Consider the following 72,089-nt stretch of genomic DNA (forward strand, 5'->3'; position numbering starts at 1 on the left):
ACTCTCCCACTACACGGCCGCTATCCAAGTATTTCGCTATCTGAAAGGCTTGGCTGCTTGAGGGCTCAACTTTCCACTCAACAACTCGACACCTATCTATGCTTCAGTTGACGCTGACTGGGGCAACTGCCCTGACACTCGACGTTCTCACACCGGTTTCACTGTCACTTGGAACGATCACCTAGTCTCATGGAAATCAACCAAGCAATGCACTGTGTCCCTGTCCTCCACTGAGGCAGAGTACAAAGCGCTCACGGACGCCAGCAAAGAAGTCCAATGGCTGAGCAACCTCATGACGGAAACCCATCTGACCAAGGAACACAACACCTCAATAATCCGTGTTGACAACCGCGGTGCGATCGATCTCGCCCACAGTCAGACCAGCCAAAACAGCTTCCGTACCAAACATATGGATCTTTGGCTCCACTTCATCCAGAACAAGACGATCGGATTAAGATTTGTCTCATCTTCCGCCAACAAAGCCAACTTCCTCACAAAACCCGTCGGACGCAGCAAAATCATCGGAGCTCTAAAAAAGCTCACTGAACACGCAATGAGCATCAATGCTTCATGCCCCGAAGCACGAAGCACGGCAGACTGTCAAATTTTGGGCCCAGGCCCGACCCGCTTGGGCACGACTTCGCCTCAGCTCAACCCAGCTCTGACCAGCTCAAACTTCAGCGTTGCTCCCACTTCCGGAATCACTCAAGCCTCTGAGCGTAAGTTTCCTTCCCCACTCTCTTTTCCTTGCGACCAAACCAGGGCGTTGCTTGTACAACCAGCCCTGATGAAGCAGCCACAAACTAACCCTCCTTGCATACCGTGTCATACAGACCACGAGCGCATGGACGAAGATTCTACCCGGGCTAGTCGCGACGAAGCCACCGCGATACAGTCCCTATTCACCTGGACTGGCCTCATGTAAACAGGACCAGATGCTTGGTACGTAGCAACAGTGATTTTACCTGTTTGCTGCAAGAGGACCTTAAAAGGGACTGACTCTTTCCCCCTTTTCTCTTTCTCCTCAGTCGTTCCCAGATCCAGCATTTCCCTGTTTACCCACTCGACTCACAAACCAATTCGCCTCTACCCTTCACCTAGCCTCACATCACACACCAGCATTGTATTTCCCTTACCTTTATCATCAGCGGTAGCGCGACGACCTCGTTCCGCGCCATTGACATTCTCGGCCTTTATTTTTCTTTTTAGCCTCATAGCCTTCCTATCTCCTCTTCACTTCCTTCAACTCTCATACACTTCGTGTACCATATACTTGTGGCTGCTGCCTTACTCCTGCCCTTAAGGTACACAACTCATCATGTTTTCTTCTCTCCTAGTCTTCTTCATGATGTTCTCAACCATGAACTAACTTAAACTGAAATTGAACCCTTAAGTCTTGCTATTCTCACACCAAGCTATCGAAGCGCAACCGGTACCGGCCAAGGTCTACCTACCCGGAACCGTGTGAGACCGCCATCAGCTGGTATTGACTCGCCGTTTGGGAGAAAAAAATTTCGCATCGCTAGGTCAAGGTTTCAATACACGTCCAGGAAGCTAACGGACAAGATGCTGAATATTCAAGCAGCCATAAAAGAAGCAGCGAACCTGGACACAAGGGGCAACGCGGCACAAGAGACGGGGGAACTCTCAACAGGCGAACAATCAAGTCCGACTCAAACCCAAGACCCAACGGCAAATCAGGAAGAACGAGCGGAGGTAGAGGCACCACCAGGCATCGAGCCTAAAAAGGCGATGGGCCCAGCACCCAAGAAGTCGAAGAATGTCACGGTACCTCAACCAGCGAGACGCATCGCGACGCGGAGTGAATCAAGGGTCCCAGAAGAGGTGGGACAGGGAGAGAAGAAGAGAGGAGGAGCGGGAGGAGGAAACGAGGAAGAACTAGGGGAGCAGCAGGATATATGGGAGTCGTCAGGAGGAGGCGTCACAACCGGGAACGATAGACAAGGTAAGCCGTCAACACCCCGAAAGGAATGCCAACCAGGAATGTGATTAAGGAATGAAACTGAGAGATTCTGCGACGCTTACACCGTTTAGCAGATGATCCGGTAGTTAATGGGGATGGTGTAGCTCTAGGAAAGGAGCCAACCACACAGCTCATGGTCCAGAAAGCAATACTGGCAATGTTTGAGAAAGGGCAAGCAGCGGAAGCAAAAGGCCAGGATACCCAGGCGCTCTTATTCTATCAGATGAGTGCGGGACTCAGCGGGACCATCTCAGGAGGACACTGAGTCAAACCCGCGATCAACCCAAACATCCCCCCTCCCCCCTCAACTCGCCAAACCCCAGCTATCACCCAACACCCATCACCAACACCAGCACCAACAACCCTATTAGCTTCAATCCCAGGCTTTGTTGTCCCAACCCCGGCACCGGCGAAGCTCTCGCGGGTCAGAAACTTTGACAAAATGATTGCCAGTACCAGGCAACAAAACAAGGTGGTGGTCTCGACAACGCCGCCGTCCCAACCAACAATTGCCTCGGTTTCACACTTTTTTTCGAACAAAATCTCTTAGCCTTCCGGGCTCCCCTCCCATTGACAATCTTCAACGCGGAATGGCAAGACCGAGCTATCCTCTACCAGGCCGAAAAGAAAACGAAATCGGACAGCGGAGATAAGGATAGGTACACGGGGTACCCATACCCAAGTGAGTACACCCAGACCTACCAAGAATGGTCGGTGAACCACCAAGGTTTCTACAAAGCGGTCAGAAAGATTCCGTCCCACTCCAACCTTGCGGCGTGGTTGATTGTCCACAAGAGGAATGCAGATGGCATCATAAAGCGGGAAGGCTTCATGACCGCTTCACAATACGACATCCACGTGCGAACAAACGCACTAACACACCGAGTGGCAATGCCAAACGGAGGAGTATTGGTGGCAAACATCTCCATATTTAGGCGGGAGATTGTCCTCAATGTCCACGCAAAGGCGGTACGGGCAGGCAAGACGGAGTACACCAACAACCCGTACACAGTGGTATGCTGCAGGCATGTAGGCTGGGACACGGTAACCGGACAGCAAACAACGAAGAAGGACGACCACTCAGGGAAGATTCCTCTCCACCTGCAACAACCCGCAACGAAAGGCTCGACAAACACCCTCAAACCAATCACAGACGCCCCAAAAGGACTGAGCAGTTCCAAAGAACAGCAACAGAGGTCAAACAACTACAAAGGCAGTAGGTGGCCGAACCCCCACTACAAACAAGACGGAGGCCCGAACGGGGGAGGGGGCGGTGGAGGAGGGGCAGGAGGCAGCGGCAGCAGAGGGACCGGCAATAACGATGGGCATGGGAGAGGGAAGCAATACTAGTTAGCCGGGTTTCCTTTCTTTTTAAGAATTGTGTTTTTCCTTCATTCTCTGGTTGGACAAACCCAAGTCCTGGTAATAAGATGGTGTGGCCTTGTGAGATTTGCCTTATACCTATGAGCGCACAAAGCACTCCATGCAGAGTTTGGAGTCTTAAAGGAAAGGGCAGAAATTAGGTAACCGGAATCTGACAATGATGGCCCTTCTCCTTTCATGGTAGCAGTGAGACAAGGGTCAAGCCAGAGGGAACTTACCCTGAACCTAGGCAAAGTAAGCTAAGACCTCAAGCCCAACCTACCACAACAGCACTGTGGCCTTCAACGGTCTCCTGTGAGATGGATTTGGACGCGTGGAAGGCAGCTCTCCAACAAGCAGGCCTGTTACCAGAATACCAAGATGTGCTGGATGGGTTCCTCAACGGGTTCGACCAAAGGATACCTAGACATCGGCTCCCCGGCAACCCCCCCTTTTTTACACCACCTAACCATACGTCAGCGGAGCTGGCGGAACAGAAAATAAAAGAATCCATCCAGAAGGAACTGGACGCAAAGCAAATGTTTGGCCCGTTCACCTACGAACAAGTAGTGGAACGTTTCAATTTCTTTCGGACCAACCCGCTAGGCGCGGTCATAAACGGGGACGGATCCCTGCAGCCGATAAATGACCTCTTGTTCCTGCACAACAAAGGAGGTATACCGTTGGTGAACTCGTTTGTAGACGCAGATGACTTTGCCACAACCTGGGACGACTTCAATGTTGTAGCCAACTTCCTGAAAAATGTCAAAGGACCAGTTTTACTGGTGCTGTTTGACTGGGAGAAGGCATATCGCCAAATCCCAACAGCTCCTCACCAGTGGCCGTACCTGATGGTACGAGATTTTGACGACAAGCTACTTTTAGATACTAGAATCACGTTTGGAGGGGTTGCAGGCTGCGGATTGTTTGGCCAACCGGCGGACGCCTGGAAAAAGATAATGCTTGCAGAATTTGATGTCTTGAACGTTTTCCGGTGGGTCGACAATAACCTATTTGTGAAACGACCTTACTCCACAACATTGATGACGGATGTGGTGAAGAGATTGGACGAACTTGGGGTCAAGACAAACAAGGAGAAGTAATCACCTTTCTTAACCGAACAGAAATATGTTGGGTTTATTTGGAACGGCACATGTCAGGCTCGGTGATGCCAAGACACGAAGTCCTCTAGCTACACGAGTGACTGCGGCGAGTGGTCGCGTCTGTAGACGCGGTAAGATGATGGTTTATAAAGATTTATATCCCTGATGGGATGTAACGGAGGGGCCGCGAGAGCAGCGGAATGGTTAAGGTGCCCTCCGGGGCGGTTCTTACAGGGCCTGACAAGCAGGGGTAGTATGTCCTGTGTTGTCTGGGGTCCAACAAGCGGGGGTTGTTCGACAAGTTCCCAAGTATATAATTGATGGGGATTACTCCCGAGATGATAAAGAGAAAATGAGCTGGACTTACTGTTGGAGCAGGAGTCCAGCGACGAGCAATGAATCTAAAAACAATCTAACACAAGCTGAGAGCGAACTGATCAACGAATATGTTCGGCGAAGTAGTGCGCTGCTGGGCGGTTAAAGTGATTGATGATTCTGGGGAGCCAGAGTCCTCCCAACACCGGCTTTTATGCTGTTTCTGGGAGGCTCGTCGGCTCGCTATTCTCCTGGATGGCCTTCCAATACATTTTGTTGGAAGGCACAGCCTCTTTACTGGTCTTGCTACTCGTAAGACCCGTATCTCTTGGATACCGGTCACAAGGAAGATTCTTTCTTCTCGGAACTCGTTTAAAGAGTTCTACTCGAAATGACACGCTAGAGATCCTCTGCTCTTGAGTGGAGGATCACTAGGAGTCGGTTCCTATGCGGAGCTCTTCGGCGATTCGTGTCCGAGTCTTTCCGCTACTGTTGCTGCGACGGAGCTCGGAAGAAGATTGCTACCACGCGACCAGGTACTGTAGTTCTCTGAGTCGCGTGGCTTGATTGTTTAGCTGCCTACTGGCGGCTGTTGTTTCCATGCGACCAGGTACTACAGTACTCTGTATCGCGTGGCTGAGTGATTTAGCCGCTAACAAGCCCACGTAGTTTTCGCGCAACCAGTGGCTGTCTGCTGAGTATTACGTGGGTCTTCTGAGTGGGTCTTTTTATACATGCTCCCTTGTTTTTGTTACTTGTACCTAGTTGGGATATATTGTACAGAAGAGATTCTGGACCGCGCGGCGGTCCCGTTGGTGTCTAGCTTCTCTAGGAAGCTATTTGTAATATTTAAAACAATTTAAAACAAATCTATGCTGCGCAGAGATCCGCGCTGCGGTCTGCTCTGCACCCGGTTTACGGTGCTCTTGGCTGCGCTACCGGAGCTGCAGGCGGGGCTCTATTCTAGAATGGTAGCCCGGCTGACATTCCCCACCACCAAGATAAGTTACTCTTAACTTAGCTGACTTTCTAAAATTATTTACGTTTAGAAGCTCTGTAGCTACGTAGGTGAATTGCACCGTCCGGAATGTTGTCTTCTGGCAGCTATTCATCTTTATCTGCAGATTGGTTTCTGTATCTTACAAGGTATAACCTTGTATCTTTTCCTGAAATCCTCTCCTTTTTATCTTTGAGGATCTTATGTACCTTAAGTTGTTCTTTCTTTGAAGGTTCTTCTATGGGTACCGGTAACGGTTTGGGGACCACTTCATTTGCTCTTGCAACATATTTCTTGATAAGGCTTACGGGAAACACAGGGTGTTTCCTACTGAATTCTTCTGTCAAAATTACTTCTACTGCATTTTTACCGTGTAGGTTCTTAATGACAAAAGGTCCCACAAACGCGGGTTTCAGTTTTCTGCTACCTCCCAGATTATTAAAGTTCACTGTGGACAGAAGCACTGGATCTCCTATTTGGAATTCAGGTTCTTTGTGACTTTTGTCCCAGCGAGTTTTACTATACTCTGCTGCTTCTTGGACACATCTGGCTGCGTGAGAATTTGTTGCGTCTAACATCTTTTTGAAGTCCGCGGCGGTTGGGTGGGCTACAGGTAATTTATCATTAATAGTATCCTTAGGTAACCGCGGTATCCATCCTCTTTCTAAGATGTAGGGCGTTTCTTTTGTAGTAGAATGTTTGCTGCTATTATATGCCATCTCTAATGCTGGCAACAGGTTGACCCAATCATGCGTGTACCCGTCACTGTTTTTAAACTCTAATCCAAACGCACAGAACCTTCTGAGTAGGTCTTCTAATGTTTGTATCATGCGTTCTGCTAGGCCATCTGTCTGCGGATGGTATGCAGTGGAAAAAGCTAGTTTAGTACCCAGCATATCATGCAAGTTTCGCCAAAATTCTGATGTAAATTTAGGGTCCCTGTCACTTATAATAATTTTTGGGATACCTACGTCAGCCATTATTCTATTCCAAAATAATATGGCTACTTCCATAGCTGTATCATCTTTATGATGCGGGATAAACCTGGCTCTTTTTGAGAACCTGTCTACTACTACTAGAACAGAGTTGTAGGAGAAAGGTCCTCCAGGGGGTAGGCCAGTTACAAAATCCATGTTGATTATTTCCCACCGCGTTTTTGGTTCCGCAATGGTTTGTAATAATCCAAATCTCTTGCCGGTTTGCTTGTTAGACTTCTGGCAAATTTCACATGACTTAACATATTCTTTAACCTGGGTTTTCCAGTCAATCCACCAGGCGGTTTGTTTGACTCTTTCAACAGTACGCTCTTCGGAGAAGTGACCGGAACCAACATTGTCATGGCATTCTTGTAACATATTTTTTATGTGACTCTCTTTGCTTAGCACAATTACGCTAGAATGTCTATGGCGAAAATAAATTATGCCGTCTAAGAGTGTGAATTGTCCGGCTTTGTAAGGAGTAAGCCATTTCTCCGGTAGACTAGCTATCAATTCTGGCGCGCTGTTTTCATTGTCCAATATATTGATTAATTTAACTAGCTCCATATCTTCACTGTAACTAACTCTGACCTCTTCGAAGAATACATCATCAATGTCACATACATGAATGCCTAAGATTGGAAATACATCCTCATCTTCTGGGTCGTACGCTGGGTTATCTGGAGTATTGGGTAGAGCCCATCTACTTAGTCCGTCGGCATTAGTATGCTTAGCTCCCGCTCTATGAATTATAGTCATGTGGCCTCTATATTGCTGAATTGCGATTTGCCATCTGAGCATGTGACGGTTAGGTGTTTTCATATTCATGAGAGTTTTCACAGCAGTACAGTCGGTGACTACTATGATTTTACAACCTTCCAGATAGTAGTGTAATTTTTCTAATGCCCAAACGAGGCAGAGACATTCCATCTGACTAGCGCCGTATCTCATCTCTGTTTTACGGACTTGTCTTGATATGAACAAGATTGGTTTTTCTACCGGTACTCCATCTATAATGAATTCTTGGTGTAACGCGGCGCCTATTCCCTCAAAACAAGCATCTATGTACAGGATGAATGGTAGAGCGTAATCTGGTTGAGCTAAGACAGGGGCAGTGGTTATGAGTCTCTTTAGCTGCTCATAGTCTTCTACTCTCCCGTAGGTCATCTCAAAAAATACATCCTTGCTACATAGTTCATACAAACTTTTGGTTATGTTTGCAAACCTAGGGATGTGTTGACGGTAATAGCTACAGAATCCAAGAAATGACTGCATTTCCGTAATAGTCTGTGGCATAGGTTTGAGTAGTACTGCCGCCACTCTATTTTGATCTATAGCTAGTGATAAACCTGAGACAATATGGCCTAAGGCTTTAAGTTCTTTGAATCCAAAGTTGCATTTCTTAATGGACATTTTCAAACCGGATTTTATTGCCGTTTTGAGTACTAATCTTATTTTCTCAAGATGTTCCTCCCAGTCCGTAGAATATATGATGATGTCATCTATATACACCATCATCCAGCTTTGTTGGATAAAAGATCCGAATATGGTATCCATCATACGCTGAAAGTGGGACGGCGCATTTTTAATACCAAAAGGCATGCGCAAATATTCGTAAACACCTAAGTGGCAGATAATTCTCATAAATTGCCTACTCTCTTCCTTAATAGGAATTTGGTGGAAACCTTTAAGCACGTCCATTGTCGTGATAAACTTCGCGTTAGCCAAGTTATGTAACGAGTGGTCTATACGGGGGATAGGGTAATTATCCGCTTTCGTATAATTGTTAAGCGCTCGAAAGTCTCCTACCATGCGGGACTTCTCATTATGCCATGCTATTATTACTGGTGTAGTTATTTCCACTTGCTCATTATGGCCTACTTTCCTCAATACTTTAAGTTCTAGAAGTTCCTTAATGTGAATTTCTAGTGCTTCACGGGACTTAGGGCTTGAGGGATACGCCGCTCTCCTCAGCGCGGGGCGATAAGGAGGTTTGCAAGTAAGTTCTATCTCAATGTCATGTCCGGAGATATTACCTATGGGCTCCTCTTTTGTGCAGAAAGCTTCTTCATTTTCAAAGCAAATTTTTAACACATCTAGATGTTGGTCTTTGCTCAGTGTGTCACTGACGGCAGCTTGAGACATGTAATCTTGACGGAAACGGTTCAGCTCTTTCTCGTCTTGGTTTCCTTTTACAGGGCTCTGGAAATTGATGTTACATATCTCAAACTTCCTTTTCCAATCTCCACCTATAGTGTAGAACCTGTCTTTACTTTGGAAAACATCTATCCCGTAAAGACAGAATGCATCATTTCCCAAGATTAGGTAATCACACACAGCATCTTCTAACACTACAAATTCTATATGTAGTCTAAGTGAACCCTTGGTGTGCGGGAAAATTAGTGGCATCTTTACAACTCCTATAGGCTTAAGTGCAGAATTACAACTACTAAACTTGGCACGCGGGGTTGGGAGTAATTTCTCCCGCCATCCTGGATAGTACCGGCTCAACAAGTTGGTACTGGTACATGAACAGAAGGCTCCAATATCTAGGAGAGCTTTAACTTCTTTACCATCATAGAGCACAGTAGTGTAACTTGTTTTGCCTAGGGTATAACTCATACCTTCTTCTGGCTTATTAGTCATCAATTTGGCATCAGATACATGTCCAACTCCAGAGGAAGGGTTCCATTTTTGTGGCAAGTTTGAATCACCTTGGATTACTGTAATGTGAAGGGGGTCACCCAAGTCTGCTTGAATCACGTTGCAGCGGGCTATTGGTTCGGATCCACAATCCCCGGTGACACTCTCCCGGTCATTTTCAAAATGTACTATATCAAACTGGGATCCAGTGTCAGAGTCGCCTTCGTCATCTGTAAACACCTCAATGTTGTTAATCCTTCTGCGGGGTTTGGGGCACTCAGGTCTCTTATGGCCCTTTTCCCCGCAATTATAACACTCAGGAATATTAGCCCTTTTTGGCGCAGTTTCAGCAGGTTTTGTGCCGGTGGGCGCATTATCTCTATACACAGCACTCTTTCTTTCTTCATAAGATTTGGGCTTCTTATCTAAACCTTTTGCAGCAATCACCAATTCTATAACTGAGACTAACTCTGCTAAGTCTACGTCAGGATCTCGCAGGCGACACATTACATCATGCTCTAAGTCACCCCGACACTTTTTCAAGATTTTCTTGGTGACAAATTTTTGAGAAGGTTGATCATATATGCAGTCAATTCTCTTCTTTTGTGTCAAGCACCATTTGTAAGGCACATGTTTCATAGGGTCAAAGAAATCGGTTTCATATGCGGCAAGCATTTTATCTTCCCAGACGTCAGTGCCGTATTGTAAGTGGATCAGTTTCTTCCATTCCTTCCAGCTGATTTTGCCAACTGATTTCTTTTTTCCTACAAACCAATCTAAGGCCATGCCTTCAAACAATCGGGGTAATCTGGATGTCACTATTTCATCTGACGCTTCGTAGGACTCAAGGAGATGATCTATGTAATTCATAAAGTATATGTGATCATATTCTCCTTCGCCGGTGAATTTGGGCCATTCTTTGATGGGTGGCAAGAGTTTGTTCATTGCAAACATATCAAAGTTGCTCAAATGTGATGAGGTCTGTCTTGCTTGGTTTTGGTAAGGAGGGGTTTGTTCAACAGGTTCCTCTTTTTTGGGAGGCATTGATCTTTCTTTATGTTGAAAGACTCTCTCTTTTGTGTTCAAGAAAGGGTTATTGAATTGTAATTCTTCTTGAACAATGGATTCCGCCTTATTGGTCATGTGGGGCGGAGTTTGAATACCAGAGGCTGCCTGTTTAAGGGACTTAATCTCAATTTTCAAAGTGCTAATTTGTTCCGAAACAGACTGAGTGATTTGTTTGGCAACTTCTTTGATTGTGTCATCCTGGTTGCTGACAAGGTCAATCAGAATTCTTAACTGAGCAGATTGGTGCTCCTCACGCTCACGCTGAGCTACCATTATCTCAGATTTAATCATGGTGATTACTTCATTTTTGAAGTCCGCCAGGCTGATGTCAAGATCAGTTAATTTGTCCTGCGCTGTGAGATTGGAGTCTCTTACTGCAGCAACAGTTTTAACTATGTCACGGAGTTCTCTCTCAGTTTTCTGAACTATTTCTCTCAGTTCTGGGATCTTAACAAAAGGTTCTTGGGACAATTCCAGAGATTTTTTTACGCCGGTCTCAATCATGTTACTCGTGGCTTTATAACAATCAATAATTTTGGAGACAGTAGTTTTATGGTAATTATTTGAGTTGTAATGTAATTTGTCTAGATTACTGTATACATTCTCAAACAAAGAAAAAATAAAGTCTCTGTCTATTGTAGGTGATCGTAAGCTTTGTCTAGTGTGTCCGCCACCTTCATCAGACGCTTCCATCGGATGACGTTGTCTCTGGCTGCTTGAGTTGGGGGTGCTTTGCGCTTTTTCCCGGTGTTTCTGGCTGGGTAGAGTTGCTTCATCACCATCCAAGGATTCCAACCCTCGACGTAAGACTCTAGCTGTTTTTGAGCCATCAACTTCTGCGCCATTTTCTGGCTCTCTTGAGCTCTGCGGAGAGCTGTTCGCAGCTCTTCTGTCGCTCCTCCTTTCGCTTGGAGAGCTACACACTCCTGCCAGTTCAGGACGTGGTCGCGGACTAAGTCCTTGGTCTTGTCCAGCTTGATTAGCTGTTCTTTCGTCTTGAGGATAGTCCTCGCCGGATTGGTCGAGGTGGTCGTCGAGGTACTCGGAACCGGAGTTGGGTTCTTCTTCTTGAACTTCAGGGAGCTCAGCTTCGGAGTCTTCTCCTTGGGAGGCTCGACGGCTACCTCCGCGGCTTCCTCCTCCTCCGCGGCTTCCTCCTCTTCCGCCACTTCCTCGGCTTCCGCCGCCGGTGGCTTGTCTAGGATGCCTCTTGGGGGTGGACAGAGGTCCTTCGAGATCGGGTCTGCTCGATCGGGTGGACATGTTAGTTTATGTTTTTTTATTTATTTATTTATGTTTTAGTGTTTTTATACGGATTATTTGCAAGAGAAACTTGGACTAACCGAGTTCGTCCGCTTCAGAATCGCTTAATACGGGATTCTCAAACTTCTCGGCTTCTTTTGCAGTAAAGGAGCTTGTTTTTTCCTTGTTTTGTTCGGCCACTAAGCGGAAGAATCAATAATTTGTTAGAATTTTTCAAAGTAAATTTTTAAGTACGCAAAAAAAAGCGATTTACTTCTTTCCTTTTTTCTTTGAATTCTATTCAACCGGTGTTCGTTGAGTAGAAAGTTCAGAGTGATTCGAGCCTCTAAATCTTTTTTCTTGCTCTTTTCAACTAGGATCGTGCCGAGTTGGATTCTTTCTTCACAGGTTAACTTTTCAAAGTCGTCCGGCTGGTAGTTTTTAATAAACTCTTCGTTTCTGAGTTTAAGATAGCGGAGGTAATATTGAATCAGCTCGGCGTTCTGTTGTAAATGAGCCACTGATGTGGAAAAATAAGAACGCAAAAAGCAAGTTAGGGAGGTTCAAAAGCGAGTAAAGAGATGATAGGAGATAATTCTGAAGGATTAGTAGCTTCAGAATTGTTCAGGGGTACGTTGCGCGCGAAAGAGCTCGGTTTTTGAGCTTTACTAGACTAAAAGGTCAATCTAATGGTGCGATATAGCGCGCCGTGCTCAAACTGCAGAGTTTTCTAGACACAATCTAACGGTGATGTAAGCTAAAAGAATTTTAGAGGTAGGTTTGGTTTGGTTAATCGTCAGATAGACGAAATAGTAGGATTTTTTCTGGTTTTTTGGGATAAGTTCCCGGCCAGACCCCCAATTGTCAGGCTCGGTGATGCCAAGACACGAAGTCCTCTAGCTACACGAGTGACTGCGGCGAGTGGTCGCGTCTGTAGACGCGGTAAGATGATGGTTTATAAAGATTTATATCCCTGATGGGATGTAACGGAGGGGCCGCGAGAGCAGCGGAATGGTTAAGGTGCCCTCCGGGGCGGTTCTTACAGGGCCTGACAAGCAGGGGTAGTATGTCCTGTGTTGTCTGGGGTCCGACAAGCGGGGGTTGTTCGACAAGTTCCCAAGTATATAATTGATGGGGATTACTCCCGAGATGATAAAGAGAAAATGAGCTGGACTTACTGTTGGAGCAGGAGTCCAGCGACGAGCAATGAATCTAAAAACAATCTAACACAAGCTGAGAGCGAACTGATCAACGAATATGTTCGGCGAAGTAGTGCGCTGCTGGGCGGTTAAAGTGATTGATGATTCTGGGGAGCCAGAGTCCTCCCAACACCGGCTTTTATGCTGTTTCTGGGAGGCTCGTCGGCTCGCTATTCTCCTGGATGGCCTTCCAATACATTTTGTTGGAAGGCACAGCCTCTTTACTGGTCTTGCTACTCGTAAGACCCGTATCTCTTGGATACCGGTCACAAGGAAGATTCTTTCTTCTCGGAACTCGTTTAAAGAGTTCTACTCGAAATGACACGCTAGAGATCCTCTGCTCTCGAGTGGAGGATCACTAGGAGTCGGTTCCTATGCGGAGCTCTTCGGCGATTCATGTCCGAGTCTTTCCGCTACTGTTGCTGCGACGGAGCTCGGAAGAAGATTGCTACCACGCGACCAGGTACTGTAGTTCTCTGAGTCGCGTGGCTTGATTGTTTAGCTGCCTACTGGCGGCTGTTGTTTCCATGCGACCAGGTACTACAGTACTCTGTATCGCGTGGCTGAGTGATTTAGCCGCTAACAAGCCCACGTAGTTTTCGCGCAACCAGTGGCTGTCTGCTGAGTATTACGTGGGTCTTCTGAGTGGGTCTTTTTATACATGCTCCCTTGTTTTTGTTACTTGTACCTAGTTGGGATATATTGTACAGAAGAGATTCTGGACCGCACGGCGGTCCCGTTGGTGTCTAGCTTCTCTAGGAAGCTATTTGTAATATTTAAAACAATTTAAAACAAATCTATGCTGCGCAGAGATCCGCGCTGCGGTCTGCTCTGCACCCGGTTTACGGTGCTCTTGGCTGCGCTACCGGAGCTGCAGGCGGGGCTCTATTCTAGAATGGTAGCCCGGCTGACAGCACAGGAAAAACAGTGCGGCTGCCAGAGAAGAAACTAGAGAAACGGGTCAATCAGATACAACATTTCCTTGAAATCGGAGCCGACTTCTTGTACAACAAGGTGGAGGTTATTGCCGGCAGGCTTAACCACGTGTCCTATATGCTTCCGCAGCTGAGATGCTACTTATGCGGAATCTACCGGTGGCTGAAGGATTGGGTCCACCAAGAAACTAGGAGACCAATACCAAAGGACGCTAAGGAAGACCTACACGTCTGGCTTACAACACTCAAGGAGTTCACCCCATCCAGGTTGATTGCCCGGCAAGACCCAACAGAAATTGGGTGGGTAGGAGACGCCTTGACGGGATACGGCATTGCAGTGCTCATTGGACGCCGCTGGGCCCAATTCCGCCCTAGATTGATAGAAGAGCTGGACCGTGGTCTGATAGAAAATAAGGAAGAAGAACATATATCAAGACTAGAAACTGTCGCCGTACAACTCAGCCTATTGATGCTGCTTAAACTTGGCGCAAGGGCCGGAAAGACTTTCATTGTCTGGACCAACAATACCACGACTGAGAGCGTGATCTTAAAGCAAAAGTTGAAGGACAAGTTTGTGAATGAAGAATGGAAAAAGATAAAAGCTATCCTGATCAGACACCAAATCAACCTAGTGGCAAAACAAGTGCTTTCGGCAGAGAACAGGGCAGACTGGCTCTCTAGAGGGATCCGGCAAGGTCACAGACACAGAGACCAGTTGCGCATCAAGGTACCAAGAGATCTCGAGGAGTCAATTAGCCAAACAACAGAGTGATTGCAATGAAACCGGGAGATACAAGCCCCCACGGTCAGGGAGAAGTGAAAAGCTCCAGCTCCCTAACTCATAATAGGAACGCGCTACCAGGCACGCAAAACTCCAGGCCCTTGAGGTGAGGGTTAGTTTTCCCTCAGACAACCGTCAAAATAGGATAAGGGAGAGACAGTCTGAGCAGGCTCCAGGCACCTGGAGTGATGGGTCGGGCTCAGACCTTCTTGCTAGGAGATCTCAAGGAGGAGACACATCACAAAACCCACTAGGGGACGTGAGGCATCTCCTCACCTCTCTTGCTCCCCAATTACGTCTTGGTACCTAAAAAGGTGAACCAAAAGGACACAAGGGAGAAGAGAGAGGAGACTATTCCCTTATCCCAAACTTGGGTAACTTGGGGAGTTATACAGATAACTCTTGGGTTACCCTAGGCAAACAAATGGTGAAACCATTTTTATTCACCTGTTTGCTGAACAAGTAAATAGGTCTCCCACACGCCGCAGAACCATCCGTGGCCTGCCCCCTCCCCAACCCTCCGAGTGTCAGCGGATTGGATGCAGCAGAAGTGCACAGAAGACTTGCGCAAGTTCTGCTCAATCCAGTACCTGGAAGTGAATTTGCACAAGCCATTAGAATATATCACACCGTGACAGCCAGTCAACCGTCCAATCCGGCGCAAGACAACATCCGCCCGTCGTTCAGTTATCTCTCTAACAAGGGAGAGATGAAGTCGCAAACTACAATTCTGGACTCCGGGGCCAGTAATCACATGCTGACGTCGCTGGGATACTTCAAGCAAACCTGCCCAGTCAACATTGACATTGTCACTGGCAGCGGTCCCGGGGATCTTGTAGCAACGGCAAAGGGCGATGCGACCCTGCTCTTGGAGAATGGAGGAACATTGACGTTAAAGGACGCTCTCTACGTCCCGCGGCTCACAAGAAACCTCGTATCTTTTGTTCAGCTGTTGAAAACCAAGGCTATAATTCAGCAGGGAGGTGAAGGTTTTGCGGTGAAAATTGACGACGGCAAGCCGGTTGGGGTGGACATCAGCAACAATCTTCTGGAAATCAAGGGAGTGCTTGATCCGACGAATCTTGCGGTGGGGTTACTAACGACGGCGGCGACGGAGCCCTCTGACTTTGTCAAATGGCATAAACGTCTGGGACACGCTTGCGCTGCCAGGATAGCCACTGCTGTCGCACTACCGTTGGACCTGAAGAAGACCCATGCCTGCAACGCTTGCATGCAAGGAAAGGCGAGCAGGCTCAGTTGCAAGAGTCACTTCAAACCGGCAAAGGCTCCTCTCGAAATTGTACATGGGGACCTGGTGGGGCCGATATCTCCAGCCACGAATGGAGGAGCTCGCTACTTCCTAACCTTGGTGGACCAGTACACAGGTTACATTCATACAGTTATTCTGAAGGACAAGACTCAGGCGGCTGAAGAAATCAAGAAGTTCAAGTCGCTATTTGAAACTCAAACCGGAGCGAAGCTGAAGAAGCTGGTAACTGACGGTGGAGGCGAGTTTTGTAACAAGAATCTCGGTGGGCTGCTTCAAGAAGCTGGCGTTCAACACAACGTTTCGCCGCCATACACGCCACAAAACAATGGACTGGCGGAAAGAGCAAATCGAACTATCATCGAGATGACGAGGTGTATGCTCTTACACTCGAAGCTGGAGCCAGAATGGTGGGCGGAAGCGGTCAAGGCAGCTACGGCGACGACGAACTGCCTACCTTCTATGGCGAAAAGTAAAAAGTCGCCTGTCGAGTTACTGTTCAAGACGGTTCCAAACATGAATTTTTTCAAACCGTTTGGATGTCGAGTGTGGGTGGTGAAGCCCAAGCAGCAAAGGACGGAGAAGTTTGCGCCGATTTCCTGGGAAGGTGTTCTTCTCGGATATGAGAATGACTATTCTTCTTACAAAATCTGTCGACTAGAGGACAAGCAAATCCTCACCGTCAAGCATGCTCATTTCGATGAACATACATATCCGGAGTGTGCAGCGTTGCGGCGGAGTTATCATCTCTCGAATGGCGACAGGCTACCAGTTTTCAACTCTGAGGCGGATTTACCTTTTCAAGAGGAGGAAGCTCTGACGGATGAAGAAGCGGAAGAACCCGAAGATGAGGACGAGCATGAGCGGCGCGAGATAGAGGGAATCCTGGCTAACCTGCAATCTGGTGGTGGACCTCTCCAGGAGGGGTCGGAGGAGAATCCCTGGGAAGACGACGATACTCAGCCGCCAGCAAGGGCGATTATTGGCAGAATCGATCAGCGCAACATTGTTGAAGGGAAGCGGGAGCGCAAGCAGGCGTACTCTGTTACGGTATCCATCGAGCCGAAGAACCACAAGCAAGCCATGGTTTGCCCTGAACACCTCAGTTGGAAAGAGGCCGAGCGAAAGGAAATAGCGAACATGGAGAAACATCAAGTGTGGGTGGTTCGAGTCAGGGTGACCAGCGATGATCCAATTCCTTCAACGTGGGCTTACAGAAAAAAGCTGGGGTCAGAGAATCAAGTAGTGGAGTTCAAAGCAAGGATCTGCGCGCAAGGCTTCAAGCAGACACACGGGCTCAATTTTGAGTCAAAGTATGCTCTTACTGGAAAACCGGCCTCCCTTCGTTTTCTTCTGTCGTTTGCGGTGAACCACGGATTGAAAATACATCAGCTTGATGTAAGGAGTGCGTTTCTCACTTGTCCGCTGGAGGACAAAGTGACGTTGCTGCCGCCGCCAGGGCTGGACTGTCCGCCGAACTCAGTCCTGGAGCTAAAGAAAGCCATCTACGGGCTCAAGCAGGCGCCCTTGGTGTGGTACAAACGGTTGTCTACGTATCTCTTTTTGCTAGGCTTTCAGGCGGCGTTGTCGGATCCGTGTGTGTTCTGGAGAACGGCGGCACAAGGAAAACCGGCTACCTGGATCTTTGCACATGTGGACGACTTGGTTATCATCAGTGATGCGCCCGAAGTCTTCAAGGCGGAGATGGAGAAGGAATTTGAGATTAAATATATGGTCCAGGCTGAATTTCTCCTAGGAATGAACATTGAACGCTTTACCCACGGTATCCAAATAAACCAAACGCAATACATCGACCGCAAGCTGAAGGAATTTGGGCTTGAAGAACTTCATTCGGCATCATGTCCGTTGAATCCCAGGGAATACCTCAAAAAGGCAACTGAGCAGGAAATCAAGCTGTTCAACGAACTGGGAGTAAATTATAGAGCACTGGTTGGGTCTTTAAATTATCTCAGCATCTTGACGAGGCCGGATATCTCCTTCGCTGTCAGTACTCTGTCGCAATATCTGGAAAAACCGGGGATAAAGCATTACCACGCGGCGATTCAAGTCTTCAGGTACCTGAAGGGAACCAGGGAAATTGGTTTAACTTACGCCAAACAGGAGAGCTCAGGAGTCGCGGCCTTTGTGGATTCCGATTGGGGCAACTGCCCGAATCGGAATCCGGAAGATCGACTACTGGATATGTTGTGCAATCAGGCGATCATTTACTCAACTGGAAGTCGACAAAACAGACGACGGTGTCATTGTCCACGACAGAAGCGGAGTACAAAGCTTTTTCGGACTTAGGCCGTGACCTGGCGTGGGTGGCGAATCTAGCAGATGAAACTCTAGTCTTTCCAAGTCTCAAGAACATCAAGGTCTATATTGAAAATTGGGGTGCGCTGGATCTCGCCAAAAGCGAAACATCGCAAAACGGATTCAGGACAAAACACATGTCCATAAGACTTCACTTTGTCCGGGAACTGATCGCCGCGGGTCTCATCAAAGTTCTCTACGTCAAGTCCACAGAGAACTCGGCGGACTTCCTCACCAAGCCTACGGGAAGGACGACCATCAAGCGCTCACTAACAAAACTGGCGGTAGTGCAAGTCTCTGAACTTGCTTCGAATCGATCGACTCGAAACACAGAAGGCTGTGAGAATTCACGCCGAGGTGAACGGCACCGATCTCATAAAATGAGAAAGGGGCCGGGATCTGAAAGAGCTGCGGAAACTGGTAAGCAAAGCAAACCGTCTCCGCAGTCCAAACCAGCGCCACGTGTCGAGAAAACTGAAAACATCTTCTGGATGATTACAGATTCAACACTCGTGAGCAGCAAGGTTAGCCACAAGGGAAATCCCGGCCAAAAATCATTGTCGGATAGAATTACAACAAGCGCCGAAGGTAAGCAGTTGTAAGAACTTGAACGCAATTGATCAGATAGATGCTAACGGCTCTATCCAAAAATATCTCATAGACCCAGTCAAACGAGAAAAGACCGACCACGCCGAAACCACTCAAAGAGTTGGAAAGTCAATCGGTAAGTGCTCGTGTTACTTAAGAGTGAGGGAAGAGACAGGCAAGAGCTGAAGCAACATGCTGTAAAGAACAGATCACGTTGCGACGCTACTCAGCCGTCTCCCCGACTCGAATTAAGGAAAGGACAAAGAAGGGATTCAACCCTGTCCAAGTAAGAAGAAAAATCTTCCTCGTAGAAGAGAGCGAAGAAGAGGTGACTAACAACAATCCAATCTAAACAGATAAGGATCATTGCGATCACGGAACTCTTCACTCCTCTCTCTACACGCTCAACAAGCCTACAAGCTTAAGAAGAGACGGTCCAGATCCTGCTCTTAGGTAATAAATAAGTTTTCATCTTATTTTCTATTACGGATCTTTCTACATTTGTAATTGTAACTACAAGATAGAAAGAAAGATCTAATGAGAAATAAATCTTAGTTCTCTGAAATCTTTCAAAGAGAAGGTGGTTAGTGGTTACAAAGTTACTTGCTCAAGCCCAGCGGATCCACCAGCTTGCCTTGAGTATTGGTCTGCATTGCAGAATCAATACCTGGAGCGTGTCCTTGCGCTTGAAACTTGGGAACCAGCCGATCCACCAGAGAGGAGATCCATCCCTGATCCCTGCCTGGAGGCAAGGCACCGTTGCCCCCATTGCCCGGCTGTTCCCTAGAGGCACCATCGGTCGGACTCATGGCAGAGGTTTCTAGGGGTATGTCACGTGATGAGGCACGAAATAAGGGGCAGAATGAGTGGCTGGGTGAGATGAAATTGGCAGGGACAGACAGGCAGGGAAGAGGCCGCTGGAGCTGTTGAAAACAAAAACAAGGCCAGTCCAGGGCACAAGCATGGAGGAACTCGGTTGGAAGCGAGTCTGAATTTGGGCATGAACATCAAATTGTGACACAATTCAGGCCGGGATGCCTTTGAAATCAAACATAATTTGGCCTCTCTTTGCAACAAGTTGGGTACCACAAAAGGGGTTGTGCTCATGCATGGCTTAAGGGCCCAAACCAACTCAATTCCCCACAGCTTCTGACAGCGCTGGCACAGTCACCACCAAACACTTTTGCTTATCCTTAGACTCAATCATCACCCAGACCTTCCCAACCCTAAAAAAAACAAAGGCGCCCCAAATAGGCCCACTCAGACAACACACCCTACAAGAGCGGCAAGTTCAGACTAGACACTCACTGCAGTCCGCAAGCCCACCGCGCTCAACGTTTCTTTTGCCACCCCAAATGTACCTGCAACATGCGGCATAATAGCAACATGGCCAATCACCTGGTCACAGTCAATTACCACATCCACCTCATGCTCCGCCTTCACCAGTCGACAGTTGAGGTCCGGATAATCGCCATAGGGATCTTCACTCCGTTGTACCTCTTTGAATGGTTTGATGACTAGCCAGGTCTTGCCGGGTGTTTGGGTTGATTGGAAGAGAATCTGTGTTTCACCAAAACGTTGATCCTTGCCTAAGTAGAATTCAACCAGGGAGTTTCCATGGTGGTGCTTCTTCAATGTAAAGGTTTTGCGGTCAACTTGAACGCGGCTGACAATTTCCACCGTGGGATCCAAAAGCCGACTCGTCTGTGTGGTAGGGCCCACACCCTCCAGACGTGCCACCGCGCGTTGCCACTTGAGCAGCAAATGGGGCTTGATCTCTATTGTTGTTGGCGCCCCTCCTTCTGTGTCCTGTGTGGCGAATGGGCTGATGCTCATTCTCTCTTGTTGGAGCAAGTGCAGGTTTGAGTTGATGTGCCATTTAATTATGAGTGTCTTGGGGATGTCCTCTGCACAAACAGCAGGGTTGTCAGCGCACATGAGCGGGGGCCAAAGCGGAGCTGGGTGAACTCACCAAGGTGTCTGTTTGTGGGGAGCCTCTGTAAAATTCCATTGACTCTTTCTTGCGCCCACGCGGCAGTTGAGCGGGGAGGACCAAAGCGCTTGATCACTTCTGAAAAATGTTGCGTCAGATGCAAATTGGGCTTGCTCAATGCTCCAGGCCAGCCATCTTGTAGAAATCAACGGTACTTCAAGATCAGACTGTCAAGTTTGCCAAGGTCTTGCACACTGATTTTGGGCAGAGTTAAAAAATGTGCCACCTGCGACAGTGTGGTGGTTGATTCCAACAGTCGGGAAATTCTTTGTTTGGTTGCGGTGGTGGCTGCACTCTTGTGAGATGTGACCCACAGTGGAATCAGGGTGATCGTGTAGTAGACCTTGTACAGCAGTATCCATTCTGCGGCCTTCAATGAGCCATGGCTGGCCGATCCTAAGTTGCGGGGCACTCTATCTATCCACGACGGCAAGATGGTGTGTAGAATGGTTCGATGGACTAGATCCAGCTCATCCGGGGAGATGCGGGGGAAATCCTTGTCATCAATTGGGGAATGTAAGACTCTGCCTCGCGCTTTCCCACCCTTGATGGTGTCGTCACTCCCAACATCCTCGTCAGATTCAGTCGTGGGCTCCTCCTCGGATGTGTGATACAATGACTTCTTCCTCAGACGCAACATGTAGGAGTGTTGTGATGATGTGTCCGAGTTGGTACAAGGGCCAGCGCGGGTTTCGGCCTTTGATGAGGAATGAACTCGCGGAGAGTGGGGGAGTGCAACGGATGTACTCCCCCCATAAGGTCTGGAGGTGGCTGAGCGGGTTCGTTTGCTGGTTCGGTTGGCGGGAGACTCTGTGATAGGACTGGCACGCTTTCTTTTCCCCTTTGCATTTACTGACAATCAAGCCTCGCCACCAAAAGGGGGCTCTGTGTAAGACTTGTTGTTCTGCCAGGCCTCGTCAAGCTCTTGCATTTTTTTGAGTTGTGCGCCGGCGGCCGGCAGATTTAGGAATCACATGCTGTGATCTTTCAAGTCACCCAGGGCCAAGGCATGCATCAACTCGATTGAAGAGTGTTGAACAGGTTTCCAGTAGGGCAGCTTGTTCAGGACACTCCACCTGGCCCCATGCTGTTTTGCAAACTTCTTCCTATTGGTGAAGTTTTGAATCTTCAGCCATTCGGATGCGCGTTGCCTGTGTGCCTCGTCCGTCCGGGAAGTAAACTGGGTGATATTGGTCTCGTGCAGGTTGCCCTTTGGGAGAAGACAAAAGGAACAAAACAATTGTGCCGCATGACTGCCGAATCCGTTGGCCTTCCGCAGCGCCGGGAGATCTGCGATGAGGGGGAAGATTGCCGCGCGCACAGTTCTCCCGGATGGATGGAGGCTGGTCAAATTGAAAAAGACTCCACTCCAAAACTCCTTCAGCTCTTCCACCAGAGGGCTCAAGATGTGGTTGAGCTGTTCCAGCTTTGGCTCCTTTGGTCCAGGAATGATGCCAAAAAGAAACACGTGTTCCAACTTATATCGCTGAGCTGCAGGGAGGTTCAGGCAAACTAGAGTGATTGCCCCAACGGTTGTGTGCTTCGCAAGATTCGAGCTTCCTCCTGGGCTAAACCAGTTGAGATACAGGCTGAAGACTAGATTTCCAGAATGGGCAGTATAAGTACCGGTACCGTCATCCAAATTGGCAAATTCTTGCCAGACCCGGCCGTGCCAGACATCCTCCATCGCCTCGTCAGCGCCCCATTCATGAGCAACAAGGGCTGAATCTAGCATGGTCTCAAAGTAAGGTTGCGAGAGCCGGTTGAGCAACCACGACTTCAGCAATACATAGCTGAATGTGCAAACAGGAACTTCTGCTTGCTTGTAGTTGGACTTGTAGAGAGCTTGGCCACAAGTCGGATTCAGATTTTCCGCCTTGGCCCACTTGCAGTAGCCTTGCTTTGAGGAGAGAAAAGGTTCTGTGCATTGTTTGGGATGGTCATTCTTCACAGATTGGCTTGGGTAGAGTGCAAAGCATCTCTTGCAGCATACGCGTGTGGTTAGGGTTGGGTTCAGGTTCAGCCAATGGAAGACGGCCTCTTGAGACTTGGGGATCTGCTCGAGAATCGGTGTTGGATCAATTGTTGTCCGATTTTTCAAGCTCCAGATTTGCGCAAGAAGTTCAACATTGGCCCGTGCGCCTTTCAAGAATTCCACAGCGCCATCTTTACTCAGTCTGTTGGCAAAAACTGATGATGCCAGGTGAATCATCACCTGTTTGCAGAAAGACTCTTCGAGGAGAAGGTTGTTCCGGGCATTACCGGTCAATTTTGGTGCTTCAGAAGCAGAGGCATTGACAGTGCTCTGCACAGAGTGTGCATCTGCCAATATCAATGACGTGTCACATAGTCAGCCCAAACAGTTTTTGCACTCACGGTTGTCTGGTTCAAGCCTTCTGTAGAGTGTGCTTGATCGCCTCTGGAGCTTTGGTTGTGCTGGACGTTTGCTTGCTTCTGATGATTCTCAAACACTTGCTTGGTCAAAACTCTGCCCGGTGTGGAACTCCTAAAAGATCAGGAAAGAGCTGTGAGGGGAAATAGTCAACTACACTACTAATAATGTAGAAGAGGCTACAGGTGCTGGTGAGGCTGCCCTCTTGACTAATGCTGATGGAGAGAGGGTTACACTAAGAAAAAGAAAAGGGTGTGGCTGATGATTCTCTTTGACTTAGATGGCTTTAACACTTTATGAGTCTGAGGTGTATCAATCCTACTGAGTGAGAGAGGAGAAGTGAGAAGGGGAAAAAAGCAGAAGCTCTTGGGGAGTCACTCTGAGATGTGAAATGAGATATATGCTGGGAGATATATTTTTATGGTGATGAAAGTGTATCTAAGTGTGATGAAAAGGGTGCTACAGAGGGGATGTAGTAGAAAGTGCATATAAGGGTGATGTTTAAAAGGTGCTACAGAGGGGATGTAGTAGAAAGTGCATGATCAGGAATACAACATCTAGAGGGGTGTTTATATATGTGAGAAGTACTACAGGGGGTGATACATGATGAGCACATAGTAACAATATCTGAAGATGAGCAGTAATGATGAAGGTGCAATGACCAAGGAGTTTACATGAAAGGTAACTATGTAGAAGATGAAATAATGATGAGCATTTGATAATAACTACAAGAGCTATGAAGGAATGTACTGCTGATATCATATGAAGAGGAAAATGAGTAATGAAGTTTATGTAAGATCTGCAGTCCTATGTAGCTATGATACTAATGAATGATGTATGTAATAATGCTAAGGATATGTATGAATAAAATACCTGCCAAAACTATACATGCCAATAACTGCTGATCCATTTGGAAATCCTAGGTGAAATGAGTGGGTGACTAGGGGTAAAATGGGGTGTAGAATCTGAATATGAAGTAATAATGAGGTATTTATGAAGGGTTTTGGTGATATGAGGGTGATAGTATGAACAGGAACAGGGTTACCACACCGGAACCAGCCCTCTACCTTGTTCTTCATGCTAGTATTTGCTGCAGCCATGCCGCTTGCAGAGACAGACGTAAATTGGTCGGTTGGCCATGTCTTACTACGACGGTTGAGGTATAGCACAGTGTAAAAGCCTTAACCAACAAGACAAGGTCATATTCCACTGCAGCACCCCAGCTTGTCTGCCAGGCAGCTCAAACGACCGTTGGTTCTCAATCTCCTCCTTACCCCCATCAAGGAGCTGTCACCCAGTTTCATGACCACAGCGATGCAAATCATTGCACAATTATTACATTGGCATGAACGTAAGTTAATGCCACATTTACCACAAATTTTCATCTTCTGTCGCGCCACCCTGTTGCCACTGTAGGCAAGCCTCCTGGTGGGTATCCCCACGCCCAAGGCTTGATTGCGGCAGCCACATTCCTCCGAATTCAGTTCACATCACCGTGTCACTTGCCTCCTAGTGATGTTGACGAGTGCACGACTCAATTGATCTGTGGCGCTGATTTGGTTAGTATCTCCTGGTTAACTCCAAATCCAGGTTTGAAAAGGTGGCAATTGAAGCACCAGTATGACAAAACAATGGCCGTTCCCTCTGTGGCCCCAGCAAGACTCTGTTCTGCCTTGCTCCACTGTCCTCAACTGACTGCCCTTAATATACATTTGGTTGAAGTGCTTGTCAAACACGTTCACCTATATTTGCCAATAGTTAAAACTCAAATTCTTTCACGCATCATGCCGAGTCATCATCAATTTACTCCAACCCAACTAAAGTGGCTGCAACAGCAACAACTCCTCACGGACGCCGAGATGAACTGTGTGGAGAATCAGCCAGATGCTCAAGACAAGATTGCCCTTCATCAGAACTTGGCCTACGCGTTCCAAGGTAAATTATACGCCAAGGCCCATGACCTCAAAATCCCTCGATGGGCTGTGCCAAACGTAACCGCCACTTGGAACGCAATCAGAAATCGTGAGGGTAAAGGTATGTGCCATGCAAGTTAGATAAAGTTTGGTCAGTGTGGGCTCATTCTTTCCCATCTCTCAGGACCCATCAACGTGGAGAAGACATCTTTACCAGAAATGTCAGCTTAGTGGGTCTGCTTGGCCAAAAATTGCACCAAAACAAAACGGTAAGTTTGGCCTGCCTATCTCCTCTGAGCTTCTTTGACTTTGGGTGGCTCATTTGTTTCCTGTCCCAAGGGGGAGCCTAACCACCGATGGGTTTTGATCGCCGATGTGTTGTTCCCCTAAATCCCACGTCTGTTTCCTCTCATCTCACCATGCAAATGTCTAGGTGGCACCCAGATATGAGATGTTATAGCTGGCTTGCCAGTTCACGGTAATTCAAGCCCTCAATTCCATCCTTCACTCTCTACCGGCGTTTGCACACCGCGGATTGCACTTGTCACGCAGTTGGCATCATCTCATGCTGACAAATATGAGGGTCAACCAATGCAAGTCGTGTCGTGAAAGTCACCCCAGCTCTTGGCCGGGCCAATTTGTGTCAGCAGGATAGGGAGACTCCTGCCTCCTGAGCTGCTAAGCACCACGCATCATTCACACGCAGACCGGCGCTTCTGTGCTGCATTGCTGGTTAGGGAGTGCCTCCTTGAGATGACATGCTGCGAGGGGTAGAGATCAATAGCTGGCAGCGGGCTCCGCTATACACCAATGTGGTTGTTGCTTTACCCAGTGATTGTAAGGGTTAGGGAAGTGTGTCTGGGTTAAGGCAACGCGCATAAAGATGATGTTGCAGGTTGGCAGGACGCTGTCTACTCTGACCTTCGGCCGAAAATCAGAGTGGACATCCTCTATACACGATTGCTGTGAGCCACATTTTCCTCACGGCGGGCCCCACACAAGTGGGCCCGCCGTGAGGTTGAGCCATTGGCTATCGGGGTGCACTCAACTCTAAAGGCCAGTGTCTACCATGACATTCGGCCGAACATTGCGGTCGCCACATGCCCAAAAGCCCCAACTACCCGGTTCTTCAAAGGCAATTGCATCCAAACAAGTCAAGTCCGACCACTGAATTGATCCATCTGACCATTGCAATCCCTTTGAATGTGCCCCACACAGACTCCCCTTTGTGGACCAGCACCACACATGATTGCAATATAAAAGTTGTCCTCTGTTGCTTGTTGCTACTCTATCCTACAGTCCGTCCTCATCCTGCTCCCACAATGTCATCATCCATGCCAACCTTTCCGGATGGTAAACCACCGCGCCGAGTCGCCAAAATCAATGCAATCTACTCCAATTCACCATGCGCTCGTGCCATGGCAGCTTTCTTGCGGACTCTGCTTAACCTGTCGACCTCACCCAAGAAGCCAGTATCAAATGATTGGCAGATTTGTGCTTCTCCCCACAACTTCCACGTAGGCTCCAACATGCCAGACTCAATTCTGGTGCATGACATAGATTAAATTCCAGCAGAAGCCCTGCAAAGTAAATCTCAGACAGTCAATCCAATATTCAGAACCATCTTCATTCAGGATCTTTCTACCTCCCACTTCCCTGGATCTACCTTTGCGTGGGATCATCCGTGGGATGCCCACTGGAACCAGCTCTTCGCGAAATTTGTACTGAAACACTGGCGGCATGCGTTCAATGGAGGAGCATTTACAGTCTTCTTCATCGATCCGGTGGAGGCTAGTAACTCTTCTATCCAATACGGGCTGCTACATCGTTGGTTCATTGGCAGGCAGGAAGGTCTCAGACTCGGCCGGTTTTCACCTGAACACAAAGTGAAGAAGAAGCATTCGGAAAGCAAAAGCAAGATGCGCAAGCAGGTAGGCTTTACTGTTATATCAGCCCCTGCTGACTCTTGGTTCTGAACTGACTGTGAATGCTCCTTGCTAGCTTCAGCAACACCGTCAAGAGACCCTCTTGTCACTTCCCATTGATTCTAGGTTTCTTTCAGTTTTCAACAACATCAAAGTTACTTCTGACACCGAAACCACCCTCCCACGCAAACCAGTCAAGTTGCCCCTGTATTGGAGATCAGACGCGTTCAGCAGGCTTGCGGCACAGCTGGATTCTATTTATGTTCAGAAAAAGTTCAACACTCTTGGAAGGATACACGTCCATAAGTTTATTCTCGAGTCACGCAGGCAACCTTCCGACTTGACCCCTTCAAACAGCTTCAAAGACGTCCCGCGCAACTTACCCATCAATTGCTACGCCCCGCAATATCTGTCCAAGCTGTCGGAATCCGAAAGAGGCTTACTTAACACACAGGCTCCCGTGTTGTGGCCAGATCTGGGAGGGATATGCTGAAGGCTTACGATTCAGTTCCTGTGAGTATTGCCATCTCCATCCATCAGTGTTGTCATGAGCAGCTGTGTCAGCCTGTATGTAACTAACCGTGTCTGAGAGGGTTGTTACTATCAAGATGATGGTGTAAGATGCCAAGGATGGGCCAATGGGTTCGTGGTAAGACCTGTAAAAGGTTTCACTCTATCAGTAATCTTGACTGAGAGGCTTGCTCAATTAAGGCGCATCCAGATCAACACAGGGTGTTAATAGGCATCCAAGGAATAACTCAACTTGGGTTCGTGGTTTTACCTACAGAAAGGTAAGGGTAATCAAGAGTTGAGAGTATTCCTGAATTGAATGATGGGTGAGAATGAAAGCACTGTTTAACTATAGTATGGGTTAAACTTTTCTGTAATAATATTCTGGGGGATAAACAGTCCTGGGGGGCGTGTTTATATAGAGGGGAAAGAGCAGGAGGGAACATGAGGCGCTTGGAGGCGCTTCAGGACCAGGGGGGAACTGGAAGCGCTCAAGGGAAGCAGATCCTCATGAGGATCAACATTGGAAATGATCAAGGCAGTGTAATGATCAGTACTGATCCTAGATCAGTAGCAGTGCACACTAGCTGATCATAACCAATCATTGATTCCATTCAGTGCTCTTTGAATTGGATTACATCATGTATTGTTTATGTATTTATATCATAACCAATATGTCATGTAAATAGGAACTGAGGCGTAACAGGGGATAAATGAGTGATACCTGTCTTGGGGTATTTCACGTGTACAGTAATATTACAATGTACTGTAATCTTACTGTTTGCATGTAAGTTAACTCTTATAACAACAGTACATTATGGTAACTGTATTTAACTATGGTTAACTGTAATGTGATGTATAACAAGAGTACATTCTTAAGCTTGTATCTAATGATATACATATGTAATAAAGGTGTAAAGGAATGTACTATAAGTAATGTGAACAATTGCAGGTACTTGGTACGTGTAAGGTACTGTGACATGTACTCTGTGGCTGACAAGCTGAGCACATTCATAATGCTCGTTTCCTCCCGTTGGTACGCTTAGTCTTTGCAACCTATCAAGTCAGCTTCTGGAGCAATCAACCGGATGGGGCTGAAGAGACTCTGCTTACAAGGCCAACTCCGCTTTCCGTCTCTGTATTTGATAGATGTTCATTTCCAGGCTCCCCTGTATGTAGTACCAATAGACACAGACTTCCTCCGTCTGGCCCAGGCGGTATAGCCGATCAATAGCCTGAAATTCATTTGCAGGGTTCCAGCTTGGTTCCTTATATATCAAGAGTCACGTTAGCCTGCTGGCCTCTCTGCCTGCCTGCCAGAGATCAGCCAGCACTCACCATAATGTACACATTCTGAGCACATCGCAAATCGATTCCCACTCCTGCTGCCTGCACGGATGCCAAAAGTACTTTGCACGTTGTGAGAACTCCTTTGGGACGGGTGGCAGTTCTGTGAGGGGGAAATAGCAGTTATAATATTTCAAGTATGTATGAAGCTTTTACAACTGTTACGGGTGGTTTGAAAGACCTGCCCCTCTATAATACTACACAAGAGTTATCACAACAAATTTGTTTTATTGTTGTGGCAAACTAATCATAGAGATAACTATATGTAGCAGTCTCCAATCAAACCTAGATCAAACTTGAATTCAGTGGAAATGTTGAGTGGATACGGGGAAATGGAGTTGGTGGTGGAAATCAGTAGGAACGTAAGATATGTTTTATATGGTTTATATGTTTATTGAGTGAGAGAAGTATGTGCGGAGATATAGAATGTTGAGAGCAAAAAGACTAATGGCAGATGTGAACTATTCAAAGTGTCTTTGCCCTCCTCCTTAACCTTCAGTTAGGAGTAAAATGGGTTAAGATCACTTTGACTTGTTAAGGGCACAAGTGGTGATGCTTGCTACTTGACTACTTATATATCCTCTGAGGTATGAAAGATGTTGATGGGCAACTTGATTGAGATCACACTAGTGGATTTATGTTGATTTTTTTGCTTGAGGCTTCTGAGTGAGATGTGTGTGCTGATTAGGATTGCCTGAGTGGCATGCTCCAACTGAGGAGGGAAAACATGCTCCTTATATAGTAAAATGTGAGGGATTTTTGCTGGTGGGGAATTCAGTTGAGGTATTTATGCTGGTGTGACTTCTCCTGTGAGGGATTTTTGCTGCATGGAAGCTTCCATTGAGGTATTTTAGCTAGTGAGCCTTCTGATAAACGTGTGATCCAACATGTGACTGATGATGTCATGCGACCATACAGGGGTACGTGTGTGCACCTGTATAAACTACACCCTAACTATGTACTTGTACCTGATTCTATACTATGTACTACCAAATATAAATCTATAGTATTTGATTATGTTCCGTCACAAACAGTTTAATCCAAATAACTTTTGACTGAGTGGAGCTAGCCTAGTGGTTCAAGTGAGTGACTAGGGGTTAAATGACCTTTAGAATCTAATAATGCAATAATACATCCAAGAATATGCCTCCTTCTCATGTATTCAACCATCACTTTATGTAATTTGATACTTGAAACAGATTTGGCACACCACAATGTTTGTTCACTTCGGAATTCGTTCAGGTTGCTGTCACGCTTTCGCACATTGAGGTCCCCAGTGAGCCAAGTGAATCCAATCTGTTTCTCATCCAGAGCTCGCCCAATTCTAGAGCAAGGAAATCAGCATGTGTCATTGTAACTGTGCGCATTTTAGCTTGCCACTTCACTCACATCTCCAAGAATGCAACAAAGCTGGAAAACACAACTGCCTTTGGGCGTTCACTCAGTTGCGGTCGTATAAACAAGGCTTCTAGACTTTCAACTAAGTGAATGATCTTTCCAGAATCCTGCCATTGCCATGTTGGTTGGATTGGCAGCTCCATGCGTGCAAATATTGGATGGTTGCAGAATTGGCGAAGCATTGTCAATTGTCGGAAGAACTCGGCGTGGTCCCACTGCTTCCCAGATGTCCGCAGTCTCCCAAACGTGCAGATGAATCTAGCATGCAAATCCCTTAAATGTGGCTCCCACTTCGAGCTGCATCTGACGACCACGGCATGTTCCACCTTGCTGGGCAGGTTCAAAAGAACGTCCTTGGTTCTTCTTAAGCAGACTGATTCCATCAAGCGGGTCAGACTCTTGATAGCCTCAGGCACCCCCACTTTGATCTTGGGAATCAGACATCTCTGACAGATAGATTCATTGTCCCATGGTGCGAGCTTCAAAATCCCGATCAGGCTCTGAAGGTCTGTCAGGTGATTCTGTACCGGTGTCCCGGTTAAACAAAGTAAAAAATTTGTTTCAAGTTGATGTATATTGTGGGTTCGGTTCGAGCTGGTATTCCTCATCAGGCTATCATTATCATCAGCAAGACATCCTCTTTAGGCTGATAGATCAAAGCTCCACTCACTGTGCTTCATCAAGCACAATCCTGAACCAATGGAGCTTAATTGATTCAATTGTGACTCGCTTGTCATCTGGCATATTCCTGCTCTCCCCAATCATCTCGTAAGTTGTGAGAACCACGAGGCACGATTGGAGGACCTGTTGAGTGAGATGTTTCCGCTCGGAGCCGTGGAACACTTGGTAAGTGATTGCCTGATTGGTAATGTCAGCCTTAGAGATACAACAAGTATCCTAAAGTCTGCAAAAACTGGTAAACCATTTACAAATCCTGAAATATTATTGAATATTCAGAATCCTCGTGATAAATTAAGGGGGGTCACCCACTCAAAGTAACCCCTCATTCCTACTCCTTCATACATTTTCTCATACATGTACATATAGCCATAAAGCGCTCCAAAGAGCAGGAAAACTACATAAAAAATCTTTACATAAATTAAAATACATAAAATTATATTAATTAGTAAAATACCTTTCCCCCGTGAAACAGGAACCACGGGTGAGAGTAACACTCAGTACAAATTGATATTACACTTCATATTAAGCTATTTCACATGACAATTGGTTATACAAATGTCACGTGTGGGAGTAAGGGAAGTTGTGTAATATTGTACAAATAAAATACCCATAACCAAGGCAGATTTCACGTCTACTCTTGGCATTTACCCATAGCCAAAATCAATGGGAATATTTCAGCGCCCTCAAAGACCTCTCCAGTATTTAAGGAGGTAATTGATCCACTGGAATTGTCCCCTCAGACATTTCACCACCCAGTAACCTGTAAGTTAACTCGTGAAAATTCTCCTCTGGCTTATTAAAGCCACCACTTCCTTTATTTCTGCCCTTTTGGCACGAAACCTACTAGATCTTAACTCTAAAATTGCCAACATCCCTTATAAGCATTTATTACAGTTAAATCTTTATAAATAGTTGCTGTAAGACTCCCGCCTCTGACACGCAGCCAATCAGTTTAAGCGCTTACCAGCTATTTCTACGTCAAAACCTTATATATCCCTGTTCTTAATAAGTAAACCTTATTAATTACAAATATCCTCCTCTTAAATAAGAGTGTTTAAACCCTTGTAGTGGCTAAAAACCACGTAACAAGTTTGGCACATTATTGCCAGTGTTTTTATTTCAGTACAGTTATAGTACTAGGGCAAAAACCCTTATTTCTGACGGGTTTTTTCCCTAAGTTTCACAAACATAGCTGACAGGTAAAGTGGAGTCTGATTTCATTTTCCCAATTAGAGAGCGTGGCCAGGGGGCAAACAACTAATGTAGCTGCCGATCGGTTTATCCAATTGGCCCAGTAAAATTCCACCACGCGCTCTGAGTCGCGAGAACATAAGCTAGGGTTGTCAGAGTTTTTCCCAAACCCATGTTGTCGGCAAGGATTGACCCTTGAGTCGTGGGTGTTGGATGGGCCAAGTTGTTGCTACCGGACTCCCCCATACTGCTGTGAATCCAAGCATTGGTAGGATGCCGCCACAACTGCATTGTATCGTTGCTGGCTGATTCGTTCTTTCTCAGGAAATCGAGCGCAGCAAGCTGATGAGGGTGGAGGTTTGTACGGCATTGTCTAATAGCTGAAACCAGCCAAGCTTGGCTGGCGTTTACATCCCTGTGGACAACGTAATGCGGGATGTCGAAGAACAGGCTGGGGTTGTAGTTCCAGATTGGTGTCAGATCCACACCTGCCGCTGCGAAGGCCGCCTGGATATGGCTGATGTGTTCAGAGCGGCTGAATACACAACCCCACACCTTGGTCCGGACACGATGGTGGTTGACCACAAAAGCTCGTACCTTCATGATATCAACATCGTGTGGTGAAATCTCGTTGCCGGTAACCGGAGCCAAACAGGTTGATACTGGCCCTAGTAACGGCCCGAGGTGTTCACTGGCCCTTGCACTGAGATCTCCTACCCGCTCTTGTGGTGAACAATACACATGGACCCGTGCACGACCTCGCTGCAACAAGCCGACCTGTGGGACGTGGTTGTGTGAGGTCGGAAGAGATGGTGATATGGGGGTAATGAATTGCCCAAGACAATAAGTGCTTCTCATTGTACCGTAGCAAAGAGGGGGCCTGTGAGGATCCAAACGGTGGACAAGGGAGGATTGAGAAAATTCTTCTGAGTGAAAATTGGGGATGTTAGAATCTAACCGTCAAGTCTGACATTGACTCAAAAAGGTATGAAAGCATGATGTGTTTGTATTTGGTCCTTATTTGTGGTTTGCAAAACAGAATTCACGGACAGCATCTACACACACAACCCATATGTATGTATCTGGCCCTTGGCCTGAAGTAGGTCCCCTAGACAAGTCAGCTGCAAGCGGGTATCTGCCACTTGCCGCTTGGACAATGAGAGAAGGGATTTTCACTTTTGGCTGCACAAAATGTGGCATCTTTCTTGGGTCTTTGCAGGATGCACTGTGGGTTTTGAACACCATTACCTCCTCAGATCTTGAAGAGCATGTCTCAACCAAAGGTTTCATTGGGTGCAACTGGAACACCCAGGTGCTTGCTCAGTGGACAGGGAACTCAGCTTATCTCGGGGCTTTGTGGTGGATCAAGTCTGGCCCAGCTGGATGATTTGAATGACACCTACTGTAGAAATTGAAGGGATGGATTGGGATGAAGGGTCAAGCTTTTCTCACCCTCATGTGTAGCCCCAAGCGCGCAATCAGCAACGTGCGGCACAGCTCACCGGGTCCGCATTCCATGATTGGGACCCAAATCCTTCCCATTTCCCCACCATATGGGTGATTTATTCAATGTTAGGTACAAGCAGCCAAGCTGAAATCTGCGGGCTGGTGGGCAGGGAATGCCTGTGGTTAGCTTCCTCATGGAGTCAATCTCCGAATTGTGGATTCGCCCCCTTCAACGCAGTGTGACAATTCCTTCCCTCCTTCCAGCTCCAAAGCATCCTAGGATGTCCTGCTTGCAACATTACACCCATCTCCCGAGCTGCTAGACATGAATGGCAGAGCTCACCCATCACTTAGTGGCCCACTTCACCTAAAACCCAACCCAGAACCACAGAAGGGGTTTGACTTGAGCAACAGAATTGAGAAGCATGACACGCCAGCTCATCTTGGGCCAGGGATAATGGATGATTGAACCAAAAACTCAGCAGCAAGATGGGCTAGCGGTACAACTAAATCAGCAAAATATCCACATGAGTTCAGGCCAGCAGAACAATGAGTTAATCATCATTATTTCACACACATGCTGATAAGAATAGCATGAACCTAGACATGAGTTGCAGCTAGGTTCAGCGCTGACATTGGACCAACATAAGGCCTTGCGATCAATAAAATTACGGTCTGGCACTCTCTAGAGAGAGCCACAAATCTCCCCCTGGTGCTTGCTCCCCTTGTGCTGCAAAAAAAATAAGTGAAGGGATCTTTGATCTCTTACACTTTCTTTTTCTACTGCAAATCAAAACAGCAATTTTTTTCTTTTCCCTTTTGTTATAATCAAACTATGCCCAAGAATCTCACTCATGACCTGTCCCAAATTTCTCCTGTGACAAATTAATTCACTGCTGAAGATTCTACTACCCTCAAACTGGCCTGTAAGGCCTCCTCCTCCTCAAATTCCTCTATTTCCAAAGTCCAAAGCACTCGAAACCTCCTCTTTTTGTAGCTTTGTTTTGTTTTGTTTTGTTTCATTTTCTATTTCTTGTTTAGATTTATGAATCTCAAAATTTCCAATCAGACTCTTAAGTTTTATTGATTTTTGGCTCTTTATTTCTGTTTACTTTTCTTTTCTCTGCATTTCTTCCTTCCACTGCAAAAAAACTGTGTCAACTGTGAGCAGTTGACATGCGGTAACTATGAGGAAGCTTGTGGTATTACACCAGCCTTACCCAAGGTTTGACTCAACACAATCTTCAATGCACAGTCACTGTGCACCTTGCGCAGTGACTGTGCCAACAAAGGCACTTGTGCAATCAGGTGGAGTTACAATGGTAGCTTGGCTTGAGTATCCTGCATGTCAACTGCAAGCAGTTGACCAAGTTTTTTGTGCAGTGCGTATTCTTCATTCTTATAGACCTACACATGAGACCAGATATCACATGTTTTATGGTTACATTGCACTATGTTTCATAACATTATTGCTCTTTTTTTAGAACATATAGTTGTAATAGTAAGTACAACTGAACAATAGCTAGAAGTAATCGTTTGGACCCAGGTACTGGGTCTGTTTTTTGCCCAAAGCAGGGACCAAGTACTACACCCAGCACCACCTGCCAGGTACCAGCAGTACTTATGGCGGGTAACGGCAGTACTTTGTGCCTTTTTTGCATTTACTTGGCCTACGGGACTTGGGACACCAATTCCTCAAATTCCAGCTCGCCAAGAGGTATTTCTCTTGGGGAGCTGGTCAGAGTTGAGCTTGCCAAGAGCAACAAAGGGTAGTTACGTTACATTGTGTTATCCGCGCAATTTTGGTAACGTAACTACCCCCGTTATCCGGGGCCCCCCGTTACTTTACTAGTAACAGGGTCATTTCAGGCCCCGCACGTAACGTAACGGGCCTCATTTGTGAGGCCCGTTATCACGTTATCAGGGGGATAACGCAATAACAGACCATTTAAGGCTTTTTAGCCTCATTTTTTGCCCGTTCTCAAGGGCTCCGCGCGCCCGGATAACGCAACAAGCATAAAAAAAACCGGCTCAACCTGTTGCAATAACGTAATTGCACTGCCGTTACGCATAAAGCGTAGATAACAACAAAAATTTCATTACGTTACAGTTATCTACGTGTTACGCGTAGCGTAACTACCCTTTGTTGCCAAGAGGAATAGACACCTCTTGACGGGCTGGGATTTGACCAACTTACCATGAAGAACAACCTGGGCCAGCTGGTGTAAAAATTCAGCTTGTCAGAAGGTATGTAATCCTTTTGGGGAGCTGGACTTTGACCAGATTTCCAAGAGACATTTTAAGGACTCCAGTTTGAGTCCCTCACCGGTTGTTGTTGAGTAGCACAAAAGAAAAGGCAAAAATTCTAAAAAAAAGTCTAGTACCAAAGTAGGTGCTGTATTGCAGGTATCTAGCCAACAGAGAGTGAAGCTCTCTCTGGTAAGTATGACTAGAAAAACTAGGAGAATGAGAAGAAATGGAGATAGCTTACCTAGCTGGGAGATAGTGAAGCTCTCTGCTGGACTAGGGAAGTATTAGGAGACAAATAAGTACTCTTGTAGCTTATGTGACACTGTGAAAGCTCTTGTGAAAGGTTCTTGTAAGACACCCGGGATGGGGGCTTACAGAAATACCTTTTGGCGAGATGGATTTGTACCAGCTCACCAAGAGGAATATCCCTTGCACCAAACTGTGATCAACTGGCCAAGAGGTGTGTATTTCTCTTGGCAAGCTGGTACAAATCCATCTTGCCCAGAGGTTTGTATTCCTTTTGGCAAGCTGATCAAAGTCCAGCTTGCCAGGAGGAATGTTTTCTTCTTGGCGAGCTGGTACAAATACATCTCACCATGGTCAATTGAGGAATACACTTGACTCCCCCTTGTATGCCGATTTAGATGCAAGTCCTTGCCTGTGGGAGGCAGGCCCTTTGGACTCCACCTTGTGTAAAGCGTGAGACACTTGGTTTCAGTTTGGAGGGGGGTGTAGGTGGAGTGCTTTTATGGTCAACCCTCTGAGCTGTCACACAATCTTGGTTACTAATACCCCCTTCCCCATAAGAAAAAAAATTACATTTTCTGTGAGTACCATTATGCAAAAAAAGGCCATTCATCCATATTTGTTGAGTACCCTTTTTGGCTTTGGCCAGAAATTGGGTCAGCCTTTATGCACACCAAAGAAATACCACATGCACACCATTTTTGGTGTATATTAGTGTGCACTCCAAGAAATTGGAGTGCACACCCATGCACTCCAAAAAAATGGATTGCACACTCATGCACTCCAAAAAATTGGTGTGCACACTGATGCACTACCTGATTGGTAGTGGATTTCTCTTCAATCTCACCAATGGTAGGCTTTTAGTAGAAGCCCACCAAGTCTAGCATAGAAATTCTATGCTACACTACACTTGAGGTGTTAGTCAGGATGTGCTAACAGCAGCCCTTTTGCCTGTAGTGTTAAGTCACTCCTACTGCTGCTACACTACAGAGAGTTTAGCAGCAAAAAAGGCCAAAACCCACTCCAAAGAGCTTTGTAAAGTGTAGAAGTATTTTCTATGACATGTGCAAGTTGGATAAGAGCAGAGAAGATGAAATTCCCCCAATTCTACAATAAGAATCCTGCAAAACTACACCACACCAACACTTTGGTTAGCTTATTGAATATTAGTCTCACCAGGATGTAAGTGCTCAAGTTGGTCACTTCTTTTAGCTTGGTGAGTTCTGCCTCTTTTTTACATCCTGGCTGTATTGATTTCACATGGCTTCACTCCACTTTCTTCAAGTGATTAGGTGTGCACTCCAATTTTTCGGAGTGCGGGAGTGTGCACTCCAATTTTTTGGAGTGAATGAGTGTGCACTGAAATTTTTTGTAGTGCATGATTGAGGCTCGAGCACTCCAATTTTTGGGAGTGCATGGGTGTGCACTCCAATTTTTTGGAGTGCACACTAATGCACTCCAAAAATGGTGTGCATGTGGTATTTCTTTGGTGTGCATAAAGGCTGACCCCCAGAAATTTCATACATTTTGGTTACCTACCTTTATAGGGGGTTTCCAGGGTCCTGGTGGCCCCCTGGATGCTGCGGGGACAAGACGTTAGATAGATACAGGTGTTTCACAATAAGAATTCTTGCTTCCTGCAGCACCAAATTTGCTTACAAGGGGGATTCAAAGTTGGCCATGCACAACTTGCATGCACTTTTGCAAGTTGGTGTTCAAGGCTTTTATTGAACACCAAATTTCAAAAAAAACATTCAAGCAGGCTTAGGGGGTGTAGTACTAGTGTGGCTTGCATGCACTTTTGCAACTCGGTGTTCAAGAATGAACTGGAACACCGACTTGCAAAAGTGCATGCAAGTCACATCTGGCCAACTTTGAAACCCCCTATTGCATAAAATTTTGCCTGCAAGTCAAGCAAGAAATCACACCAAGCAACCTCATAAGTCATAACAATACTCGCAAGGGCTCGAACTCCTTCCCGGGTTTCCTCATTGTGAAATCCCCTAATTGGTTCCCATTCTGCCTCCAATTTTCTTCATTTATGGTGTTCAAAGTTGGTTTGCATAATTTTATGCATGCATAAATCATAAAATCATAAAATCTTTTTTGCAGGGGATATGACTGTCTGATTATGTAATACAAAATTTCCTCACCAAAATATTTTTATGATTTTATGATTTATGCATGCATAAAATTATGCAAACCAACTTTGAACACCATAATTATTGCGCTCAAATTCACATGCCAATTGTCAAGCGATGTGAAATAATAAAAGCTCATTTCACGAAAACAAAAAGAAAAAATTCAACCACGTAACCCACAACCAGAAAAAGAAAGTAAATACACATCATGTCAATTACAAAATAGATGTTTTAAGAACAAAAGGGCAGATGTATAAAGTCAAATCATAAAAGACAAGTAAGCAAAAAGTCATAGGTATGGATCTTGTGTGATTTTTTTTCTTTGGAAAGAAACTAATCAATATCCATTGGGAAGGCGGAGTTCTCAGCAGGAATCCCATTAGGAGTGGCCTTGGGGATGGGGCGACCATTACTAGTACCACTGCCATCGCTGGCGTGCGGAAGCGTCCCACGAACGGGGTTACTAGGAGAATTATTACCATTGGTTTGCGGCCTGTTCGAGGGAAGATTGCTGCTCGCAGGCTGGGCTAATTTGGCGCCAATGAACTCGGCGATCTTCTCCCAATCGGATCGCAGGATCTGGCTCGGCCTGGACTGGTCTACATACACACAAAGCCAGCGCGAGATATACGCACATTAAGTCTCGGACCCATCCTTCACGGGGAAGAGGACACCATCGTTCATGACGTTACACAAACAAAACAAACATGGTATTTTCACTTACCGCATATGTTCACCTTCCCATAAGGATATTTGTCCATCCACAGTCGGATTTGCGCTCGATCTTCCTCAGTTGAAGACAAGAATCCAGCAGATATCTAGACGAGTAATGAAACCCAGAGAGGTGCGCATGAATTTGGGTTTGATGGGTTGACTGTTCATTTGCTCTTCACATGTTTGTATCCATTTCAAAAAAAAAAAAAAAAAAAAGGCTGACCACACGATGCCAATTACAGTCGCTAGGAAGCTTAAGAGGAGGCTGTCTGAAACTAGGAATGTGTACCGAGGCCTTTAACTTGCTAGAAATGTCTACAAAAAAGAACCAGTTTCATCACGGCCAGTGTTTCAGCTTAAGAAGATGTGAGGGATGACGATGGAATATAAGAGAAAATAGATTTGATAAAAAGGAAGATTTATTGGAAATTGACCTTTTATTTCAAAGAACACAGGAAGCGCGGCACAGCCTTCTCCCAAACAGATGAGCACAAGGTTTTGACAGTCGGATAAGCTGGAAAGTCGATGGGCAAACCGTCAGTTCAAATGTCCAGTTTTTTTTAGAAGCAGATAAAGTAGTATCTGCATGTCTTTGAACTGACGAGATGAACTGATTCCAGATCCAATTAACCATCCGTTTGAGCGTCCTCGCTTGCTCGGCTTTCTTCGCCTGACAATCAATGTTTTTGGGAAGATCGAGTGGATCAGAGAAGAGGACAATCTAATGCTGCGGTTGCGGTGGAGAAGGTTCTCGGTAGTCTTTGTGAGGAAGGGGAAATGCTCACCACACCGTCGAGTGCCAGATCCGAGAGATACGAAGGCAAGACTTGGACGTCGACCAGTCCATAGTCATTTTTTCGGATCCAGTCCATCAAAACCTTGTTGTATGCGATCTATGATCCACTTAAGGGCTAATCGATCAGCCTGAAATAGATTGTCCAACTCTCTCGAGGAGCAAAGACCCACTCACAAGTGCGTCGTTTTCGTCTTTAACATTCGCTGATTCCGTGAAGATTTCATTGCGGAGACTACCCCTGTTGTGATGCAATATTCCAATGACTTTCGGGATGTAATTACTAAAAATGTAAACAAAAACTTACAGATCGTGCATGAACAAGACTAATGTTTTACAATCATAAACATTGTCCCTAATGAAAGAGAACCAGTTATCTTTCGTGCCAAAGGAACGAGAGCAGGATGATAACCGAGGCGTACGTGACCATGATTTGATTCTGGTAAGATTTGGAGAGGCCAGAAATTTGTTGGTCGTGAGCTGGAATGGCGCACAGCCCATGGGCTTCATATAGATCGTACGACCGATGCATTTTAAGGACATCTAAGGAAGCCAAAGAAAATGTTCTTTAAAGCGCTACAGGTCATGCGCCTTGGGAACATCGTAAACGCTTACCTCCGAGAGGAATACTGAGACCATCCATCTCAAGTTCTGTTCATGAAATGTAAAAAAATGATTATCATAGGTCTGAGGGTAGCAGTGATGAACGACACAAGACGGGTAGGGTGAACATACCATACTTAGCGGATAGCCCCTGTCGGGGGAGTGATTTCCAAAAGGCTGATTGAATTTTCAAGCATTCATCTACGGTCTCTGTTGCCACATCGCTAGCAACCATTGCACAGCCCAGCTTTGGTGGCGCTTCACCCATCAAGACTTTGATACACTCAGTAGCTGACAATGCCAGAGATTCCAGGTGATAACCACCCTATTGAGGACCGAGTAGATCAGCTTGATATTCTTTCAAAGTGAAAAAGGGAGACAAGAGAAAGTGATTGATTACCTCAAGTGCCAGTACGGTATTTCCGTTTGCTAGTGACGTTAACATATGAGTCATGTGAGCAAACCCCTCGGGCGTGACATTACATTCCCCCAATGGGTCGTTTTTGGCGGCATCAAATCCAGCGGAGACTGCAAGGAGCTTTCAGGTGAGTTTCTAAAGCTGTTTTTTTTTTTTTCTATGATCAGTTACAGGCATGAAAAAACACAAACCGATGACAAAGTCCGGGTCAAATTCCATGGCTATGGGCATGACGAGACGTTGGAAAGCGTAGATGTAATCGGCGTCGCACATTCCGCCCTCTGGCCAGGGAATGTTGACATTACTACAGAGACATTAAGTGAGAAGAGTTGGTTGACGTCGCGCAGTGCTCATTGAGGGCCATGAATTTGTCGGGTCAAGCACACTGACAAGCCTTGGCCTTCCCCCTCTCCCACTCGATTACTCGCCCCCCAATCATTACCTGGGTAAAAGTATTCTGTCCGATTATCTTGAAGGAAGCGATGAACAGAGATATACAAAACACTCGAATCGTGATAGAAAGACCGCTGGATTCCGTTACCTGGTGCAGATAAGGGGCCGCAGGGATAACAATACATAATTAAGTGAGCTGAGGCGAGTCTATCTGGTACTAGGGATCAATCAATCAGCTGGGAAAGACGCGGGCCAGCGTACCGTGATGCACATCCCTGTTTTAAAGAAATCCACTGGAGATCGGTCAAAAACTTGGATACATTTGGTTTGACTTGAATTTGAAGTAGGGTGTTTTGACTGACCAGTCCACTAGCAGAACCTTTTTCACCCTTTCCGGATAGACCGTTCTGAGCCATTTAGCCGAGATGGCCGCGTTATTGAAGACGCAGAAACCAGAGGGATCCTCAGGTTCAGAATGGTGACCAGGGGGCCGGACGACGGCAAAGCCATTCTTAATCTTCCCGTCCATCACCGCGCGACACATCTCGATCACTCCTCCACATGATAGTCGGGCACAGTCAAACGTGTCTGCATTCACGTAGAGTGACAGTCGCGAAAAATACGCAGAGCGATTTTTTAGGTCTTGTATTGACATTGCTGCAACATAGTCAAGGCAAATTTAAAAGCAGTTTCAGTTCGACATTCACGAATTTAAATGATTTCATAGTTGAGGTGGAGCAGGCCGCGAATATTGAATGGGATGAAGGGGAGTTTAAACCGTGAAAGATCAGTACATTCCAGTAAACGAAATGAAAAATATTGGTAGGCATGATGAAATCCACGAGAAATGAACGATATTCTTCGCGTCAAACTTGCGCGCAACTTACTTGCAGTTTCCTCAATCCGTTTCCAATGTCCCTCACTGTGAACCAACATGATCTCCTCCTTGGTAGCCTTCCGGATTTTGATGTGCTCCAACTGAGTGGTCAATTTCGCCTCTTCAACGATATTATCATTTTTTGTTTCAAATATTCATTTATTAGTATTGCGTTCAGAAATGGGAAGACGGAACGAATCAGCAGCTTTTCCTTCTGAATGGCAACGTTGCACTTGGGACAATTGTTTTTTTTTTTTTTCGCGCACACGATGTGGCGAGCTAAGCATAAAAAAATTGATGAAATGGAGGGCTCCTCAACTTGAAACTTGAGTCATAATTCTAGATATTCTAGAAGGCCGTTCGGGTTCTTCATTTTCGTCATCCTGGTCCTTAATCGTATCCCATTGGGCGTCAGGCTTCCAATGTTTAAGCATCTGCTGGGAATGACATATCCCAGTGCGGGTGGGCCTGGACGAGGAAGTAGACGGGACATGGCGAGAAGTCGAGTTGAATGTTCCGTTTTCGTTTTCGTGCGCCATCTTTGAATGGCTAGGTATCTCTGGCGGTCTGATGTTTTCTGCGTGTGCTCGGGTGAGGGTTGGGTTGGGATTGGAGAGGACCTCAAATTGATCAATGTTTTCTGGTCGAGCTACCGGAGGCATGGACTCACTCCCACCCGACCGGGAGCCCGTTTAGCCCACCGTTCGGTATCCGAAAGGGGGCTCTGTTAGCGCAGCCGCAGCACATCAGAAACAACCTTCCCTTGGCAACGGATATCAGCCTCAATCCCTGCCTAGGAAGTGGACTGCATCCCACCCGCGACACCTCCCCCTTTGATGAAACCCATGGGACCTGAGTGTTCATCATTTGAATCCTGCAAGAAACTCAGTCTCCTTTCTGCAAAGAGATGGACACTGACATCTACTGTGTTTACCTCCCCACACTCACAGCAGCTACTCCTGCTGGATTGCACAGCAGCTTGCACACCAGGGAAGATTTGAGGGCACTCCCCAGGGAGTGCTTCACCTTGAATTTTTTTCATAACTTGGCACAATGTCTACTACAACATATGTATAATCAAAGATCAAATGATATAAAACTGTACATAAAATATCCATAACTCAGCTGGAACTCATCTGCAACTCCATTGGAACTGTTATGGTATGTTCTGGGTAGAGGAAGACGAAGTCTGGGATCTGGGGTTTTGGTTTTCTGGATCCTTTATGGTTGATTGCAGGATGAGGAAGCAGTCCGAGATCTCCAGGCTCTCAAACCTTGAGAGTGCTGTTTGTGACATGTATGTGTAAGCTATGTACATGGAAGCCTGCGCTGCAGAGCCCGTGCCACAGCTCATAACATTATCCTCCCCTTCAATTCCCAATCCAACCCCTTTTCTGGTTAAACTGATGACAAAATAAAGAAAAAAATCCTCCTCTTTTGGCTCTGCATTCTGTCCTCAGGCAGCATTAAAAAATCCAGTGGGAAAAAGCTTGCCTTCTCACTTTCTTCTCCGCGTCCGTCAGTGTTTGGCCGCCGCCTCCAGGAATTTGATTTGGAAGTCTGATAATAGATCTCCACATTTTGTCAGGTTCTCTGCCGGCTCCTACAAGTTCTCCTCCGGTCCAAATCCCTTCCAACTGACAATGTATTGAAGTGTTTCTCCTCTCTTCCAACAGTCAAGTACCTCTACCACCTCCCATTCATCTCCGCCATCAACTATTACTGGCTCCAGAGTCCTTCTCCGCCACTCTGCCACTTCATCAGGTTTGTTCTTGCGGAGAAAAGAGATGTGGAAAACCGGATTGACACCCTGCATAGAGAGCGGAAGTGTCAGCTTGTAAGGGTACTTAGATATTTCGCTAGCTATTGGGAATGGTCCTAGCCAGCGGTGTTCTAGTTTGGGGCTGGGGCAGGTGGTCAAGATGTTGCGTCCGTCCAACCAAATTTTGTCTCCACTCTTACACTCCGGAGTGTCCCGCACGCTTCTGTTGAATTGGCTCTTCATTGCCTGTTGCACCGCCTCTAGACAGTGTTGGAGCTCCGTCTGAACCTCTTCTAGCTAGCAGAGGCGCTGCGCCACTGGCGGTACACACTGATCTGCTGATGGGATTCCGCTGTACAAAGGATTGAAACCATAATTTGACTTGAAAGGGGAAACTCCCCTAGACGTATGGTTGTTGTTGTTGTTCCCAAACTCCGTTGTTGCTAGGAGTGGTGCCCAGTCATCCTGTTGGTAGAACACAAAGTGGCGGGGGTACTAGGTATGCGGCAGTTTCCTTCCCAATCCGCCCAAGGAGAAAGTCTTGCATGAAGTACTGAAAGTACCCCGGGGATCCGTTAGGTCCAAATGACATGGTGAGCCAAGCAAATTTTCCCGCCTTGCAGATGAAAGCTAGTTTATCCTCATTTCCCTCCGCTACACAGAGGTTTCCATAGGTGTTGCGGAGGTCCATTTTTTTGAATGTGTTGGAGTTCAGCAGGCTATTGACTAAGTCCATTTTCAGCAGCAAGGGGTATTGGTTATTCACTGTAAATGTGTTGAGTTTCCGGTAGTCAAAACAGAGGCGGAGGTTTCCTTCCTTCTTTCCAGTGAACAATGTGGGGGCCGCCCACAAGTATGTGTTCCTCCGGATTGTTTGGCACTGGCCAGTCCTTCCTCAATCAGTGTGACAAGTGCTTGGTTTTCCGCCAGTGAAGCGTAATGATTCTGCTTGTTTGTGGTGTGGCTCCGGCAGCAGTGGGCAGATACGTTACCCAAATGGATAACTTTGCCCGTAACGTAACCATTACAGTTAAGTTACCTGTTAGTTACTGATAACTTCATTGCATTTACAATATCATTTCCTAAAAACTGAGTTTTAATTTTTTTAGTTACGTTCCTGGATAACTTGACTAAATTTTAGTTACGTTACTTTTTTCATGATTGTGGATAACTTGGTTGTAACTCAAGAATCGTTACTATATCAGATATATGAGCAAAATTGAATCCTACAATCATGTGTATGTAAGGAGCACATGAAAAGATTTTGAAAAATGATTCTTTTGTGATGAAGTGGATTTGAAGGGGTTTAGTTATGATGATTTGTACAAGAATCAATTGACAAGAAATGAGATAAGGAAAGAAATATTCTATCATTGTGCCTCAGGTCCTTTCATTCTTTGGGAGTCTTTCTCTTGACAGAATAATTTGAATTTATTGAGTTGTTTTGTCGCCCCATCAAAGTATTTGCCCAAAGGATGGTCCTCACCCAGCCATAAGCGACTACTTACAGATCTTTCAATTGTGCTTGGCAACAACTTTCCACAATTGCTAGTGCAGACATTGGCAGCCAAAGAAAATGTCCGTTGAACAGCTGAAGAGGAAGCTACGCAGCCTAAGTAGTCTTTTGCCAACGTTGAAAGTGTAACATACTTGAGTTCGTGTACCTAACATATTGATGAGTCAGAAAAACAAGCCTCATCTCAAAAGAAAATCTATAAAACATACTTTCCACCATTTCAACGCAGAAAATGTGTAATCCTTTTTATCTCCTTGGGTAATACAATCCATTCCTCCAAGGTACATTTCAATTTTTTCTTTGTCTGAGAGCCTCCGGGGACTAGGTCAACTTGGAAGTTGTATTTTCTGGAGCCTTTGGGGACTAGGTAAACTTGGAAGTTTTATTTTCTCCGTGGCGGTAGCTTCATGGCGCTAGGCTTCTGGAACATGTTAAGATACTGGTGATAACACTGCGGTACCAATTCTTCAGCTGTTTGTGCTACAATGGCAGCCAGTTGGGCAGAGGTCAACCACAATGTTGCAGCAGCACTGATCTCTGCGGGGTAATATTCTAGGAGAGAAAGGGGCTCCCCAGCTGCTTCAAGAATGATTTCAGAAAAAATTTATTGGAATCACATTGTGGGGGCGGTAAAAAACACACCCCCTTGTCACAAATCCTAGCTTTCCCCATCATGGGCCCTTGGGCCTCTGTTTAGGATGTTTGCGGATTGGACAAAACTGTGGAGGCAGTTTCATTGTTGGAGGGGTTGGAGCGGAAAGTGTGGGTGGTCCAATCAATTTGGTGTCCGTGTTTGCGGATCCATGGCATCCCAGCTTCCCAAGGATGCCATTGTGCGTATCTTCCAGTTGGGTAATGACAACACTGGGTCAATACAATTCAATACGATATTGGGCCAAATTTTGTATTGAATCGATCCCCGTTAACTAATTGGACCGTTACTGTTAGCAGTAACAAGTTTTTTTGCGCGCTGCCCGTATCAAAACGTTATCTGCTTTACCATACCGTTACGGTTATGGTAACGCAGATAACGTGGCAACAGAAGTATTAGAGCAAAAAAAAGGCTAAAAGAGCCAAAAAAAATTGATACCGCGGCAATATTGACTTCATATCAGCGGCAATATTGTAACAGCTTGGAAAAAAATCCAATATTCAAACTGAATATTGGTAAAGCGCTGCCGTTACTGGTAACGGTAACAATAACGCACCAAAAATCAATATGATATCAATACATTACCGACTGGTATCTTATTGACCCAGTGTTGGTAATGATAAATATTGACAGGCGGGGTCCTTTATTCAGGGTTGGTTAAACTCATATGCCACTTGGGATGTGGAGCTGTCAAATCCAGAGACAGTCCGCTTTGAGGCAGTGGTGTTGCGGAGGAAACCTGTTGCAGCAGCATAAGAATCATTCAGGAAATCATGGGTTGCACCGGAATCAATCAGGAAGGAGGCGGGAGGCAAGGGGGTCTGGGATTTGTGATGGTGCAAGAAATGAAGCATTGGAGATCAATTTCATTCTTATTTCACGTTTGACTAGCACCAATACTACAAGACAACTCTGCTGTGCTCAGGAAAGGCACAATCTTCATTCCTTAGCATCTCCATTATTTTGACAATTTGGCCGGGCCTTTTCCGCCCTTATCCATTGGTGTGCCTTGGCCCATTGCCGACATCCCATCTATCAGCCCTTGGATCTGATCCTTCATCACCGCAATCCTGGCGTTCCCACAGCCTTTGTGTCAGCCTTAGAGTCAACACAGTTGACCTAAAATTGCTTTTTATCTCCATTTTATAACTAAATGTGCTCATATCTTTTTAACCTTAAGACATAAGGTTGTTTTGACTTCAGATTCTGATTTCTCATGTAATTTTGACCCTAGTGTTCACTGAACACTTTACAATATCTCTACTCCTTCATAGAGTTTGTGGTTTGTGACACACATGCGCAGCCGCGCCGTGTAGTCGCGCCTGAGCGCTCCCAACCACATGTACATGTGTGATTATGTCATCCAACTTTGAAAATTTTCGAAGTCAGGATCCCCCATGCAGCTGGAGGATCCACAGACTTCAGCACACCAGAACCACACCCCAGAGAACCCCAGGATCACCACCAAAGAGATTACCACACTCCCAGTATACCTACCGTCACAGGCGCCTAGGATATTGACAGTAAGTAACCTCTTTCACTGAACCTTGTTTATCTCAGAGGTACAACTCTGTGTCTTGCTTGATCTGTTCTTTTCTGCTGGCCTTTGCCTTCTTTTGATCACAGGGCTGTCCCTCCATAACTGCTGGCCTTTGCTTTCTTTTGATCACAGGGCTGTCCCTCCATAACTGCTGGCCTTTGCCTTCTTTTGATCACAGGGCTGTCCCTCCATAACTGCTGGCCTTTGCCTTCTCTTGATCACAGGGCTGTCCCTCTATAACTGCTGGCCTTTGCCTCTTATTGACCAAAGGGCTGTCCCTTCATAACTGCTGGCCTTTGCCTCATTCTTGGTCACAGGGCTGTCCCTTCATATCTGTCAGGATCCCTCCACATTTCTTTGGTGAGAGGAGGCTGTAGCACTCTCTAGCACAGCTTGGCAGCACTCTTCTGAAGAGGTAGCATTGCCAGTGGATGTGCATTCCCACCAGAATAACCTTGAATATCTCCTTATCCTGACCCTGCTCTGTTTCTCTTTCTCTTTCTCTCTCTCTTTCATAATTGTATTTTCTTTATCCAAAGAAATCCAACTATTGCCCCCCCCATTTCTTGTGTCCTGCTGTCACTATAGAGACTCAGGCTCACAATTGGGGGCCTCATCGGGAATATTACTCATCTTTTCATACATTCTAGACTGCTTAAAGCCAGAGGACTGATCATCCTGATAAAATAAACAAAAAATCACAGCAATTACTAAAAGAAATTTTTTACTCTCATCTGACGCTTTTCTTTTGACCAAACTAACTTCAAAATAACTCTAAAAATCAATAAAAATTTAACAAAACCCTTGAAATTTTCTTTCACCTGCTCTGTACTTGCACAAGTGAAGTCCTGCAACACTTGCGCAGAAAAACCTACCCTTTTGTTGGACTTATCCCTCATTGCACCGTCTATATCTTCGAAACAAGGAGAGATAAAGAAAAACGGAGTACGCTCAAAAGATTCCCCGGCTTCTTCTCTACATTTGCCGGTATTGACCGAAAAAATTGATTGAGTGCCGCAGGACAGCGCGGAAGAATAAATAACCGAAAAAAGAAAGAAAAACCTACGAAGACCTGTGGTACACACCTCATACCTTAAACTGTACAGATCTAAAGCTTAAAAATCAACCTTCCTGATCAATAGAATCCTCCATGCTGCCCCACCTTAGGAATGGTCGTGATCTTTCCGCCGAGCAACGGATCCGTTACCGCCTCAGCCCCGCAGCCGAAGAGCGGCTTCGAAGGCTTAGAGTCAGCGCTACCACCGCTCAACGAGGACTTGATGATCCTCTAAGAGGAGCCCTATCCGCAAGAAATGGGGGTGCCCCCATCGTTGATCAATTCGAGGGAGACCTCCCTAGCTATAGCGTCGACCAGATTGGCTCCGGTACCTCGCCTGATATAGAGAGAGGCCTCAAATCTAGTATACACGTATCCGAAAACATCCCCAGCCGATACGGTACCGCGGCCCTTCATGACCACCAGCCTGGCCAACTGCAAGGCGAGATTACGACCAACGGCTTCGCCGTTGTTAATGCTTCTACAGCCAGCTCAGACCCTTCATCGGTCCAATCCGAACCAACAGCTGGGACCTACCTCAGGTCCTATGGATCTAACTACCAACGAGTCGGAACTCACGCGGCTAATCATACTGCTCAACAAGCAGTTCGACCTCTTTTTAGACGCACAGGGCTCGTGGAGCGTGCGCAAGATGCGCTTCCTCCTGACGTCGGCCGTGACTACGTAGGAGTGCAACCTAGAGCTTTAGGTATTCACCCAACCGGCGCCAGACCAGGACATCCGCAAGATAACAGCGCTGCCGGTAAACCTGACAAGCCAGAGCCGAGAGTATCTAGCTATAGCTCCGCACCCCAGCCGCCAGCCCTTGATGACTACCCAGACGCCAGAGCCGCCGGATTTTTAACACCGAATGCACTGAGTGGATTGCCAGGATCCTACCCGCTCCTACGACCGGCCGCTTCAACGCGCGCTCCCGCCGCCGCTGCAACAGCAAATGGCAAGATGCCATCCAGCTTCTACACAGCTCGATGCGAACCTAGCGTCGCGACACCATCCCTACGAGCGCCAGGACGCGAACTACCAACAACATCAACCTTCTTATCCGCACGCCGAAGTGCTGCACGCGGGCAGACAGACCCAAGCCCCTTCGCGCGACTTGAGAGGATCCGGGAGAAACAGGAACCTTCCCATGGCGGACACCAAACAAATCCTCAATGTAGGGGAGTTCTATATGAGACTCACTCAAACTACAGGGAGGGACAACAGGAGAGGCAGAGGCAGAAGCACTCCTCAATAAGTTCAGCCTCTCCCATTGGTTTAAGTTTAGACCAAGAAAATCCCTCTAGGCCCTCTAGTAGAGAATTATTTCTACATACCTTAAATGATAACTTATCCAATAATGGCCCCTTGTTGCTGGAAGGAAAATTAAAAGTACTCTTCTCTAAATTCCTGTCTGAGTTATCTGAAAATTTTGAAACCATCCCAGGTAACTTGTTAGAATCTTGTGTCCATAGCTTCAAAGAAGTACTGAATGTTTCAATCATTGACATCTTTAGAGAGGAATTTATGCCCCAATTGCTTGATCAATTCCTGAACCAAGTGGCAGACTGTGCCAAAGAAAGACCACCTGGGAACACCAATGAGTTAGAACAATTGAGAAAACTCATTGAGGAGAAGCTGGAAGGTGTCCAAGAGAAATTGGAAGGAGTAAAAGACCTTATTCTAGTCAATGAAGCCCAATGCCACTCAAACATGGACACACTTGGTAAGAACTTAGATGATATGGAAGACAAAATGCATCACAAGCTTTCTGTTGAGTTGTCTGTTAGTCTGCTACCATGATGTATCACCACAGTATGGAGGGCTGTCGGATCGACCCATGAGCACTACCAACCAACCACCCAGCTGGCAGCCACAAGCGTCTGTAGCCTAGTTGGTAAAGGCAGCACTCTAGTATGTGTCTCAGCATAGCTGAGGTCGTGAGTTCGACTCTCACCAGACACATCTTCATTTTACAGTCTCTACAGGTTATGAGCCCAGAGCTACCTGAGCGCTACTCGCTTACAATAGAGACTTGATGAATTTGTGAATGCTTACTTGTAAGACCACACAAACCCCTATAAGCCTACATCTAGATCACGGGTTCAATCCCTACACTGATCATCTTTCCCGGGTCTCATTCCCACTCTCTCTTGGGGTCAATCCCCACTTCCCATCATGTAGCAAGGGGGGGTGTTGAGTTGTCTGTTAGTCTGCTACCATGATGTATCACCACAGTATGGAGGGCTGTCGGATCGACCCATGAGCACTACCAACCAACCACCCAGCTGGCAGCCACAAGCGTCTGTAGCCTAGTTGGTAAAGGCAGCACTCTAGTATGTGTCTCAGCATAGCTGAGGTCGTGAGTTTGACTCTCACCAGACACATCTTCATTTTACAGTCTCTACACTTTCTTCTTTAGAAAACAAAATGAGTGATCTTCAAGCTAATGGTCATAACAGGTTTGAGCAAAGTATGAGAAGATTTAGTGATATTTCTTCTGTGGTACATCAAACCAATACCATATTAGAGAGTTTCATTGCACCTGCTAATAGGGATTGTCCCCCTCATCTCAATTATAATAACCCATTGCTTAATGTGCAGAGTGAGAGTCATCACAATCAAAGCAATCAGAGAAATCCTTCCCAATATGATTCTCACAAACCTCCACATGCCATGGACAATACTCCTCTACCTGACCCCCACCAATCTGCTAGAGTCAATTCCTCCAAGTCAGCTAGCAATGATAATAATCTAATTACCAATGATGAATTCCCTTATATTGATCATGGATCAATTGATTCTGACATGAGGAAAGAGTTGTGGAAAGGCATACCAAAGAATAGTGACTGGGAGAAGTTCTCAGGAGAATTGCCATACAACCATGAGTTATATTTAAGAACACAGATATTTTTGTGAGAGATTACTTAATGTTGGATAGCATGATAATCAGCAGGTTGACCATTATTCTTACTCACACTGCTAGAAATTGGTACCTTGGACTCAGAGATGAATATGGGAACAAATCTTGGGCTTGGTGGAAAAATGCCATTAGAAATAAGTTTGGTACTGAAAACTGGAAATGGAGAATGCAAGAAGAGTTTGAGAATGACCACTTTGATTATGATGGTAGAAAAGTCCACAAATGGTTTGGAACCCAAAGAGAAAGACTCAGAGCTTATCAGCCTGAACTCAGTGATTATCTCATCTGTGAGAAGATCTTGAAACAGTGTCCTGGCAACCTTGAGCATGCTGTTAAGAGCAGATACAAGAAAGATGCCACTGAGATGAACTTTGAAGACATGGTTATAATTGTTGAGGAAGTCATAGACAGAGTTATGAAAAGCAATAAACCTGTAGCCAACAACTATACCAATCCAAATAGAAACAATTGGAAAAATACCTCAGCAGTTGATAAAGCTGAAGATCCAATTGACTCTGTTGTAAGAAGGAACCCTGTCCCAGATCCAGAAAAAGAAAAACTCATTTGCCATTTTTGCAAACAAACAGGTCACTTTTCTAGAGAATGTCCCAGAGCAAGAAGTGAGTTACACAATGTAGGCATATATTCTGATGATGACTCCAAGAATAAGAAAGACAAAGAAGTAGACTCCAATCAAAAGGAAGAATCTGAGTTGGATGATGAAGAAGACAATCATAGAAACAAACACATGAGCCTAGCCATGGAACATGAGAATATTTCCAATTATGATCCCCTGATTGACTTCAACTTTGGAACATATGCAGTTGAATGTGAAACCCAAGCAGAGACACATCAGCCCCAGACTTGGGATAATTTCTGCTGAACCTCTCAAGTAAAGCTGCATCCATCTTGTAAGGAGGCCCAGGAGTGTGAAAATTTCTACCTTCTTGGTTTTATTTCTTATGGAAATCAAACCTCTTTGGTGGTAGGGAATGTCAGCCTTAGAGTCAACACAGTTGACCTAAAACTGCCTTTTATCTCCATTTTATAACTAAATGTGCTCATATCTTTTTAACCTTAAGACATAAGGTTGTTTTGACTTCAGATTCTGATTTCTCATGTAATTTTGACCCTAGTGTTCACTGAACACTTTACAATATCTCTACTCCTTCATAGAGTTTGTGGTTTGTGACACATATGCGCAGCAGCGCCGTGTAGTCGCGCCTGAGCGCTCCCAACCACATGTACATGTGTGATTATGTCATCCAACTTTGAAAATTTTCGAAGTCAGGATCCCCCATGCAGCTGGAGGATCCACAGACTTCAGCACACCAGAACCACACCCCAGAGAACCCCAGGATCACCACCAAAGAGATTACCACACTCCCAGTATACCTACCGTCACAGGCGCCTAGGATATTGACAGTAAGTAACCTCTTTCACTGAACCTTGTTTATCTCAGAGGTACAACTCTGTGTCTTGCTTGATCTGTTCTTTTCTGCTGGCCTTTGCCTTCTTTTGATCACAGGGCTGTCCCTCCATAACTGCTGGCCTTTGCTTTCTTTTGATCACAGGGTTGTCCCTCCATAACTGCTGGCCTTTGCCTTCTTTTGATCACAGGGCTGTCCCTCCATAACTGCTGGCCTTTGCCTTCTTTTGATCACAGGGCTGTCCCTCCATAACTGCTGGCCTTTGCCTTCTCTTGATCACAGGGCTGTCCCTCTATAACTGCTGGCCTTTGCCTCTTATTGACCAAAGGGCTGTCCCTTCATAACTGCTGGCCTTTGCCTCATTCTTGGTCACAGGGCTGTCCCTTCATATCTGTCAGGATCCCTCCACGTTTCTTTGGTGAGAGGAGGCTGTAGCACTCTCCAGCACAGCTTGGTAGCACTCTTCTGAAGAGGTAGCATTGCCAGTGGATGTGCATTCCCACCAGAATAACCTTGAATATCTCCTTATCCTGACCCTGCTCTGTTTCTCTTTCTCTTTCTCTCTCTCTTTCATAATTGTATTTTCTTTATCCAAAGAAATCCAACTATTGCCCCCCCATTTCTTGTGTCCTGCTGTCACTATAGAGACTCAGGCTCACACTTTGCCCTTCTTGGTTGGACGCTTACAAGAGATATGGCCCTGTGTTCTGCATTGGAAGCAGAGGCCATCCTGAATCATCTGGGGCCTCTCTGAGTCAAAGAGGTGGCCATTTAAATCCAATAGCTCAATGGTGTCAAGGTCCCGGCCTTTGCTTTTCTCATTGCTGTTTCAAGTTCCAGTGCCAAGCTAGAAACCTTGTTAACAGTTGCAAATGCAGTGCGGGAAACAATGAGCGCCATCTGGATGTCCCGCTTCAGGCCCTGGTGGTACTGGCTGATGAGGGTGGGTGTTTTCCATCCCGCTGCGGAAGGGTGCTAGAAAAGGGAGTGGGTGTAGTCCACCACAGACCCGGTCTGCTTCAGTGCTCAAAGGGCTTGTTCCACCTTTGGCTTCTTCTCTGGGTCAAAATACATGCCCCAGAAGGCCACTGAATTCCGCGTACGTCAGGGTAGGCAGGTCCGCCGCTGCCTGGTCAAATAACGGGGCAGCCCATACACCTGCCATTCTGGTCATGTACAAGGACACAAATGAGATCTGTGTTGTTTTGGTGGGAAATAAGGCCTTGTTCAGGGTCATATAGATGCCAAACTGGTGGGCAAACATCTTGACTGCTGCTCTGTGTTTGCAATTGAACTTGTCTGGTTGGGCAACTTTGGGGGCTTTGGGTGCGGCTGCCTCTGCTCTGGCAGTTGGTACTTGCATTGGAGGGAGGGGCGGTTTCTGAGCTCTGAGAGCATCCACTAACTTGGCCTTGGCTTGGCAGCATTTTTCTTCCTTGTCATTGGCCTTCTTAGTAATTTTGGCCAGTTGTTGTTGGATTTTGGCGGCTTTGGAAGCCTCCATTGTGTAGTTAGGGTCAAGGGTTGGGTGTGATGTCAGAGGGGAATATTCAAGGTTTCCAAGAGTGGAGTTTGATTAAAGGTTTTGGAGGCAGGGTGATCTGGTTTCTGCTGTTCTGTTCTGTTTGTTGTATTTGTCTCCGTGAATTAGATCCTGAAACATGTTATGGTCTGTTCTGTGGAGAGGAAGATGAAGTCTGGGGTCTGGGGTTTAGGGTTTCTGGATCTTATATGCAATGATGGGAAGTCACGTTATCCAGTTCACCTAGGTGTGATTTATTTATCCATTCCTCTGGGGTATGGAATCCAACATAAATTGAATACGTGGGTGTCAAAAGATAGGCTGAATTTTGATTAATAGTATGGTTCCACTTTTTGTCTAAGACAATCCTATTTTTGATGTTGAAATATCACTTTTGTGACCAAAAATCATTTATCTGGGTAACTTAGACCAGATAACTGATATTTGGTCACAAAAGCGTTATTTTAACATCAAAAATAGGATTTCCTTGGAATAAATTGGGGTCTATATTGTTAACCAACATTAAAACTTTCTATTGACACCCACAGATTCAATTTATGTTGGATTTCACACCACATAGGAATGGATAACTGAATGACATCTAGGCAAACTGGATAATGTAACTTCCCATTGTTGCTATATGGTTTATTGCAGGATGAGGAAGCAGTCTGGGATCTCCAGGCTCTCAAACCTTGAGAGTGCCGTCTGTGACATGTACAGTGGGTCATCTGATGTTTTTGGCACCACATTTTTGAATGCAGAAGCTCAGGTCACAGCCGTTAAGTCATGAGATTGGCTACAGGGGTGGAAAATAAGTTCCTAAGAATGATTATGAAATAAAAAAAGTAAAAATGAAAAAATGAAAAATGTGGAAATTTTTCAATTTCTTGCAAATTTCTCAGAATGTTCATTACTGTTCAAACCAAGGGGGGGAAATGAGAGAGCAAAGTATGGCATACAACAAGAATGATAAAAAATGAAAATTTTTGAAACCATTGCCAATGATTTTTGTTGGATAAAATAAATTGAGTCAAATTAGTGGTGATTTGGGCTACAGTCCCTGAGTTCAAATGAAATTGGTTGATAACCCATCCACCCAAAAAATCATTGGCAATGGTTTCAAAAATTTTCATTTTTTATCATTCTTGTTGTATGCCATACTTTGCTCTCTAATTTCCCCCCCTTGGTTTGAACAGTAATGAACATTCTGAGAAATTTGCAAGAAATTGAAAAATTTCCACATTTTTCATTTTTTTATTTTTACTTTTTTTTATTTCATAATCATTCTTAGGAACTTATTTTCCACCCCTGTAGCCAATCTCATGACTTAACGGCTGTGGCCTGAGCTTCTGCATTCAAAAATGTGGTGCCAAAAACATTAGATGACCCACTGTACATGTAAGCTATGTACATGGAAGCCTGTGCTGCAGAGCCTGCACCACGGTTCATAACAGGAAGTACAGGCTGTATAGATGAAAGTCCAATATGAGCTGATGTAATCATGGGATAGTCATGTGAAAGCCAAGGGCAGCCCAGGGCCAGTATTTCTAAAAAGGCTGCCCCACTCTCTCAGCCTGCAAGTTTGAATTTGCCCTCAAAGGGTTCCTGAGGTTGTTGGACGGGGCACCCCCCACCTTTATGATGAGGGACTGTTAATTGAGATGCCAAAATGTTCTTAAAGGATGTCTCCCATGCACCCAAGCTTCAGCCCAGGGTCAATAGCAATCCAAATGACTCCCCCAGTGGACTAAACCCATGATAGCAAACAAACTTATCAAGGTTCCTACAAGGGGGGCCTAAAGGAACCTCTGCAGGAGGGACTTACACCTAAGAAGTAAAATTTGGTGTGGCAGGGAATAAAATTGAGCCTCAATGGATGTTTTTTTGCATCAGTTTTTATGCCCCCATTTCATGGTTTTTTTCATGGTATGTTGCACCATAAGATTAGAGAGAGGAAACATGGCTTCATCTACGTTTTATTCTTATTCCCTCAGCTCTAGAGATGGCCCTGAGTCCCAACAAACCCATTGTGGGTACCTGCTATCCGCTGGTGGGTACCCGCCAGCGTGTGCGTGTTTGGGTGCAGATGTTGGGTTTCTGGGAGAAATTGAGTGGGTAACCAGGTATTCTGAGTAGGTACCCACTCTTTTTGGCCATGTGTAAGAGCCGAAGCTCTTCACTGGGCTATGGTGTTGGCACAGGGGGAGACAAGGTTCTCAGTGGGTTCTTGTGAGCCTGTGTCTCTTATGTGACAGCAGGACACAAGAAAAATGGGTGGGCACTGCTTGGATTTCTTGGGATAAAGAAATAACAAACAGTAAGAGAAAAAGAGAGAGAGAGAAAGAGATGATCTGAGAGATGATATTCAAGGTTCAGTTGACCTGTAGGTGGGAACTAACATCCACTAGCAATGCTACTCCTTAAGGGAGTGCTGCCAAGCTGTGCCAGAGATTGCAACAGCCTCTTCTCACAATGGAAACGTGGAAGGTATCTGAATTAGACAAGTCTAATCAGCCACAATTTTTTAGACTTCTCTGTGGATAGTCAAGGTTCTTTAAAGGGAAACCTATGTGGTTTGTTACTGAAAAAAACCACAGAAAAAGAAGGATATGAAGTGATTTGATCCTTGAGAATAGATGTCTAGAGGTATATGTACCTGTGATCAAAGAGGAGAGAAACAAACAAGAGAGGAGAGAAAGCAGTCAAAGAGACAGAGAGGAACTCCTCTGAGATAATCAAGGTTCAATGAAAAGGGTACTAACTGTCAATATTCCTGTTGGTGATGCTGGCAGTGTAGTGGCCTTGTTCTGGTGATCCTGGGTTGTCTGGAGGTGTGGTTCTGGTCTGCTGAAGTCTGTAGATCCTCCTCAGGCAAGGGGGATCCTGACTTCGAAAATTTTCACAGTTTGCTTATGTAATTACATATGTACATGTGGTTTGGCGCGCCTGGTAGCGCTGACACGTCACAACTGCGCATGCGCGCCACAACTCAAGAACTCAGGGAAGGAGTAGAGTTACAGAGAATTGGTAAGTTGTAACTAGGGTTAAAATTGCATGAGGAAACAGAATATGAAGTCTAAATAAGGTTATCTCTTAAGATGAAAAAGATATGAAGTAATTCATATGTAAAAAGTAGAAAAAGGCAGATTTTAGGTCAGCTGTGTTGACTCTAAGGCTGACAGTTCTGATACCAACATGGGGCTTGTATTGCACACCTAGCTCAGGAGAGATAGTCAGTCAGTTGGGGATCTCTGTTCTATATACAATAACAGGTGGAGAGCAGGCCAAGAGAAGAAAAGGGAAACTTGGGCTTACCTAGCTCAGGAGAGATAGTCAGTCAGTCGGGGATCTCAACTGAGCTAGGCGGGGCGGGGAGTGCAGGGCTATATGGGGCTGAGTTTGGTTCTTGCAACAGGTTTGTGAAATCCACGGGGGTTTTACACCACGTGGCAGCTGCCACAGCAATCGGAAGGAAAAAGGGAGAAACTCTGTGGAGAGGTGGCGCCGTGTATTCTTTGCTGACTCAAGATACTTATCTCAGCAATGACAAAAAGGTGGAACTTGACCAAAGACGTAGATTTCAACAGCCCAAAATAAAGCAGATTACTCCTGAGGTCTTAGTGTATTGTTCTTTTGCTCGTTCTTATTTTACTACAATTCAAATAGATTCAAACTTTGAGAGCCCAACTCAACTCAAAAAAAAACCATTCCCCATCTTCAACTCGCGCAGGAACAAACCAAAGAATAAAAAGGAACAAACGACGTAAATAAGTATACAGAAAAGAGGCTCCGCGGCCAATAGCAGAAAGCAGAGAGAAACGGAGGGGGATGGTTAGACGGGCGGAAAGAAGGCTTTTTCGATGATAGTTTTTACCGTTCTGGTCTACGAGAGTGTCGCCGGGGGGGAAGAAGTGGAAAAGAAAAGAAACTGGGGGATCAGAAAAGCGAGCTTTTTAGAGAGAGGATCAGAGGGGGGAGGGGACGTACTTCGAAGACAACCATGCCCGAGGCAGGGTCAATAGACCGTCTGAGGACGGAGTTCTCAGCGCGAGTGGTCCGGACCTCGACCTCTTCGAGATCGATCGGCTCGACGGGGTCAGGGTACGGATGAGCGGGGCCTGGTGGGCGGGGCCGTTTCTCGCGATGGATGAGGGTGGAGGGGGGCGGATTATCGATCCTGAGGATCTCGCCGGCCTCTTTCTTCCTGGCCTCCGCGGTCCCACCGGTAGAGGAGGTGGTGGAATCGGGAACGTCTTGGGTCTTGGCTTTCTTGGCCTTCTTGGCCGGCTTCTTCGCCGGCTCTTTCGTCCGGCCCCCGACGGGCGAGACGCTCGGCTTGCTCTTGAGCTTCAGTGTCAGCGGCTTCGACGCCGGCGTTCCTGCGCCCTCCTCGCCCGTCTCGGCTGCCGGAGGATTGCTGCTCTTCCGCTTCAGCGTGATTTGGAGCGGACTCTTGGCCGGCTTCTTTGCCCCGCCCGCGCCGTCGTTCTCTTTGCAGACCGTCGAGCTGTCCGCCGATGTTTGAGAGGGATTATCTTCGGTTTTGGTCGGAGAGAGGGCCGTGGAGGACGCGTGGAGACGCAAGAGGTGCTGGAAGTTGGCGGCCGTCTGGCCCAGATTGGGCATCCGAGTGGTGTCTAAATGGCCTTCCAAAACCACGAGCAGTTCGGAGGAAGAGAGTGCGGGATGGGCGCCCGACATTTCGGTTTGGGAGGGCAGAAATTCGGCCAGGGTCGAAAGACCCGCGAGGATCCGTGGGGGTATCGTCGGTAAGGAGTCCAGGTTGGCTGGCCTGACGGTCGAATGGGAGTCTGGGGCGTCATCGGACGGCTTCTGGGTATTATTATCGCCGCTCTCGAGCTTTCGGAGATAGTGAGAGGCCGCGAACCAGAGCATCGGTAGGAAGAATGGGAACCTGAACTTCTTGGGCACCTTGGTATTGTTCTCGATCTGATGGATCCTCAGCTGGAGGGGGATATTCAAACTGTGCAAGAAGTTCCCTCCAAAGACTAAGGAATCAACCGGGGTATGCACGGCATGGATCCAGCCGGTCGGGATCATCATCGTCTGGCCGGCCGTCAATGAAACTTTGTACACCACATTCACCTGGTCTCCCAGCCAGGTTGACTCTTGCAACTTGGAACTCCCTGACCATCTTTCATATTTAGCTAGATTCGCTACCGTGGGCCTAATAAAGTAGAAGGTCTTCGCTCCTCGCAGAATGTGGTAAAAGACTGATGAACCAGCAAAATCTATGTGCCAATCCTATTTTGACAACCCCCAGTACAATTCCAAAAAAGAAAGAACCCGACATTGTCAAGCGCAAGAGGAAGAGATAGTAAGCCAGATGGGTCGGTTAATCTCCATGGAGTCTGGGATATATGAGAAAAGCTGGTTGTTCTCTTTCAGTTAGCCATTATTAGCTACTAGTACTCACCGTCCAACAGCGAGCGACGCTCATCAAACAATACTTTTGCACTTTGGGGTATGTACCACTACCCAGTTTGCGTAGATGGCTTGGCCAGATGGTGCTAACCCAGTCGAGATCGTTGACGATTTTGGGCAGCTCGACGGCGCCGCCGAGGGGGGAATCGGAGACCTCGAGGCTGATGACGTTCCTGACGCGTTCGCGTCGTGGGTCATCATAGTAGAGGGCCCATTGGCCGAGCGTCCAGCGGGAGAGCTCGGCCTGGCTGGCGACATCGATCACCTCCACCGGCGTCTCCGGGCCGACGAGCTCGGCGATCTGGGTGATCGTCAGCTCCGACGACGGCATCCGCATCCCCTGCGCCACAAGACCATCCCGATCATCTATTACAATCGGCTCGGTCATCGCCTGGGGGTCGTTGACCAGCCACTCCAGACTGAGCTCAGCCGGCTTCATCTTCCGGAATGGTTTGTGTGGTCCCTAGTTATACAATCGATCCATCAGACTTTAGTGCGCTCAGCCCCAGTCTCTCCCTTTAAACCGAACAACCTGATCTCGCTGGGGGGGGGGATCTTTTTTGGGGAGGAGGGCTTACCGTACTCGGGACATCGAATCCATCGATCACGTTCGTCTTGGAATTCGCTAGCTTGACAAACCGGTCCGGGTCCGTTAATGGGTCGTTGGACAAATCTGCATAGTTGATCCTCTTCGCTTTCGCTCGGCTGGACTTCCGGGGTGGCTCCTTGTAGATCGGCTGGAGATTAGGATCCTTCTTTGTACAACTTCCACAAAACCACTGTCACATCAATTGTTTCAAGTTTGATTGGAATAGGATGATGGTTTTCGGGGTCAAAAGGGAAACGATTTCCATTAGTTTGATAAAAAATGTCTGCAACTTTCAACAACAGCACTCCATCTCTGTCTGATTTTCCTCTATCTCTCACTCCTTGCGAGTCAGATTGTACAAGGGATTTGGGACTTAGTTTACCTTTTCGATGATATCGATCGGATCGAGTTGGTTGATGGTCACACAAGACCAATGCCAGGCAGAGGAACATCTATGCATTTCCCATAACCGAACAGATCAGATCAGACGGTTGGATGCTATCAAGTGGGCACAAATCGATATGCAGGAAGAGCGAACAGTGAGCAGTGGATCCAAGTGGTCGGGTTTGATGGCTGGTCGAGCAAACACTTGAGACATCGTTCGGTTTGCCTGTTCTTTGGGGAGTCGGCTGAGGAGGGTGTTGTTGAGGTAGAGGCTGTGGTGGTCATGGCTTGGAGTGAGGTGGTCATGGCTGGGGTGTCTGCTGGGTTTTCTTCGCTGGTTCTGCGCCAGTCACTCTCCCATACCCCCGAGTGCAACTAGGCAACCCCGGACTGTAAAACCAGGTAAGACCCTCATGATTCATTGTCGCTCATCTGACAAGACACCAAGTGGATGACTCCCCCTCACCACTGGGACCCTTGCAATTGTGGAGATAGACACGAAGAGTCTAGATTTACACATGGAAATCTAGCTTTTGGGACTCCAGATCACTTCTGGCAGGCTCAGATCTCAACAGGACGCTGGCACCCAGTCTATATTCTTAACTGATTGACTCCCAAGAATTTGACTTCTAACTCCCAAAAGTACCGGATTTCCTACTTGAATTGGGAAGTATCAATTTCACCACCTAATACTCAAGTAGAAATTTGAACAACAACCATGAAGCATACATTCTGGAAGTGTGACATGAAAACTATTGATCATGCTTGTCACACTATCAGGCTGAGCCTCAATGGGAGACAGTTTTATTACCCCTATGCTATATATATTGCTTATCTCTGTGGTACCTTAATGGGGTGGTGCAAGAAAAAATGTTCCCAAAGCCCTCATATTACCAAGACAACTGCACCAGATCTTTTGCTTTGACCAAACTGAATGGAAATATAAGTGAAACAGGTGTAGTTATGTACTATGATTATGGCATGGAACTGCTCAATCATCATCTCAAATTGATCCTTGATACATCAGATGTATCCTGATCACACTCCTCTCTTTGACTAGTTAATCCAAGATTTGATTTCCAAGTGGTCTAGCTAGATTAATGACTGTTTTATCCTTTCTGTCATGAATGAGCTGCCCTTACACACAAATTAAATTAGAGTTTCTGCACAGCATAAAGTGGGAGAATTGTTTTATGCTGAGTGGTATATACTGTGAGGCAGAGAAACTACACTTGCTGAGAATCTCATTTTCTAGGTTTAGGTGCAGGAACTGCAGATGTAATTGGCAGAGTACAATAAAACCTAGCTTAGCAAATCCCCTCAAACAGAGGGTCCGGGGAACCCTCCTGGAGGGCTTTCCGCAGGAGAGGCTCATGAGTTTCCTATTGATTCAAGCAGGAGGAGAAAGGATCTGCTACACAATAGTCCAAAAATGACAAGAAAAGGCGAGTAGAAAAAGCTGTAGGCTCCATGCTTGTGACAAAATTGAGCCACTTATCTGTCTTGAAGCCAGAAAAATGATTCCTGGACTCATAAAACGGCGGAGCCTCATTTGGAAGACTTGAAAGCTCTTCATCTTTTAAAAAAAATATGAATGGATGGTGAATATAGAGATACGGACTGACTTTGCACACTGCAGGAAACTCTTTGCGCACTCCAATTGTAGATAAATTAATGTAGGATAATTTTCATCAGGGGTAGAAATTTGGCAAGGCTGGGGGAGGAGCTATAAAAATTCTAAATAACTCCCATACAAACTAGCTTTCTGCTCCCGCATAAAATTTGCAATAATAAGGGGATTCAAAGTTGGCCATGCATGACTTGCATGTAATTTTGCAAGTTGGTGTTCAAGGCTTTTCTTGAGCACCAACACTCCAAAAAAATATTCAAGAAGCCTGGGGGGGTGTAGTACAATGTGACTTGCATGAACTTTTGCAACTTGGTGTTCAAGAATGAACTTGAACACTGGAGGACTTCCCTTCGATTTACACAGCCGTGTAAAGTCAGATTTGGCACTTGTAAAGCCAGATTTTTACACCCTGGTTTTACACGCACTTTTCAGCGGCTAGATCAAACCAGAACATCCGGCTCTTGATGGCCGGTACAGACCGGTCATCGAGAGTACACAACCCTCCTGATAGCTGGTCTGTACCGGCCATCCAGAGTACACAACCCTCTCGATGCCCGGTACAGACCGATCGTCGAGGGGACTCAACCCTCTCGATGCCCGGTACAGACCGGCCATCGAGAGTACGCAACCTTGATGCCCGGTCTGTACCGGTCATCGAGAGGATTCAACCCTCTCGATACCCGGTCTATACCGGCCATCGAGAGTACGCAACCCCCTAGATGCCCGGTCGAGACCGGCCATCGAGAGTACACAACCCTCTCGATTGCCGGTATAGATCGGTCATCGCGAGGACATAGCCCACTCAATGACCGGCCTGTACCTCGAGAGGACACATCCCTCTCGATGGCCGGTACAGACCGGCCATCGAGAGAGAGGGCACCATCCTCTTGATGGCAGATCTGTGCCGGTCATTGAGAGGACACAAACCTCTCGATGGCCAGTACAGACCGCTCATCGAGAGTACAAACCCCTCTCAATGGCCGGTACAGACCGGTCATTGAGAGGGTACATCCGTACCGGCCATCGAGAGGGTTGAGTCCTCTCGATGACCGGCGGTGTGTCCTCTTGATGGCCTACCCTCTCGATGCCCGGTATAGACCGGTCATCAAGAGGGATGTGTCCTCTCGATGGCTGGTACGGAGGACACATCTGTACCGGGCATTGAGAGGACACTCGATGACCGGTCCGTACCGGCTATCGACTGGCCATCGTACTCTCGATGCCTGGCCTGTACCCGCCATCAAGAGGTTGTGTCCTCTCGATGACCGGTCTGTACCGGCCATCGAGAGGGTTGTGTCCTCTCGATGACCGGCACAGATCTGCCATCGAGAGGGTGGTGCCCTCCCTCTCGTTGGCCGGTGTATACCGGCCATTGAGAGGGTGTGTCCTCTCGGTACAGGCCGGGCATCGAGAGGGTTGTGTACTCTCGATGACCGGGTGAACAATGCCGAGTTGCTGGAATCCTGGGGTTGTAAATCTGGCAGGTATTCTGGCATCTCAAGCCTGCGGAACAGCTTCTAAAGCTAAAAATTACAAGGTGAGTCAGATCTGGCTTTTCAAGTGCCAGATCTGACTTTACACGGCCGTGTAAATCAAAGGGAAGTCCTCCACTGACTTGCAAAAGTGCATGCAAGTCGCATCTGGCCAACTTTGAAACCCCTTAATATCAAAGTAGATCAAAGCCCCACCCTGCAGGAGGGAAGGCTTCTCCACCAGTCACAGTAAGCCTCCCATTGGGGGGACTTGTGTTAATTTAGCAATCAACCAGCAATGAGGACTTCCCTTCGATTTACACGGCCGTGTAAAGTCAGATCTGGCACTTGTAAAGCCAGATCTGACTCACCTTGTAATTTTTAGCTTTAGAAGCTGTTCCGCAGGCTTGAGATGCCAGAATACCTGCCAGATTTACAACCCCAGGATTCCAGCAACTTCGCATTGTTCACCCGGTCATCGAGAGTACACAACCCTCTCGATGCCCGGCCTGTACCGAGATGACACACCCTCTCGATGCCCGGTCGATGGCCGGTATACACCGGCCAACAAGAGGGAGGGCACCACCCTCTTGATGGCAGATCTGTGCCGGTCATCGAGAGGACACAACCCTCTCGATGGCCGGTACAGACCGGTCATCAAGAGGACACAACCTCTTGATGGCGGGTACAGGCCGGTCATCGAGAGTACGATGGCCAGTCGATAGCCGGTACGGACCGGTCATCGAGTGTCCTCTCGATGCCCGGTACAGATGTGTCCTCCGTACCAGCCATCGAGAGGACACATCCCTCTTGATGACCGGTCTATACCGGGCATCGAGAGGGTAGGCCATCAAGAGGACACACCGCCGGTCATCGAGAGGACTCAACCCTCTCGATGGCCGGTACAGATGTACCCTCTCAATGACAGGTCCGTACCGGCCATCGAGAGGGGTTTGTACTCTCGATGAGCGGTCTGTACTGGCCATCGAGAGGTTTGTGTCCTCTCAATGACCGGCACAGATCTGCCATCGAGAGGATGGTGCCCTCTCTCTCAATGGCCGGTCTGTACCGGCCATCAAGAGGGATGTGTCCTCTCGAGGTACAGGCCGGTCATCGAGTGGGCTATGTCCTCGCGATGACCGGTCTATACCGGCAATCGAGAGGGTTGTGTACTCTCGATGGCCCGTCTCGACCGGGCATCTAGGGGGTTGCGTACTCTCGATGGCCGGTCTATACCGGGCATCGAGAGGGTTGAATCCTCTCGATGGCCGGTATAGACTGGGTATTGAGAGGGTTGAATCCTCTCGATGACCGGTACAGACCGGGCATCAAGGTTGCGTACTCTTGATGGCCGGTCTGTACCGGGCATCGAGAGGGTTGAGTCCCCTCGACGATCGGTCTGTACCGGGCATCGAGAGGGTTGTGTACTCTGGATGGCCGGTACAGACCAGCTATCAGGAGGGTTGTGTACTCTCGATGACCGGTCTGTACCGGCCATCAAGAGCCGGATGTTCTGGTTTGATCTAGCCGCTGAAAAGTGCGTGTAAAACCAGGGTGTAAAAATCTGGCTTTACAAGTGCCAAATCTGACTTTACACGGCCGTGTAAATCAAAGGGAAGTCCTCCAATATTCTACTCAAAACCCCTTGGAGATATTTATTCAAACTACCCACTTGGATGACTAGTCACTGGTGCCAACTACTTGTAAAAAAACTCAGCGCCACATTAAGATTCAGACAAAATGAGGACTAGGTACAATGAAATCAGCATCAATGAGGCCTTTTTCCAAAGGCTTTCCGGGGGAGAATCCCTGCAGGGTTTGCCGAGCAGTAGGTTCTTACTGAAACTGCGGGTTTGATTGGGTGTGCAAAAAACTCGGCATATCTTACTTTAACTGCCTCACAGATACATACTGTAATGGTTTCCTTGTAAAAAACTCAGGCCCTGTTTGGCAGCGTCATATTACGCAGCATAATGTTCAAAATGCAATACCATTACATATTGTAAAAAACATTTTTTCAGGATAGTATTTTGAAAGTAAGCTGTCATAAAGCTTGATAGTTTACTTTCAAAAGATCAGGCCCAAAAATGGTGTTTTACATAATGTAAAGGGGCATGCTCCAATTATTTATTGCGTAATAATGACGCTGCCAAACAGGGCCTCAGCACTTCAATAAAACTTCTGTAAATTCATGATGAATGAGGCCAACACTATCCAAAACTTAAAACAGGCCGGGTTTAAAAACTGTAATTTTACATATCAAATACGCATATGGGAGGAGATCAAGTGTAATCAAGACAATAGTCTGGACGGCTTCAATGTGACGGATACACAAACACACCTGCGCACCCACGGTGCAGGCTGATTTTTCACTTCTAGCGCTTATAAAAGGAGATAATTTGGTCAATTTGTCTGTTGCCCACATTGGTCCTTAGAAAAAACCCTCTAAGCTCCTCATCATGGCGTCTGTTTTTTTGCTTTTTCTGGTCTGTTTGGATGTCTCAGTTTTATTCATTATCTGGGCAGGTCCAAACTAACCTCGTCTGCATGAATAGATCATTGGCCAATATGTTGCCATGCAAGTGCCCGAGCATTCCGCGGGAGGTTTCGGACCGCTGGAGCGTTCAAATCCAGCGGCATATCGAAATGAGCATCCCATCCATCCATTGCGTCGGGAAGAAAGGCTCCAGCTAGAATTGACCGAGGCGCCAGCGTCTCCCGCCTTTCCATCGCATCAAGACCATAGTATCGACATTAGATCAGGCCAAGAAACCTCCAGCATCGTGCAGGGTGTGGATGAGTCGGACAATGCATTTTACGACAGACTGGCTTACCATCATGCTCCTCAGGTCAGCTGTCCTCACGGATCGATGATTCATTCGGAGTCATGGTCGGGTTGATGTTGAATTATCTTTTGTGCACCGTTAGCTGAAAAACCAAGCTTCGACGGATCTCACTGTTTCCGAAGGTCGGACGCAAACACACGCCATTGCGATCCCCGCCCGCACAAGTGTTCAAACCCAAAGTCGGGGAGTGAGCGTTAATACCTGTCGTTGGTTGATAGCAGGTGGCGTTACGCTGGGAATTGTTGTCATTGTGGTTTTAGCATTCCTCTGGGACCACTTTGTAGGAGGTTCTGATGATGGTGGAACTGCAGTTGTGTATTCTGGAGGTAGCTCAGGATACCGTGGTCGGGGCAAAATAGGGTAGAACTCAAAAACAACACCAAATGCTGCCAGACCATTTCACTGTTCCAGAAAAAAATGCTGCCAGACCATTTCACTGTTCCAGAAAAAACTCTTTGAAATTTCAAGATAAACACATTCAGAGCTGATATATATATGCAGATAAGGCAAGCTTTTGATACTTCAAAAAACCATCAGACTAGGTTTATCACAAATGCTACCAGTTTATACCAAGAGATAATTCCACTTAGTTTACCCCTTCTCTCTCTCTCTTTAAGTTTTCCTGAACTTCAATTTGTTTTACCAGAGCTGTCTTGGCCTCTAGCGAAGTCTTTAAACCTGCTTTATAGAATAATGACCACTTAGGCGGGAATAAACTTATTGAAATCAATCATCTCCTTGGGGAAATTCATTGTCCAAGTACTTTATCAGTCTAAATGTGGTATCTGTTGTATCTTTGCCACAAAGTACATCTAAGACAAATTCAGCTAATTATATGGCAATGCCAACGTGTGAGGAATTGGAGAACAACCAATATTGATTAGCATAACAATCAGCATTCAATTGAAAACTGGGACAATGATGACCATTTCTAGTGCTCCTCTGATGACCCCACAGAGGATCTGACTGCACCACATGCCACCAACTGAGGAAGTGGTAGGTCTGGGGTTGACTTGTGCACCGAGAGGTCTTCAGGAACTTTGAAAAACTCAGCAAGGATGTTCTTGTTGAATTACAGTTACTGTCAGCCACAGAGTACATGTCACAGTACCTTACACGTACCAAGTACCTGCAATTGTTCACATTACTTATAGTACATTCCTTTACACCTTTATTACATATGTATATCATTAGATACAAGCTTAAGAATGTACTCTTGTTATACATCACATTACAGATAACCATAGTTAAATAAAGCTACCATAATGTACTGTTGTTATAAGAGTTAAGTTACGTGCAAACAGTAAGATTACAATACATTGTAATATTACTGTACACATGAAATACCCCAAGACAGGTATCACTCATTTACCCCCTGTTACGCCTCAGTCCCTATTTACATAGGGTCAATCTAAATGCACACCACTTTTTGACTAGATGCACGCCAAAAAAGTGGCGTGCACGCCTGTACGCCATTTATTTTGGCGTACAGGAGCAGTGCACGCCATTTGTTTGGCGTGCGTGGCCCTGCACGCCAAAAATACTCTTTTTTTGGAAGAATTTTGGCGTGCACAAACCCTCCACACCATTTTTTTTGGCGTACAGGCGTTGCACGCCACTTTTTTGGCGTGCATATAGTCAAAAGTTGGCGTGCACCGTTTTACATGCAGTTTTTTTGGCGGCACAGTTGGCCACTGCGCCCCAACGGCATGATGAATAGTGCCTCCGCCACTATGAATAGTGCCAGGATGAATATTTTTCATAGTGGCCGAGCTTGGCGGAGTCACTAATTATAGTGGCAGGGCTTGGCGGAGGCACTATTCATAGTGGTGGAGCTTGGCGGAGGCACTGTTCATAGTGCAGAGCTTGGCGCAGGCACTATTCATAGTGCAGAGCTTGGCGGAGGCACTATGAATAGTACATGAATATGTCATTGGGCCGCAGTGGTCACACCCTATTTTGTTGTGCGCAACTGTTCCCGCCAAAAAAATTGCATTCAACATGGTGCACGCCACTTTTTGACTAGATGCACGCCAAAAAAGCGGCGTGCAAAGCCTGTACGCCAAAAAAAAATGGCGTGCAAAGCCTGTACGCCAAAAAAAATGGTGTGGAGGGTTTGTGCACGCCAAAATTCTTCCAAAAATAGAGTATTTTTGGCGTGCAGGGCCACGCACGCCAAACAAATGGCGTGCACTGCTCCTGTACGCCAAAATAAATGGCGTACAGGCGTGCACACCACTTTTTTGGCGTGCATCAAGTCAAAAAGTGGCGTGCATTTAGATTGACCCTTTACATAACATATTGGTTATGATATCCAAGTTTATTAAAGACACAGATTTTCCAGAACACTAAAAAAAAAATTCAAGGCTTCCCCCTGTAAATACACAAAATGAGAGAAAAAAAATCATGGGTTTCCCCATTGGACAAAAACCAATGCAAAATCCGCAACAATCAATATATGAATCAAACAGAAAAGAAAATGCAGCTCTCTAAATTCTCAACCTAGCCTTCCAACATCAGCAGAGCTGTGCCCCCAGGCTCAACCTCCAGCCTGTGTCAAGTGCACAGGTCAAAAAGGTTGGACGTGAAGGCCCCCGGCCTGCAGCAAAGGCTGCTGACCAGTGGGGGGCCCACTCTTTGCCCCTCAGACTGCGCACGTGCAACAGCGGAGGGGTTGAGGACAATGGATGGCTGGAAGTGCAGCATCTCCAATTGCCTGGGGAAACAGCTACAACACCAAGCTACCAGCTTTTAAGTTCTCCGCTCCCCGTCAGGCCAGACAGCTCGCTCCCCTCACGCAAACGCCACGCCACGCGGCGGCCCCGTAACCGTAATTGATTCCATGGCAACGCGCAACCCACCCCGCGGCCCTTGCAACAAACAGTCCACTGCTTCGAACCCCTCATGATTGGTATCCCTAGCTATATCAGAATCCCTCTTGCCACCTGAAAATGCTGGATTTTTGCCAAGCCATCGACAGACAGAAGCGCTTGCGGCCCCAAAGAACACCAAAACAAACACAAAATATATCTCAACAGATTCAGGAATTTTATACAAATTGAGTTTGGCCGCGCCAAGAGCCTCGATACCGTTGCAGGCGCCAAAGCGGCTTCCACAGCCAACTTGGTGATTGTCAGCCAAGTTCTTCGCCAAGCTCCTTGCCCCCCATCTGGCCGAGCTCGACGGTTCCTCCTCACGCCCTCAAATCCAGGATCGTCAAACGGTTGTGGGATTCCGTAGTCATCTTTGCACTGGCTGACGTACGTACTGTATCATGATTGTGCGAGTTTTTCCCCTCCCCCTGCTCTCTTTCCTACACCCCACTCGCTAATACATCCAACAATTCCACTCGATGCCACATTTGGCAAACAGAAATTTGATGGTGAGATGATTGCAAAATTTTCCTCCTCCTATTTCGAAAATCCGCACTCGCATCGGAGCCCACTGAACGCAAATTGATCCACCTTTGTAAACTCAAATAAATCTACAACTTGCAACTCGATTTGCTCCAGCAGCAGCCGCTACAAGCCTCCCCCATTGCGCTCGCGTGGTCGTTTATACCCCATCAGCTGACAAATATTTACCTGGAGAATGAAGTTTGCCAGTCTCATCAAGATTTCGCCGACCTCATTCTTCCCCAATCAAACCATATGGATTCCGTTCAGGATGAAGCAAGAATATGCCATTATATCAGTGCTCTCCATCCTCCATTGGGCTAACCTCTCGGACTCCTCCCTCTAACCTCTCGGACTCCTCCCTCTAACCTCTCGGACTCCTCCCTCTAACCTCTCGGACTCCTCCCTCTGGTTCGTTTTTTTGAGCTATGGTTAATCAAGGTGTTTAAGAAGCCATTTTCTCCACATCACCCACCTCCATTTGGACCTCTTGCTCGCCCTTAATCTCCTATTCTCAGCTGCAAAGACCAAGCTCCGTCTCCAGAACAGAACTAACCACAGCAAGCGCATAACCGCCGGACCATGCGGCAGCTCAAGTAAATTTCTGAGCGCTTGGAGCAGCGGGCTCCACTTCCTCGAGTCGATCTCGCGTCTCTCGACGGGTTTAAACGGCCCGCCCGATTCCCATCTCAGCAGGACCACCACCATCACTCCTCGCACCCCTCCCAGCCAAGCCATCCGTCGAGGATGAACCGGGGCTCGACGGGCGCGTCGGGCTACCATCACCAGGCCTAAGGCTCCCAGGACCTGCACCCGTTCTCAAGTTCAACGACTAGCTCCAAGGGCTTTCCCACCCGCTTACCGTCCACCCATACATCGGCCATACATTACCGAGATGAACTAAGTCCGAAGGCAAGCCCGGAGGGAGAGGGAAATCCAATCGTCGATGAGCTTTGAGAACGATAGGGCCCCGGGGTCGTCGCTCATGCTGTTTTCGAGTCCTTCCACTTTGAACAAGTCCACTACTGGCTCCATCTCCGAACACACTACAGCCGGATCTCAGACAATGGCCAGGACAAGCAGACCGCCATCCTGGTTCTCTACTATCTATACAAAGGTCTCTCCGACTACCAGGCCGTACTCATCGAGAGCTTCCCAGACCAAGCAGTCAGTTGAGATGGATTGACTAATCTCTCCCGGATGCCCGGGCAGACAGACAACGCAATTGGTCTGTCACAGATGGTCAAGGATATGTCCACCTATCTGCACAAACTTTGTGAGCTGCTGCTCTATGTACACCTGAGAGTCCGAGCTGATGTTGTACAAATTCCTGGGCCCTCAGGAGAGAGATGCGGAGACGGAGGGAGAACCCGGAAATCTGGGTATGGATGATTGCTTGCTAACTGAGGTAGAGGGTTCCCTCCTGTTCAACGATTTGGCCTTATGAGGTATGTCTTCATCACACCCACATATACCTCCACTTCTCCACCTGTCCTTGATGTGAGCTCAACCAACCTACGATCTAACAGCTACGGCCGGCACTTTGATATTTAGATATGCTCTGACTAGGCAAAATTCCGGATCATATCTCCAGGGAGTTGGTAAATAAAATTAAGCCACACCATTGGAGTAGTTACCCCCATGAGTCATTCTTTGTTTTATTCATCTTTTTCATATTAATGAAATGCTGGATGAGACTGCATTGTTTTGAATCTTGATGTAACTATTTCACATCACCTCATGCTAATGTACTCCAAATGATTGCTGCCAACCTATCTGTTATATTAATATACTTGACACTTCCCCTCCATCATGATATTTCAGCCCCTACCATGCCCAGCTTACAGTCATGAGAAAAAAGAAAAAAGCCTGGTTTTAAGTTGTAATTTGGGTCATATGATTCACTGTCAGGTCAGTC

General features: G+C 46.6%; 4 protein-coding genes across 4 annotated transcripts; 1 reads left to right on the forward strand and 3 right to left on the reverse strand.

Annotated features, from left to right (window-relative positions):
* Positions 1-19,376: 19,376 nt before the first annotated feature.
* PtA15_8A137 (uncharacterized protein) lies at positions 19,377-19,586 on the reverse strand (the record flags this gene model as incomplete). Its single annotated transcript, XM_053171536.1, has 1 exon — positions 19,377-19,586. The coding sequence occupies one exon, from the start codon at positions 19,584-19,586 to the stop codon at positions 19,377-19,379; it is 210 nt and encodes a 69-aa protein (XP_053022790.1).
* An 18,957-nt stretch (positions 19,587-38,543) lies between these two features.
* PtA15_8A138 (uncharacterized protein) lies at positions 38,544-42,670 on the reverse strand (the record flags this gene model as incomplete). The annotated part of the gene is made up of 18 exons (XM_053171537.1): positions 38,544-38,809; positions 38,935-39,028; positions 39,148-39,239; positions 39,359-39,438; positions 39,527-39,594; positions 39,710-39,817; positions 39,895-39,958; positions 40,025-40,072; positions 40,140-40,260; positions 40,333-40,368; positions 40,453-40,645; positions 40,721-40,848; positions 40,930-41,042; positions 41,129-41,279; positions 41,393-41,406; positions 41,494-41,788; positions 42,019-42,129; positions 42,328-42,670. 18 exons carry the CDS (start codon positions 42,668-42,670, stop codon positions 38,544-38,546), a joined length of 2,325 nt encoding a protein of 774 aa, XP_053022791.1.
* A 15,572-nt stretch (positions 42,671-58,242) lies between these two features.
* Positions 58,243-61,134, reverse strand: PtA15_8A139 (uncharacterized protein; the record flags this gene model as incomplete). Its single annotated transcript, XM_053171538.1, has 6 exons — positions 58,243-58,293; positions 58,398-59,675; positions 59,848-60,318; positions 60,434-60,634; positions 60,827-60,896; positions 60,983-61,134. The coding sequence occupies 6 exons, from the start codon at positions 61,132-61,134 to the stop codon at positions 58,243-58,245; spliced, it is 2,223 nt and encodes a 740-aa protein (XP_053022792.1).
* Positions 61,135-66,506: 5,372 nt separating this feature from the next.
* On the forward strand, positions 66,507-67,140 carry PtA15_8A140 (uncharacterized protein; the record flags this gene model as incomplete). The annotated part of the gene is made up of 2 exons (XM_053171540.1): positions 66,507-66,779; positions 66,859-67,140. The coding sequence occupies 2 exons, from the start codon at positions 66,507-66,509 to the stop codon at positions 67,138-67,140; spliced, it is 555 nt and encodes a 184-aa protein (XP_053022793.1).
* Between the last annotated feature and the right edge of the window lie 4,949 nt (positions 67,141-72,089).

The sequence above is a fragment of the Puccinia triticina genome, chromosome 8A, assembly GCF_026914185.1.
Source record: "Puccinia triticina chromosome 8A, complete sequence".
NCBI classification, from domain to species: Eukaryota; Fungi; Basidiomycota; class Pucciniomycetes; order Pucciniales; family Pucciniaceae; genus Puccinia; species Puccinia triticina.